The 72,089-nt window shown below is 46.5% G+C and overlaps 2 protein-coding genes across 3 annotated transcripts in view; one reads left to right on the top strand and one right to left on the bottom strand.

The window, feature by feature from the left end:
* KLHL40 (kelch like family member 40) overlaps positions 1–6,488 on the top strand; it is a 19,936-nt gene extending 13,448 nt beyond the window's left edge. Inside the window, exons 4-6 of the mRNA XM_083186193.1 lie at positions 82–267; positions 385–531; positions 6,377–6,488. Coding sequence (XP_083042319.1) covers positions 82–267; positions 385–531; positions 6,377–6,488 — 445 coding nt within the window. The remainder of the gene's footprint in view (positions 1–81; positions 268–384; positions 532–6,376) is intronic.
* A 12,127-nt stretch (positions 6,489–18,615) lies between these two features.
* Positions 18,616–63,556, bottom strand: ZBTB47 (zinc finger and BTB domain containing 47). Of its 2 annotated transcripts, none has more exons than XM_083186839.1 (6): positions 63,342–63,556; positions 43,995–45,419; positions 28,931–29,078; positions 28,067–28,182; positions 25,283–25,436; positions 18,616–19,815 (listed from the first exon to the last, which is right to left on the bottom strand). In XM_083186839.1, exons 1-6 carry the CDS (start codon positions 63,342–63,344, stop codon positions 19,409–19,411), a joined length of 2,253 nt encoding a protein of 750 aa, XP_083042965.1. In that variant the 5' UTR covers positions 63,345–63,556; the 3' UTR covers positions 18,616–19,408. The 2 variants fall into 2 exon arrangements, with proteins under 2 accessions (XP_083042965.1, XP_083042966.1); XM_083186840.1 differs by having other exon boundaries at positions 25,292–25,436; positions 63,342–63,555.
* Between the last annotated feature and the right edge of the window lie 8,533 nt (positions 63,557–72,089).

Here is a 72,089-nt window from a genome sequence, read left to right as displayed (position 1 = left end):
CCCTTAGACACTTCTATGCTTGATATAAAGTATTGTCCCTGTTATCCTTATAACCCCCTCTATCATCTTTGTACATTGCAGAAAATGCCTGAACAGACTATGTGTTTACAACCCTAAGAAGTTTGAATGGAGCGACCTGGCGCCCTTAAAGAACCCCCGGTCACTGTTCGGCGCTACGATCCACAAAGGGAAAATCCTGGTCGCTACCGGGGTTACAGACACCGGTCTGACAAATACGATGGAAGCCTACGACATCAAGACCAATAAGTGAGTAATACGTATTCGCCCGTTGTACAGAGTGACCACACAAGCATATTAATGCCTTATGTCACTGGGACCTCATTTATGAAAATGGCTGCCTACATTTCATTCCTCATTCATCAGGTGGGAAGACTTTACCGAGTTCCCCCAGGAGCGGAGCTCCCTTAGTCTCGTCAGTATGGATGGAATACTCTACGCTGTCGGTGGCTTTGCGACCGTGGAGAATGAAAGCGGAGAACTGGTGCCAACGGAAATGAATGACATCTGGAGGTGAGACAGTGAAAAGAATGGAACAAAAACATGACCGCTGCTGTGCCACCTACATACAGCAGAGCGGCAGCCATTTTGTGTGCTGAACCAATTCTCAGTCAGGGCTATGTCACTGGTCCCTAATGAATTGATGGACTGAAGTCTCATATAACATATTTAAATATATAAAAACCCACTGTTTGTACAGCAACAATATTAACATTGACTCAGGACAAAACCAGCACACTTTATAAAATGGAAACTGTACCATAGCAACCAATCAGATCCGGGGCCAAATGTACTGTTTGAAAAGTGATAAAATGGAGAGTGAAAAACCACCAGCCAATCAGCCCCTAGCTGTAATATGAAGAAGAAAAAAGACTCTCTCTTTGTTGGGGCACTCTTAGATTATTTTAGATTTAAACAGTAATGATGATGTCACATATATAGGTATTGAGTCAACCACAGAGACCACTTGCCCGAGTGATGCCCAAAAAAGGGGGAAGAAGTGCCTGGCTGAAAATGCTAAATAACAGGGTATTTAGCAGGTAATCTATAAAAATATAGCGAAGTCGAGTGGGGGAATACTGGTTGAACACAGTAGTGGAGGAGAAATGTTCCCCTTCCGAATGAGTTGATGGGCGTTTTAAAAATTAGCTTTTATTAGATATACAGTAAAAAGATATCCAGACAGACATTAACAGACATTTAACACAAAACATATAGACATATAGACAGGTTAGGGTAACCTTAAGTATCTGTGCCTAACGAGGCACTGGGTCCTCCTGTTTAACCTCAACAAGTTTACTCTTTATGCAAAAGGTTTTTTGACTATAATGTATGCGGTTTACATAGATGTATACATTTTATACTTGCAACATTCTGAAATATCGGAGACAATCTTTATCTCAACAAGGTTTCAATTTCTTAGGAAAAAGAACTTCAGCACTAACTCATGGGTCAAATCGGTCCTGCGGGAGGACGCAGTATCTGGGCCCTAAGAGGCCTGGTTACCGATAACCCCTTTAGAAGGGTGAATACTCTTTTGATCTACCTATCAAGCAGATAAACGTTCTGTCTTATACAATCTCATGAGAACTGCACAGAGGGTAAATTAATTTATGTGAGACTTCACTGGGTTTATTTGACCAGTGTGACATTTATTTTAACAGACATATTTATAGGGCAGAAAAAGGTAGCAGTATGAATTCACTATTTCTCCCGCAAGGAGATAGGGGTATAGCTGGGAGGGGGGAGGGTTAGAAGAGGATGAGACATAGGTTTGAGTAGGGAGTAGAATAGAGATGGGGATGGGGATCCCGTTTTGCCCAGTAGGTATGGGTAGTCCCACCGACTTTATATACCCATAACAGAAGGGAGAGCCTGGTTCGAGTATGGAAAGTCTCCTATCCCCTCTGGCAGGTTGTCTACTCCAGCTGTCAGCTGCCACTGGGTGAGAGTGGGCTTTTTGGGGTATTGTGGGGGATGTTCCCGACCTTTTGGGGTATAGGGTCAGTGGTGAAAAATGGAAAATGGAAGAGTGCTCTGTGTGAACCTCTACAATAAGCGGCTGCTGCCCTGCTTAATATACCTATGGGCTCGGGGTGGAATACTGTACAGTTTAGAGACAGGTCACCCTTATCTCATAGTACCTTCATACGCCCCGGGCCGGTTACTGCCAGTTAGTCGACAGACCTTAGAGGTATAGCGGGTGAGCGGGCTTATGTGGGCGTGACAAGAGGGCTAAACGACAAGAGCAGTCAAGTGGGGAAACTGAGAAGTAATCCCAGAGCAGGGAGTAGACCCTGATAATATTGGCTGTAGTGCTAGACAAGGTGTGCTGTTATATTCCCCATATATATATATATATATATATACATATGTATGCGTCAATTCAATGGTGGTCGGGGATGAGCAACACCTATTTGGAGACCCACTAGTGGGGTAAGTGGGGGATAAGATTAGGAGGGGGACAGAGAGGAGAGGGAAAACAGGGGGAAACAGGTCAGGAAGGGTAACAAGGGAGTGCGGGAGAGAGTGGTACCTGTTTGTGCACAGCGTACACTTATCTGGTATTAGGATCGTCTACTGCAGATAAATGGAGCTGCCTGGGACAACGTCCTGTGTCTGTGGAAGTGTGAGCGTCACTTGTGCAGGCTGCTGTATATGCGGCAGGAGGGTGCCTGGGGAGTCCCCTTGAGCGCAAACTTTTAGTTCAGTATCTGTCCGGTACTACAGAGCTTTTGGGAGCCGACTGAAGTTGCTGCTGCAGGGGGCATACAGTATTGTGGCTGTCTCCGGGTCACCCGGCGGTGGTTCAGCTGCCGTGGGGAATGCTCAGATCCGAGCTGATCCCCTAAGTCATGAGCGGTAACGTCTCTGCTATGTGGGTGGCTGCTTGTGGGATACGCTAGATAGTAGCGTCTCTCCCACCTCGCGTGGATGCGGCGGCTGCTGCGGGAGGCGCTCGATGGCAGCGTCGCTCCCTGGATCAACTGATTGGTGGGATTCCTCGCCTCGATGCGGCTGCTACGGCTAACCCTCCCGTAGCAGCCGCATCGAGGCGAGGAATCCCACCAAGCAGCCACCCACATAGCAGAGACGTTACCGCTCATGACTTAGGGGATCAGCTCGGATCTGAGCATTCCCCACGGCAGCTGAACCACCGCCGGGTGACCCGGAGACAGCCACAATACTGTATGCCCCCTGCAGCAGCAACTTCAGTCGGCTCCCAAAAGCTCTGTAGTACCGGACAGATACTGAACTAAAAGTTTGCGCTCAAGGGGACTCCCCAGGCACCCTCCTGCCGCATATACAGCAGCCTGCACAAGTGACGCTAATACCTCCACAGACACAGGACGTTGTCCCAGGCAGCTCCATTTATCTGCAGTAGACGATCCTAATACCAGATAAGTGTACGCTGTGCACAAACAGGTACCACTCTCTCCCGCACTCCCTTGTTACCCTTCCTGACCTGTTTCCCCCTGTTTTCCCTCTCCTCTCTGTCCCCCTCCTAATCTTATCCCCCACTTACCCCACTAGTGGGTCTCCAAATAGGTGTTGCTCATCCCCGACCACCATTGAATTGACGCATACATACATACATATGTATATATATATATATATATATATATATGGGGAATATAACAGCACACCTTGTCTAGCACTACAGCCAATATTATCAGGGTCTACTCCCTGCTCTGGGATTACTTCTCAGTTTCCCCACTTGACTGCTCTTGTCGTTTAGCCCTCTTGTCACGCCCACATAAGCCCGCTCACCCGCTATACCTCTAAGGTCTGTCGACTAACTGGCAGTAACCGGCCCGGGGCGTATGAAGGTACTATGAGATAAGGGTGACCTGTCTCTAAACTGTACAGTATTCCACCCCGAGCCCATAGGTATATTAAGCAGGGCAGCAGCCGATTATTGTAGAGGTTCACACAGAGCACTCTTCCATTTTCCATTTTTCACCACTGACCCTATACCCCAAAAGGTCGGGAACATCCCCCACAATACCCCAAAAAGCCCACTCTCACCCAGTGGCAGCTGACAGCTGGAGTAGACAACCTGCCAGAGGGGATAGGAGACTTTCCATACTCGAACCAGGCTCTCCCTTCTGTTATGGGTATATAAAGTCGGTGGGACTACCCATACCTACTGGGCAAAACGGGATCCCCATCCCCATCTCTATTCTACTCCCTACTCAAACCTATGTCTCATCCTCTTCTAACCCTCCCCCCTCCCAGCTATACCCCTATCTCCTTGCGGGAGAAATAGTGAATTCATACTGCTACCTTTTTCTGCCCTATAAATATGTCTGTTAAAATAAATGTCACACTGGTCAAATAAACCCAGTGAAGTCTCACATAAATTAATTTACCCTCTGTGCAGTTCTCATGAGATTGTATAAGACAGAACGTTTATCTGCTTGATAGGTAGATCAAAAGAGTATTCACCCTTCTAAAGGGGTTATCGGTAACCAGGCCTCTTAGGGCCCAGATACTGCGTCCTCCCGCAGGACCGATTTGACCCATGAGTTAGTGCTGAAGTTCTTTTTCCTAAGAAATTGAAACCTTGTTGAGATAAAGATTGTCTCCGATATTTCAGAATGTTGCAAGTATAAAATGTATACATCTATGTAAACCGCATACATTATAGTCAAAAAACCTTTTGCATAAAGAGTAAACTTGTTGAGGTTAAACAGGAGGACCCAGTGCCTCGTTAGGCACAGATACTTAAGGTTACCCTAACCTGTCTATATGTCTATATGTTTTGTGTTAAATGTCTGTTAATGTCTGTCTGGATATCTTTTTACTGTATATCTAATAAAAGCTAATTTTTAAAACGCCCATCAACTCATTCGGAAGGGGAACATTTCTCCTCCACTACTGTGTTCAACCAGTATTCCCCCACTCGACTTCGCTATATTTTTATAGATTACCTGCTAAATACCCTGTTATTTAGCATTTTCAGCCAGGCACTTCTTCCCCCTTTTTTGGGCATCACTCGGGCAAGTGGTCTCTGTGGTTGACTCAATACCTATATATGTGACATCATCATTACTGTTTAAATCTAAAATAATCTAAGAGTGCCCCAACAAAGAGAGAGTCTTTTTTCTTCTTTCTTCAGTAACCTATTTACTCTCCAGGGAGCACCTCCACTCGTAAAATTATGTAAAATAGGGAGACTAACTATCCCCTCTGATTATTCTTGATTGTGGACCTTTCTCATTTCTCTTTTTAAAACATCGAAATATATTGTTACCTCTTGTGCACCGGTCACCATCCCCTTCCCCTTTCCCCTTTAAATATACCTAGCTGTAATATCACAGATTGAAAAATGGCAGGAGCTGATTGGCTGGTTGTTTATCACTCTCTGTTTTATCACTTTTCAAGGCCAAGTATATCTTGTCTCCAGTCTATCATTTCTCTATTGCTTCCTAGAAAATGAAAGACAGAATCTGATTGGTTGCTATGGGCAAAACCACCTTTTATCCTTTTTAGAAGGTTTGATAAATCTCTCCAATAAGCAGTTATAATTGGCATTTGGCATGCTGCAATTAGGGCGGCCAATCCCAGGATTGTCAAGATCACAAGATTAGGGCCCAAAATCGCCAGGATTTGAATCTCAGGATCTTCCAATCCCAGGATTAGTTTGCGCATGCGAAATTCTATTGGTCGGGCAGCGTGGAGCATCAGGGCAAGCAATGGTGTAACAATAGTGCCGCAGACCCCACAGTGGAGGGGTGGAGCCGAGTAAGCGTGGGCGTCGGGAGCTATTGTTATGCTGCCGCCTGCCTGGACCTACCTTACCCCGCCGCTTGCTGCTGCATCTGTGGCTGGTACCCGCAGATCTACTTGTCTTCATCTCAGTGCTCCTTTTGGCTACTTATGAAAAATGTCCCTCACAAAATGGCCACCCGCTTACAGCAGAGTTTTTGAGGATGCTAGAGGAGGCAGCGCCTCCTCTAGCATCCTTAAAAATGGTCTGCTGTTAGGGGCAGCCATTTTGGGAAGGACATTTCTTCATAAGGAGCCAGGCGGAGCGCCAAGACGCTGACAAACAGATCTGCAGGTCCAGGCCACAGATGTGGAGGGGGGCTAAGGCAGGGCTGGGGGGGGGTTCTTAACTTTACTGAGGCGCCAACATTTTCTGGCGGGGGAGCGAGGTACCGGAGGACAAAGCTGCTGTAAATAAAACTGCAGGAAGCCGGTCTGGGGTGGGGGAGAGAGTAAATCCCAGGATTGGCATCCCTAGCTGCAATATCATTATCATGTATTTCTATAACAACACGACTGCAGATTGTATGACCTCCCTCTGCTGCTTTCTCCTCATTGTCCTGTTCTCTCTCACTTGCTCTCTCAGGTATAATGAAGAGGAGAAGACTTGGGAAGGGATCCTCAGGGAGATTCGCTACGCTTCCGGAGCAACGTTTCTGGCCGCCCGTCTCAATGTTCTTCGGCTAACAAAAATGTAATTCCCCGACAGGCCAAAAGCTGGGACACAATGTGTCCTGTGACAGGGAAAGAACAGGGCTAGGGACAAATTGCAAAATAACCTAAGGGTGCAGCAGAAAGGAATGAAGGGCAGAGGAAGTGCACAAGGATTAAGGATTTTATTCAATGTATGGAAGTGTAAACTTATGTCCCGTTATACTGCACCACTCTCATTATAGTGGAGGTCCAACAGAAATACATAAGTAAAGGTTTCCAGACATTGAGGCCAAGATATTGTCACACAGGAGAGGATTTCACTGGTCGAGAGTTTTTCTGTGACGTCCAATCCGAGCATGATATGCAGCAGAGCGGTGCAATGTTTTATTTGATTGAAACATGTTTACTGGTAGTAGAGCCTGTAGGGATCAAGTGTCAAGGATGAGCCCCATTTTATTAAGGACTTTACCCCCATCTCTGTGTGGTCATACAGAGATAATGTTGTATGTGACGTGTTGCATGAAATGCTGCAGGAGTCGACAAAGTTAATTTATCTCCCCAATACTTAAACAACATGTCTGCTTAATGCATTGTGCAGTTTCTTCCATATACAAGTGTTTCAAGATTTTTTTTTTTATATATTTCTTTTTTTTTGGAGGGGCGGGGGGTGTTTGTAGAATTTTGATAGAACTTTTCTGCTAATAAAATTACTTAATTAAAAACTTAATATGCTTACATACTTCATTTTTGTTTGTTTAAGGGCCGTTAAACCATAATATGAACATTTTTAAATCTGAACCACGGAGATGACCAATGTTAATGCCCCCCCCCCCCCTACTCACTGGCGGTATGGGACATGGGGTCAACATACATTAGGTCAATCAATGCAGGTCGACAGGGCTTAGGTTGATTATGAAATGGGTCTACATGGCTAAGGTGGACAGGGCCGGAAAAGTTGACACACGCATTAGGTTGACAATGGGAAGGTCAAGTTTTTCATGTTTTTTTGTCCCGTATTTCAACATAAGCCAACATGGACACCATATCATCGTACCGCTGCTCTCACCATGCTTTGGGCACTATTATATTCTCCCTCCACGGGCTGACCTGTTTTAGGGAGTGGCTAGAGTGATCATGTAATTTTAGCCACGCCCCCACCGTGCAATGCTAGTATTTTAGGCAGGGCTGGGGCTAAAATAACACAATCACGTAATTTTATCCACGGAACACCCCACCCCCCTGACGAGGGGCGGTTCGGAGATGAAGGGCTATGCGGGAGGGTTTCCCCCTTTTGCAGGGGGCCGGACGCGGTATCCGCTTTGGAAAACAGCAACCCTACACTGGAACACAGCTTGCTCTTTCAGTGAACAGCTTGCCTATGGTTATACAAATGGAAATATTTGTTTATAATTGCACAGCAGGGGGCGGGATATGTTTCCATGAGCAACATATCACATGCACACTTCTATCCCCTTACACCGCCCATCCCAAAGGTCAGCAATTGTGGGGGTCATTCAGACCTGAACACACGGCTGCGACTTCACAGGCCGGATGATTATCAATAGACTGCACATGCGTACGGCCCGTAGTACACATGCACAAGGCTGCCTGCGATCAAATTCTCCAACCCGCGGTTTGGATGTAGTAACCAGATGTTTGCTGGGAGCGTCAGGGAAAATGCGGGTGTGTAAAGGGACGACGTGAGACATCAACTCCAGTCCCAATCAGCCTGGATCTATAGCAGAGGCCGAGTAAAGCGCCGTACACACGTTTCGGATATACATGTAAAATCGAATCGAAAGGACATCGAATGGTTTTCAGCCACATTCGATGCAGATTCAATCCTGATGTGCGGCCCTGTGGCATCAAAATCGAATAGACTGTTCAGGCAAGACTACCCTTCGTATCCTTGTACAACATAACGCAATACTAAATATTCAGATTACACTTGTTTTTATAGAATTATACAGTAACTATATAGCTAATAAAGTTACTAGACTTAGTTTTACATAACTCATACAAGGATTTGTTTTTACATTGAACAATTATTTATACTAAAGGAATAATTTCTAGAATGCTCGCAATTGCTATAACATTATTCTGACTATTAACAGTTAATAAATAATAACTCAGATTCCCAACCTTGATCCTCAAGGCGCACTTACTGATAGCCAGGCTTCAGCACAGATGATTAAATCAAACTACTGTTGTACTAAGTAAGTCTCCTATACTCAAGCATTTAACACCGAGTGCCAACATTGCTGTGAGTGATCCTCAAAAGATCAGTTAAAAATGCCAGCGCCGCTCACAGCGAACGTTCATTTTTTGGTGTGCTGTGAACGATGCTGGCATTTTTAGCGGATATTTTGAGGACCCCTCACAGCAACATTGGCACTCAAACGGTTAATATCACCAAAAACTGGAACGTTTGTGTGCCTAGATAACCCAAGTTGGGAATACCGGATATGCGTCATAGGGTCGAAACTATGAAGGTCGATATACATTAGGTGGACACATGACATAGGTCAACATGGCTATGGTTGACACAAGCATTAGGTAGACAAAAAAAAAGGTTGACAATCAATAGATCAACACTTTTTTTTTTGTCCCGAAATTCGAAGTAAGTCGACATGGACACCATACCAGTACACCCCTGCGCTCGCCATTCTATAATCTCTCTCCACACCCTAGTGGCTGGCAAGGTATGAAATACCGCCTGTTGGCACAAGTCGGCTCAACAAACATGAAATAAACATGTTGACCCTTTGACCTTCACATTGTCGACCTAAAGCTTGTGTTGAACTCACGACCATGGTGACATATTTCATTCGTCATCCTTCACAATGTTTACCTAGCAACCGTATCCCAGAATACCTGCTATAACTTGTTCTATAGGATTGGAGACGCAGTCCAATGTATTGAATTCAAGCAAGGTCTACAAACTTTTATGTATTAGGTCCTGTGACAAATAATAACACGGTTACTCCGCTCATTTAAGAAATTGCTAATTCACCCCCGAAGGAAGGAATGGGGTATTATCCTGTGTTGTCTTATCCTACAATAGTATAAGTGGCATAACGTACTGCAAGTGTTCTAACAGTTGCTGCTGACACTCCTATAGCTACTGATCCTGATGGACACTGATTATTCTGAAGAGATCGACATAACTTTATAAATACATTGTTTTGCTTATATGTACAGTAGGGTGGCCATTCCCAGGATCGGCGGGATTCCGGGATTTGGCACCCAAAACGCCAGGATTTCAATCCAGGGATTGGAGTTTCCAATCCCAGGATTTTGGGATTAGACTGCGCAAGTGCAGTCTAATGCCGGGCAGCGTTTGAGCACTCAGAAGCTGCCCGGCTTCTCCCTTACCCAGCAGTGCAGCATTGCGCAGTGTGACGAGGTCACAGCCGCACATCCCGCCTCAGCCATCCGCCTGCCTACCCAGCCTTCCCGGCCACCCCGCCGTAGGAGACGGCCTACCAACCCGGCAAGCCAGCAGCCTTCCCATCCGCTCACTCAGCAACCCGGCTCCCGGCCACCCACTCCACAAATGTAAGTAAATATGCGGACGGCAAAGGTGTTTTTTTATTATTAGGGAAGCCAATCCCGGGATCCAGGTTTTGCCCATTTTTCAAACAAATTTGTACTACGATCAGATGTGAATAAAGGCCATTGTGCAAGTCTTCCGCAGGAACTCACGGGGGGTGCCGGACGGCTCACCGACAGTCATTACTCCGACGTCGGAATCCCGACTGCTCCCTCGTGGGGGTCCATGACCCCCATAGAGGGAGAATAAAATAGGTGGCTGCGTGCCCGCAGCGTGGCGAGCCTGCAAGGTGCTTCATTGCGCTCCCCCCGCTGTGCAGTCGGGATTCCGACGTCGGAGAAATGAGTGTCGGAATCCCGACTGTCGGTGTGTCATACCACACCCCTCACAGGCTAGTTGTATCTGCCCCTATGTTTCCAGAGAAGTGTTCTCATCATAGCAGGTTTAGATGCCCCAATAAAGGACTTATTGTAACCGTAGCCCTTCCCCGACGACCAAGTAACATAACCGTAGTCACAATTCTCGGGCGTGTTGAGCCATGGATATTGGAGCGTAATCAGCGTTATTGGATCTCGTGGCAGGATCCCGAACCTTGGACACACAACAAACCACCATCTGAAGGGACATTTCAGGGCTGGATATTACTGGTTAAAAAAACAAAAAAACAGTTTTTCTTAAAAACTATGCAGTCAGCTAGTCAACATTAAGAATGTCCACTGGGATGTTGGGTCAACATGATTAAAATGGCAATCCTTTCGGAATGTAGACAGTCAACATATGGGTGTCGGCATATCTAAGGTTGACATTCAGAACCAGAGTACAAGTTAAAGATGATGATCTAAGAGTTAATCAACAAACTGGTTGACCTAACAGCTGCTGGGTTGACATGCTGTCAACATTCAGAACTTAACAATCAGGCGTCGGCTCTCTAAATGTCGACAAGTCACACCACCCTCTTCTGTACAAATACCAACAATAATGCATAATAAAAAAAAAATTTGGTACTGGTTTCCTAGCACGGCCACACCGATCAGAATCGCGCTCATCGGGGGTAAAATCGGGGCCATCGCGGCCGCTAAAAAAAAATCGGGTGCGATGGCCAGACGCGATGCCCGCGATTTCCCCATAGAGAACAATGTTAAATGCCTCAATTTACCCGCGATGACCACGATTTCCCATAGGAAACAATGTGAAATGGCTCAATTTAGCCAAATTATCATCTGGGAACAATGGTAAATGGCCCCAAAACACCCCTGAACATTGAAATGTCCCCCCAAAAGTTATTGACGCCACCCCGCCATCAACGTGAACCCGAAGCGTGGCGAGCGCAGCGAGCCCGCGAGGGGCGGCGGTACGCCTCCTCCGACCTTTTCATGCCCTACTATCCACTAGGGCGTGGAGTGAGAATAGAATAGTGTGGCGAGCGCAGCGAGCCCGAAGCATGGCGAGCGCAGCGAGCCCCGCGAGGGGACGCGGATACCTTCACAGTTATACGCGTCCCCTCGCGGGCTTCCCAGGTGTCCATGGCGACGCGGACACCTGGGAAGCCCGCGAAGGGATGCGTTTACCTGTGAAGGTATCCGCGTCCCCTCGCCACACTATTCTATTCTCACTCCACGCCCTAGTGGATAGTAGGGCATGAAAAGGTCGGAGGACGCGTACCGCTGCGCTCGCCACGCTTCGGGTTCACGTTGATGGCGGGGTGGCGTCAACTACTTTTGGGGGGACATTTCAATGTTCAGGGGTCTTTTTGGCCCATTTACTATTGTTCCTATGCTGATTTGGGTAAATTGATCCATTTAACATTGTTTCCTATGGGAAATCGTGGTCATCGCGGGTAAATTGAGGCATTTAACATTGTTCCCTATGGGGAAATCGGGGGCATCGCGTCTGGACCATTTAAGCATTTTTAGCTGCACACAACGCGACCGACCCGATTTTTCACTGTTTTCAATGCATTTCAATGGAAAAATCGGGGGCATCGCGTCGGTCGCGTCGCAGGCCACTCAAATTACCCCCGATGGCCAAGATATGTGGCCGTGCTAGGAAACAAGTACCAATTTTTTTTTTTCAAAAAGGCAAAAAACAAGTCTTTCATTGAGAAATAAATCATACACCACGTGTTCAAATGTAGTTTTTATTTTTGTCAAAGATATTTTATAGCTATTTAAAAAGGAAAGAACATTTTGTTGGTTTTTTTTTTTAGATCGGCAATAGGCGAGTGGTTTAGATTTCATCATCCCCACAAATCGTCTGTCTAAATTGTGCTCTGGACAAATAGCTGCTCACTAACAATTTCTACGACTACACCGCTGATCTCCTACCTCCTCTAATTAACGTCTTTCCACTTGAAAGCACTAAAAGACATGAAAACCGTTAACGTCCAATAATACAGTGAGACAGCGTAAAGCTGTAAATGTAAGCGAACGATATAGTGAAAAAAAAAAACCTTTTCATACATTAGGGAAATATTGACAAAATGTCTCTTTCCAACAATATCTAGTGTTGTTGAGAGTTATCTACAGAGGATATAACATGGCGCACCTTCCAAAACTCCCAGAATGCTTTGCATTCGGTTACGCCAAGTGTCCTGGGACCAGTTTCCAAAAGGTTTGCACGTGGATGGTGATAAAGTTCTGAAGTTACTTCGTACGTCCATGGATGTGAAGAGATAGTTGGGTTCCGGAAAGATTTTGCCCTCCCAAAGTGGCGTGAACTGGGAAAGGCACCGTTAAGCTAAGTAGGGTTTAACCGCCTCAGAAATTGGCCTAGAACACAATCGCTATTGTCTTTTAGTCCTTGAGAACACAAGATGGCAGCCCCCACTTGAACAGTCTTTTGCCAGCTGAAGAACATGTTTTGTCTATTCCTATGGTTTATACTAATGAAGAAAACTCTGTTGATCTTCAGGATTTTAACTCCAGAGACTAGAAGATTGGAGATGTTGCTTGACAGGATAAAGGGAGATAATTGTAGTGCTGGAAGGCTGAGGCACCATCCTGGATACAGGTGAACTGAATACATGATATTTACAAATCGGAAACGCCAGTGTTTCCACTTTCAAAATCCATAATTACAGTTGGAATTAAAAAAAAAAAAAAAATCACACAATTCTGGGTCATCCATATACAATAGTGCAACAGAGATGAGAACTCACAGAGAGAGGGAACGTAACTAAACGCAGAGGGATAAACCATGATCAGAAACACCCCCCCCCCCCCCCCTTCCCTGTTCTCCTCTTTTGTCTGAGTTAAAGGGAAATGATCGTTAGGTGGGGGGGGGGGTTACTCTAAATCTAGATTAGTGTCCTGTGGATGTGTTCAAACAGAAGATTAGAGAACTACACTTTATTTCACATTTTTATTAATTAGTGTCCATTTAAAATGCTGTGGAGGGGAGGCAGAGACTTGGGAAGAAAACTTTAGGATTGCAGGGGGTTAAAAATCTCAAAATAACTGACTACTTTATTTGAAAGAATGGATCATAATTCATTAACCACCAGGTATTAATTATTTGCATGCGATAGGATCCTGTGCTCCCGTTATGCAGAAGGTTATGGTATAGGGGGGCTCGAAAATATCTTGTTCGACGGTCACTAGGTCAACCACTAATGGTCAACAGTAACTCGGTAGATACTTAAAAAACAGTCAACATACCACAGGTCAACACAAGTTTTTTGCGTCTGTCAACATGGATACCATACAAGTGTACCGCTGCACACTATTATATTTTAATTTTATGCCCAATTGGATAGTAAAGTACGAACCGAGTCGGTCAAAAACGAACAAAAAAAATATGAAAAACTTGTGTTGTCCACGTCAACCTTCTGTCATTGTCAACTAAGGTGCGTCAACCAATCTTTTGTGTCAACCTAGACATAGTTGACCCAAGGACCGGATACCCATCCAGAATCCCACAAATTTTGCTGCTGTACAATACCATGTGTTCACCTGTAGATGGAGCCAGAGTTCATAAACTAAACCAACAGTCACAGCGATATTAGCGTGCTCCAGATACAGAGTGAACCCCAAATTCTCAATAAATAAGTTAACGAAGCTTATTAGTTGTATTTCAATGTGCACATAGTGTCACTTATTTGGATGTAGCTACTCTGTTACAGTTCGAAGTGCTCCAGTGACAAATAGCCAGAAACTTTGCACCCTCGGTTTCCTAAAGTGACACGTGACAAATGCACTATGGTGATTCCTGTGGCCTGGTTCCATGGAAAAGATTTAAGCCGATACCTGCACCACCCCCTACGTCATACATGTTGAGTCTCCCATATCTAGAAATGCTTTTGGATTTTTCCGTACTTTAATAGATTTACATACCATAATGATGATAAAGCTTGGGCATGGGCCCCAAGTCTAAACACAGAATGAACTTATGTGGGGCCAGTTAATCAATGAGTGATAAAACTCATTGCATATGATAATTGGTACAGTAGACAGAAGCCGAACACAACACTTGCGAGCTGATTGGCTGGACCAACATTTATCATACACATCAAGTTGTATCCTACACAGTGAGTTTGTCCACACGTTGGGAAATGACCCCATAGTTTGAAGGTCATTTTCCACAAAAAAACAATAAAAACGACTAAAACATATTTTGGATAATGAGCTTTTGAGATTAGGGAGACTATACTTGTACTCGATTACACAGGAGGAACTAAACAAAATTAAACCCAAATAATAAAAATAGTTGCTGAACGTAAAGCAATCACATGGGCCTGGAGTTTTATCACTATATAATATGGAGTGCAAGCAGCCATAAACATCTATTAAAAAGCAACTAGACAACTGAGGGAAAGCCGCTTCGACGACAAGAAACGATGGAAGCTGACATTTATAATGGAAGTAACAAGAGTCCTGTGTTTGATGTATCAATAATATATCAACTTCATTCATCCTTTACCTCGAAAAATGAAATGGCCTCATTATTAATCGGATTGTGGTTTTCCATGAACTGTTCCCTCCAGTTTCTTTACAGCAAATAGGGAGTGGCATTCAGACACACTGGGGGAGATGTATCGAACCAGACAGAGAGAGTGTACCAGCATCTGTCATTTTACAGGCTGCATTTGAATGACAGGAGCGGATTGGTTCGATACATCTCCCCTTTTACATTGTCATACTTTCATCGGGTAAAGGTGCCCACACACGGCCCTTTTATCGGATCCGTTTTGCAAATATGGGGATTATGTAATAGAGTCAGAGTTTGCTGGTAGAACTTGGAGGTTTTTTATTTTTTAAAGTGGCAATCATTCACAAGTCATGATTTTGTCTTGTAAATGATTGCCACTTTAAAATAACTGTTCGTGATTGTCCATCATCTCCAGCAAACTCAAAATCTATTGCATATGATCTATGACGACAAAGGACAAAATGGGACCACTAAGGTAAATTTTGAAGCAGGGGCTATAGTCTCATATAGGGAAAGCATTATGCCAGTGATCTAAATGGTATATTGCAGCTCACAATGCCTCAAATACTCATTAGGATGTCAAGAACTTAAAACTACAGAACCACTTCCAGCAGCCTCCTACTGACGTGCAAACAAACCGATTCAGAGATGTACGTAGAACTGATTGCTTACATACATCTCCGATGTTAGCGGCTCTGTGGACGTGCAGCCCCCTCCTTAGCCCCAACATGATTGACATGCTACAGAATTTGGGGGAGGACGGGAGTGGAGTTGGGGGCTGTTCTATAAAACTGGGGACGTGTTGCTCCGTTCTGTAACTGTGCTGAAGCCAGGCTCTGAGAATTTGGACACAGATTTCCTGGAGGTCTGTATGAGTACGCAGAGGCGTATTCAGATTAGAGGATCACTGCTCAAGGGCTATAATAGTTTTGCATCCACTACCCCCAACTTCCCACATTTTTACTACAGCAGTTCTGTAGCCTGAATCAATGGGTAAAGAAAAGAAAAAACAGTAAATGCATTGAAAAGTGGAAGGAGCCATGCCGGGGGTCAGAGTTTGCGGAATAATGATAAAAGTACTTGCAGTATCCTGAATTTTGACACTTGTTCAAGAGGGGGATGCTTGTAAAGGTGGCAGGACAGTTCGTAAATATGATGCAAATTGCTTCCCCGCCTAACCACTCATTGTTAGCGACATGCGGGAGTGCTTTGAGTGCCTACACTGGGCAGGGTGAGTGCCTGGAGTGTTTGGATGCTCAAATCAGCCCTGCACCTTAGGAAACAGAACCGCTCGCACACCCCTCCCTCCCTATGGCTCTGGGGATTTTGGTCTGCAACAGGTGACGAGGTTGTCTTGGAAACAGATCTATTATCAGAGAAAGGGAAAACAGTAACGCAAAACAAGTTCCAGAACTAAAGCCGCCCACACACAGCAAGATATTTTTAACGTTATGGCCATTTTCGACCAGTGTGGGGATGGTCCCGACGCAATGCACGCACGCGCCATTCGTTCATCCAGCTCGCTGTTCCCTTCTGATTGCAGAAAGATAACCACCTGTCTTGCAGGATTTGGAGCATATTGTTCAGTGTAGGCATGATGAACGATGTGAAAAGGCTTGTAATGATTTGCAGCCGCTAAAAACGACCCATCTAAGTGGGAAGAGAAGCCTTACTGTGGGGCATAATGTGTAGGGGGCATTGCAGTGTGTGACATACTTTGTTGGGGTGCACTGCACTGTGTGGCATATTGTGTTGAGGGGCATTGCAGTGTGCGGCATAATTTGTAAGGGGCATTTTTCAGTTATTGCCCAGATATTTTAGTTTTTTTGTAGCTCTTCAGGAGGTGTAATTGGAGGTGTAATTGGACTCTGGTGACCACTGGACTATGCAGTGTTAGCTGTGGGACACTGATTCGATCCGAATATCAGGGACCTTTCATTAAAGAGCCACTTCAGGTAAAATAAAAGCTTATATAATATGCAAAAAGGCAAATATATGTATAGTTTCCATACAAAATAAAAAATTAAAGTGCACCCATCTCCACAAACCATGGCGGCAGCCATTTTGTGGGGGAACCAATATTTAACCAATCAATGCATTAGCAACAGACACTGAGGCACTAACTAAGGGGCAACAGGAAGTTTCATGTACAGAGCAAAAATGCCTCCCCCATATTCCCAGCACTAATCCGAAGTATTTTTAGTCTGACAAGATCCTACTAAAGATTGAATATATACCTGTAGAGGTCCGTAGTTTTCCCTTAAATTTTAAGTTTGGTACTCTTTACTTAGTGCGGCGCCCGTCGCGGGCATCGCGGGTACATTAATGTATGGCCGCGACGCGACCGACGCGATGCCCGCGATTTGCCATTGAAATCAATGTAAAACATAAAAATCGTGTCGGTCGCGTCGCGGCCGCACATAAACGCACCCGCGATGCCCGCGACGCGATGCTCACGATTTCCCATAGGGAACAATGTTAAAAGTCGCGATGGACCCGATTTTAGTGTTAAATGGCTCAATCAACCCGATTTGGCCATAGGAATCAATGTTAAATGGGCCACAGAGCCCATTAACCCTTAAATGTCCCCCCAAATTTTTAACGCCACCCCACGATCCACGCCAACCCGAAGCGTGGCGAGCGCTGCGAGCCCGCAAGGGGCGGCGGTACGCGTCCTCCGACCTTTTCATGCCCTACTATCCACGTCGGCGTGGTGTGAGAATATAATAGTGTGGCGAGCGCAGCGAGCCACCGAGCCCGAAGCGTGGCGAGCGCAGCGAGCCCCGCGAGGGGACGCGGATACCTTCACAGGTAGACGCGTCCCCTCGCGGGCTTCACAGGTGTCCGTGGCGACCCGGACACCTGTGAAGCCCGCGAGGGGACGCGTCTACCTGTGAAGGTATCCGCGTCCGCTCGCCACGCTTCGGGCTCGGTGGCTCGCTGCGCTCGCCACACTATTATATTCTCACACCACGCCGACGTGGATAGTAGGGCATGAAAAGGTCGGAGGACGCGTACCGCCGCCCCTCGCGGGCTCGCTGCGCTCGCCACGCTTCGGGTTGGCGTGGATCGTGGGGTGGCGTTAAAAATTTGGGGGGACATTTAAGGGTTCATTGGCCCTATTTGGGCTGTGTGGCCCATTTTACATTGATTTATATGCCAAAATCGGGTCCATTGAGGCATTTAAGTGTCAAATCGCGGTCAATCAGGCTTTTTAACATTGTTTCCTATGGGAAAATCGCGGTGATCGCGGTAATCGCGGGCATCGCGACCATCCAATTTTACCCGCGATGCCCGCGATTACCGCGATCACCGCGATTTTTACCCGCGATGACCACGATTTTGATCGGCGGCGCCGTTCTAGGTAAAGAGTACCTTAAGTTTTGTAGAATTTCAGAAGCGTGTTACAGTACACAAATGGGCCAAGTGTTTAGGCCTGCAGGCAGGTGTCTGGTATAGTTTACTCATAAAAAGCTGCAGCCCAGCAGCAACTGCATATATTCAATATATCACCTGTGCCGCCATTTCTCCTGCCTTCATGGAACCATCCCACAATACCTCACAGTTCAGAAAAATATTGGATAAACAAGACCTAAAAGCAGCAAAATGAAATGCATAAGCTAAAAAAAAAAAAAGGACAGAAGAAAATAAAAAACTTAAAAATTCACGTTGATGTAACAGAAAACATCCCATCGCCTTCATAAAATTATATTTGAAATGGTATAAAATTACTTGCAACCAAAGTGAAATGATGCGGACAGGTAGTCAAATATAGAGGGTTTTTTTTTTGGGGGGGGGGGGGGGGGGGGGGGAGGAGTAATGGTGCGTAGGAAGGGCAGGAGGATTTCCGGTCTGTATATCACTCATTCGCTAAAGGGTGATCATGTCATGTAGCGGATATTTTCCATGGTTTAGCAACTGTCCACAAGAGACTCCTATGCCTTTTTCTGCAGTGTGCACATATTATTTGCAAGTATTCCATGAACTGAGCGGTGGAACCACATTTTCTGTGTTATAATTCCAGGAGCCCATGGAGGAGAACTTTTTTTTTTTCCCCATCTAGGTTGGAGTCTTTCATCAGTTTAAAAAAGGCTTAACCAGGGTGCAAAACGCGTCGTTGGTAAGTTTCACATATATAAAGAATAGAGAACAAAAAGTCAGGAAAAACAAATATTGACCATATGACCATATTAAAATGAATAGGTACCAAAAAAAAAAAAAAAAAAAAAGCACTGTACCAAGACGGCTGCTTGCAGCCCGAAGTCCTCACTTTCCCGTTTCGATGCTGCAAGCATGTTATGTGCAAGAGAAGCATAAGTAGGCTAGGAACCGAAGAATAAAACACAAGGTGTTCTATCTGCAATGGAGACTGAGCCACAGATGTAGAGAGCAGAAAGCAAAAACAAAAGCACCAGAATTGCAATGCGTTTCGTTCCTTGTGGGGAGCACTTCAGATAGGTCAGGGCAGGGCAGTCTTAGGAGGGACTAGTTGGTATTTGAGTTTATGCGGCCAGCAGGGAATAGGGGAGGTGGCGGAGGAAGGTGGTGTGAGGGGGGAGGCATGCCGTGTGGGAGCGAGTGGATGAGCGGCAGAGAAAGCGGGTGCTGCGGTAAGGTGGGGGAGAGCCCTGGACTTGATTGACCCGGTGAATTGCCGCTTTGTGAGGAGGCGGAGAGACTCGCTGCTGTTCCGGGACTGCCAGGAGTCGGGGGATTACCCCCCTGGAAGCACTTTTCCCTGTGCGCTTTCAGCATGTTGGAGAAACGGAAGCGTTGGCCGCACACGTTGCAGGGATACGGCTTCTCTCCGGTGTGTGTACGGCGGTGGCGCTTCATGTTCGGCCGACTGGTAAAACTCTTGCCGCAGATCTCGCAGATGAACGGTTTCTCTCCTAAAACAAAAGGGTTAAAATGAACAAAGATGGGGCAGACACTGGTCACTGGAAATACTACACAACATACACATAAACCCAAAAACCCTCAATAAAACAGCCAATTACAGTAAGTACCTCAATTCCTCAAGCAATTCATAGCCCCTGTCGAACCAGAAGAGGAATGATTCAACAAAAACACCAATGTTACTACCAACTGGGCAAAAAGTTGGCTTTCCATAAAGTCAGACCTCTCCTTTCAAAAAGGGTAGACTCATTTTGAATGGTCCCACCTTAAGGTAACTGGTTTCCCAGGACAGTTTACACGGTACAGCAGGGCTGAAGCTACCTATATGTCCCCTGTACAGCTCCAGTGGAACACCTCTGCTAGAATACCCGCTGAGAACTACAGCCAAGCAATTGAGGGCAGAGCTCAAAAATCTTTTTGACCTTGACCAGAACACGAGCACAAGTAGACCTCTATATTTTGTTCCCAGAGTTCTAGAACGTTGTTACATTTCCATAGGCTCATGGTCCTGATTTTGGACAGCAGTAATAGGACTCTTCCACCTACTGGTTGTTTCATTGTATTGCAATCAAGAGAAGACTTGACATGCTGGGACAGAGTTGCTCAACCCTATAGAACCGTGGTTCACAACCATGATCCACAACTTCCACCAACAGTTCACGCTTTGAGGACATGGTTGATCATGCAATGGTGAGTACAGTAACTTTGTAATTTTGCTGGGTCAGTACTTCTCCCATTTAAAACACATGACCGGTTAGTGGTCCGGGAGGATATTGGTTGAGAGCCCCAGCTACAGAGCACTGAAGTCAATGATAAAAAGCAAAATCACATTACATAATTTTTTGTTCCTCCCCTTCACACTCATGAAAAGTTGGAATTTATTTGAAGAGATTATTACACCAGGGGCAGCTCCTAACACACACTCAGGAACAGGCGTAACCTCCCCCTCTTCAGATCTGACCCCGTACAACACTTACTAGAAGCAATGCACACCTATGTGTGTACTTTTTAAAATGTATAATATGTTTGGTACTTATTTCCTAGAACGGCCACCATCGGGGGTAATCGTGTACCTTAACTTAAGGTACACGATTACCCCCGATGGACCTGATTTCCTTTGAAATCAGGTTCATTTTGCCGGCAAAGGAAAAATCAGGTCCATCGCGTCGGTCGGGTGCATTAACATGGCACGCGACGCGACCCGACGCGATGCACCCGATTTTGCCATAGGGTTCAATGTTAAAATATTTTTAACATTGTAATCGGGAAAAAAATGGGAAGTGGGCCAATATGGCCCATTTCTCATTGTATATTCCCCCCCCCCCCCCCCCCCCCATTGTGAACGTCACCCCATGTTTGACGCCAACCCGAAGCGTGGCAAGCCCACGAGGGGCGGCGGTACGCGTCCTCCGACCTTTTCATACACCTACTATCCACGTCGGCGTGGAGTCGAGAATATAAAGTGTGGCGAGCGCAGCGAGCCCGAAGCGTGGCGAGCGCAGCGAGCCCCGCGAGGGGACGCGTATACCTGTGAAGTTATATGCGCTCGCCACACTTTATATTCTCAACTCCATACCGATGTGGATAGTAAGGGTATGAAAAGGTCGGAGGACGCGTACCGCCGCCCCTCGCGGGCTCGCTACGCTTCGGGTTGGCGTCAATCGTGGGGTGCCGTTGAGGGGGTTAAAATTGGGGTCTGGGGAGAATTTTACATTTCAATCAATGTAAAAATCAGGACCATCGCGTCGCATGCGATGCGACCGACCCGATCAACATCGGTGTGGCCGTTCTAGGAAAAAAGTACCATATGTTTATTATGTCTGATGAAAAATTTAAATAAAGACTCAAATTAAAAAAAGAAGCAATGCACACTATCCAAACTAGCCACTGCTCTCTAAACAGGAACACAGCACAGAGCCTCATGCGGGCCTCAATGTAACAGGAATGTGGCTGAATGGAGCTTATTAAAATCATATTTCTATATGGAGGTCACTCTAATCCCACCCTCCGGCAACTCCCTGTCCTCATTAGACAGATGCTCACTACTTAATGAGTCTCCACACAGGGCCGTACCATCCTGCAGTGCTGAGGAGGGGTGCAGCATTGCAGAAAGCCTCTATGTCAGTGAACTCGGTCCTCATTACCCCACTCAGTGCATGTTTTCCAGGTCTCCTCACAGAATCACAAGTGAAGTAATTAACTCCACCTGCGGACCTTATAAAATGTGTCTGAGTAATTAGTACACCTGTGCACCTGCTGGGATACCAGCAAAACATGCACTGTGTGGGGTAATGAGGACCGAGTTCCCTGACCACTGCTCTACGTTCTGTTTGGTGGAAGTCACTCCTCCCCTCCAAACAATGCCGACAGTAAGTGGGACCGCCTTGTGGAGACACAATAGAGTGAGATTTTACAATACTAGAACAGAAATGCACATGGCCAATAAAACCAATATCATTTACATATTAGAATAGATTTTATTAAACAGGTAAAAAATAATGCCCTTTGCAACATACACGTGTGTGTAATGGTGACAGCAGGAATATGTACAATGCAGTTTTAGTTTCTTACACTGCTCATACAGACAGGAATCCTGTATTTTAAACTCTTAGAACAGTCACATGCATACTTGCGAATGCTAATGATGCTCGTAGACAAAACCTGCATGTTATATTTAGTAGTGGCATGGGGGGAGGGGGGGTGGCCACGCCACCCAGCACAAGACACGGACAACAGAACAGAGAATGAGAGCAATATGATCAGATCCCTCTACAGCACCAACATGGAGAGAAGCCTATAGTCTTCTATAGGGTAATGGCAGCTTTCCCTGGCATTACTCTCTGCAATGTAGGACGCGGCGGCCGGATCGCATATGGCAAATTCAGTAAAAATTAGTTTTTACCGCATTTTCCTAATAGTAAATCCAGCACATGAGGTGAACAGTGGAGCAAGACCTGGATGGTTGAAGACAGAGAAGGACAATGGGCAGAGGGGTGGAGTGACACTGAATATGTGGCAAAAGGAGAGATGTGAAAAGCGGACAGACACTGATCCAGACACAGGGAGGGGGCACTAGAAGTAACACCGGGTAATAGGAATGATGAGGACAGGGCATTAGGCGTGAAGGACAACACCGGGCATTAGGAACGATGAGGACAGGGCATAAGGAGTGAAGGACAACACCGAGCATTAGCAACGATGAGGACCGGGCATTAGGAGTGAAGGACAACAACGGGCATTAGGAACGATGAGGACCGGGCATTAGGAGTGAAGGACAACACCGGACATTAGGAATGATGATGACAGGGCATTAGAAGGGAAGGACAACACCAGGCATTAGGAATGATGATGACAGGGCATTAGAAGGGAAGGACAACACCAGCATTAGGAAAGATGAGGACAGGGCATTAGGAGTGAAGGACAACACCGGGCATTAGGAAAGATGAGGACAGGGCATTAGAAGGGAAGGACAACACCGGGCATTAGGAAAGATGAGGACAGGGCATTAGAAGGGAAGGACAACACCGGCAATAGGAAAGATGAGGACAGGGCATTAGAAGGGAAGGACAACACGGGCATTAGGAAAGATGAGGACAGGGCATTAGAAGGGAAGGACAACACGGGCATTAGGAAAGATGAGGACAGGGCATTAGAAGGGAAGGACAACACCGGGCATTAGGAAAGATGAGGACAGGGCATTAGAAGGGAAGGACAACACCGGGCATTAGGAAAGATGAGGACAGGGCATTAAAAGGGAAGGACAACACCGGGCATTAGGAAAGATGAGGACAGGGCATTAGAAGGGAAGGACAACACCGGGCATTAGGAATGATGAGGACTGGGCATTAGAAGTGAAGGACAACACCGGGCATTAGGAAAGATGAGGACAGGGCATTAGAAGGGAAGGACAACACGGGCATTAGGAAAGATGAGGACAGGGCATTAGAAGGGAAGGACAACACCGGGCATTAGGAAAGATGAGGACAGGGCATTAGAAGGGAAGGACAACACCGGGCATTAGGAAAGATGAGGACAGGGCATTAGAAGGGAAGGACAACACCGGGCATTAGGAAAGATGAGGACAGGGCATTAGAAGGGAAGGACAACACCGGGCATTAGGAAAGATGAGGACAGGGCATTAGAAGGGAAGGACAACACCGGGCATTAGGAAAGATGAGGACAGGGCATTAGAAGGGAAGGACAACACCGGGCATTAGGAATTATGGGGACAGGGCATTAGAAGGGAAGGACAACACCGGGCATTAGGAATTATGGGGACAGGGCATTAGAAGGGAAGGACAGCACCGGCGTTAGGAATGATGAGGACTGGGCATTAGAAGTAAAGGACAACACCGGGCATTAGGAAAGATGAGGACCGGGCATTAGAAGGGAAGGACAACACCGGACATTAGGAAAGATGAGGACCGGGCATTAGAAGGGAAGGACAACACCGGGCATTAGGAATTATGGGGACAGGGCATTAGAAGGGAAGGACACCAGACATTACGAATGATAATGACAGGGCATTAGAAGTGAAGGACAACACCGGACATTAGGAGGGAAGGACAACACCGGACATTAGGAAAGATGAGGACCGGGCATTAGAAGGGAAGGACAACACCGGGCATTAGGAATTATGGGGACAGGGCATTAGAAGGGAAGGACACCAGACATTAGGAATGATGATGACAGGGCATTAGAAGGGAAGGACAACACCGGACATTAGGAATGATGATGACAGGGCATTAGAAGGGAAGGACAGCACCGGCGTTAGGAATGATGAGGACTGGGCATTAGAAGTGAAGGACAACACCGGGCATTAGGAAAGATGAGGACTGGGCATTAGAAGTGAAGGACAACACCGGACATTAGGAAAGATGAGGACCGGGCATTAGAAGGGAAGGACAACACTGGACATTAGGAAAGATGAGGACAGGGCATTAGAAGGGAAGGACAACACCGGACATTAGGAAAGATGAGGACAGGGCATTAGAAGGGAAGGACACCAGACATTAGGAATGATGATGACAGGGCATTAGAAGGGAAGGACAACACCGGACATTAGGAATGATGATGACAGGGCATTAGAAGGGAAGGACAGCACCGGCGTTAGGAATGATGAGGACTGGGCATTAGAAGTGAAGGACAACACCGGGCATTAGGAAAGATGAGGACTGGGCATTAGAAGTGAAGGACAACACCGGACATTAGGAAAGATGAGGACCGGGCATTAGAAGGGAAGGACAACACCGGACATTAGGAAAGATGAGGACTGGGCATTAGAAGGGAAGGACAACACCGGGCGTTAGGAAAGCAGGTATAACAGTTAGCTGCAGACCAAGGTCAGGTTTATGTAAGAAAAGTCGGGTAGATAGGCGGGAGGATGCAATGATGGAGGGTGATAGTATTAGAATGTTTTGAATAGGGAGAGAATAAACAATATTAAATGAATGTCCTTACTTTCCTTACCGGTATGGGTCTTCATATGTTCATCAAAATACTGTTTCATATTAAAGTCTTTACCGCACCACTGGCACATAAACTGTTTGTGCCCAATATGGATGCTCATGTGAGATCGCAGCTGGTACTTGTACTGGAAACGCTCGTGGCAGTTCTGCAGAGAGAAAACAACAGCAGCAGCTAGAGAGGTCCAAGCCCACACACCGCTCATATCCTCCATACAGTCATGCTGCAGAACGGGCGGCAGCACCACAACTAATGAGGAAACCGCTCGACAACTCCAATATCACAGCCAGATGGGCTCCAGTCCTCACATTTCAGGAGAAGATAGCAAAGAAAATGTTTAAAGCAGGGACATTAATGTATTGAATTTACAACAGCGATACAGATTCTGCAGAGCTGTATAAACATTGTGATAACCATGTCTGAGGGGCTTCATTTAAAACATGTCAATTAGAAAAGAAAAAAAAAAGTCAGCAATAGAGGACTGTCATGACCAGGGTTGGACTGGCCCAAAGTGGAAACCCAGGTGGGTATCACTGTCTGAGAGCCCTCCTCCTCCAAGGTTCAGGTTCCAGACTCTGCACTTGAATTGTACATATGTTAATTATACTTTAAAAGGACTATGGTGGAGGGGCGTGGCCACTGCAGCCAGGTAGTAGGACGTGCATCTGCTGTGCTCCCCGGCTTCACATCCTTAATGCCCATCCCAACCCTGCAGAGCGACCTGTGACCCAGCTACGCTGTCAGCTTACCGCTCCTGGAGCTTGGCGGTGCGGTCTGCAGCATCGGTTTCAGTGTATTCAGCCTCTTTTTCTAAGCAGCCTGTCCTCCCTGGAGACCTGTGGCCCTGCCCACGTGACCCTGGATCGGCGCAATGCCTGCCAGGCGCAGTGAGCACTCACCTCTCCTGCTACAACGGCGGCATTGGGGGTAAGGGTCTGCACATGCCTCTTTCCCTGCAACTAGATTTATAGATATACCCGCTGGTATACCTACACAGAGGTAGCCCACTTGTTGGAGGCGTGGCTTGGCTGTACAGCAGCCATCTTGGAGGGTCTGTTACACTAGACTGCCCTTCTTTGCCAAAGGAGGGCCATGCTACACTTTTCTTCCAGGCTTCTGTACAGGCGAGGCGTGATGAGCTGTCTATACGTGTCTGTTTGGTTTTGGATCTCCTGAGGTCTCTATTATACTGGTTGCCTGCTCTCCATCTGGACTCCTTCTCTGTAACAGTGCCAAGTCTGGTGGCGCGCTAGCTGCCGCCATTCACTTGCTGATTTAATACTGAGAGTCATTGTAAGGAGACACCCTGAAAACATGGCAAGCTCTACGCAAACAATCCTCTGCAAAATTTCTTGGTCTATTCCATGATGTGCCAAATGCCAATGCCTCTCCTTGTTTGCATGGACAGCATCGCGGCTGTACAAGATCTGTATCCTGAATGTGTAAACCCTACCGCCTATACTGCTGAACAAGAATATACCCTGAACTCTGCATTTTCTATGTCTGGGTTGGAGGCGGAATTCCTTTGGTACAGTACTAGTTCTTCGGATGTCCTCTCAGGGCTGCGCTCAGTCCAAAAACATCCAATATCTCTACAATGGATGTGTCCACTTTACACTACTGGTTCTCTAGGTGTTTCAGACACTTTCCTGTTTCCCCTAGTGCTAACTGGGACGGTACGGTTTCTAAAATCCTTTTTAGTAATGGCAAATTCTGGCCGGACTAGTAGAGGACATGCTCGTCTGCCTGGACAACTTTGCTGCCATTTCTATATTCCCTTTTCATTTTATACTTTTTCTCTCTTTTCTTTCCTATATGGCTGTGTTTCTTTGCACCCTGTATGCTAATTTTTATTTCATTCGTGAAATCTAGGTTATTCATCAGTGTGATGCGTGAGCTTGTAAAACTGCATATTGACTTAGTCTGGCTCTATGGTTACACTCGATACCTTTGGAGCTACATTCTCTTTTGACTTTGAGGGCTGTGGCACCTTATATACTTATGTGTGAGAGCTGATCCTAGCCTTGCTAAGGCCGAATGGTGCCTTTGTGTGTTTGAGCTTGTGTAATTAGATTTATGTTTTTTCTATTATAAGGGGTATTTCAGATCCTTAGATGGTAATAGTTAACGTCTTCACATGTACAGGATTACAAGATTATTACTTCTATGTTGCCTTATACCACCATGTTATAGATATATGTACTAGCTGCTCTTATTTTGTCTTTTTTTGTTTTTTCATGTTATGCAAAAAAAATCAATAAAAAAATAATTGTAAAAAAAAAAAAAGAGGACTATGGTGTATTTTCTACAGTGCTGTTGGGATGGTATCGGGATGCTGGCAGTCAAAAGACCAACAGCTAAATCCTGATTTTCAGAATCTAAACAATGTGGTAAGTATTCTAACCCTACCACCTTAACCCCTCCGTAATAGGTAACATAACCACCCCCCCCCCCCCAATAGCATACTAACCATACCTCCTTAGTGCTGATCCCTAACCTTCCCTCATATACTGCCTAAACCCCTGCCTTTCTGTAGGATCCTTTACAATAGTCGGCCACAACTCTAAACATTGGCACTTACCACTGCAATATCCCAGTGTGCCCGGTCACGATAAACTAGTTACCAATGATATGGAGCTTATTGGGTATGTGGGGGCTCGTCCGGGTTAAGCAAATCGATCATTTTTTAACATTTACCTTTTTTGTAACATACTAAAGATACTAAATTCTATTGCAATGTATTTAGTGGATTAATAAGTTTGTAAACGGGGATCTCACCTCACACTTGAAAGGCTTCTCCCCAGAGTGCTGCAGAGAGTGGACCTTCAAAGACATGCTTCGTTTAAAGGACTTCCCGCAGGTTTCACATGTGAAAGGCATGTCCTTCGTGTGAGCTGTTTCAAACCAAAAATAAAAAAAGAATAAATGAACAGACCATTTGCACAACATTGTTGAGTCATCTCAATGGGACATTGGGAACATGGAAACATCATTTGGGCGTGAAGGAGGTGAGGTGAAGGGTATGTATAGTAATTTGTTATCTTAGAAGGATAATTACCCTAAACATTGCCGTAAAGTATTTAGAGACAGATGTATTAAGCCCAGTGAAGGGATAAATGGCTAGATGCACGAAGCTTTAAAAAGTGATAAAATGGAGTGTATAAACAATCAATCAGCTCCTGCCTGACATTTTTCAAACACAGTCTGTGACAGCTGATTGGCTGTTTATCATTCTCCATTTTATCACTTTATGAAGCTTAGTGCACCTGGCCCACAATGCGTCCGGTGATAATGCTCCAACTAGTCATCCCCCAACTGCTAGGTTGGGTTTGAAAAATGATGGTTAGGAGCAGATTGTCTAGTGCATTATCACTGGCTACTTTATCACTTAACCGGGCTTAATAGAACTGCCCCTTCGTTAGAATGCTTTTGCATTGCCTTCTTGAAAAACTAAAGTGGTCTCTAAGGAATTAAGGACCTACACGCACTACCATTGTGTCCAAGATTGAAGGTTTACTTACAACTTAATATTTTTCAACTTTCTTTTGAGCCTTTTAAAGCTAACCGTTAATGTTGCTCCCCTAGCAGAGCATTTCTCTTATTGCACACTTTGCAGGCCAAACACACACACACACCACTCACCAACCAGGTGCTTTCGGACATGCGCCATAGTGTAGAATTTTTTTTCACAAATGTCACAAGAAAACTTCTTTTCGGCATAACCGTGGACGATCTTATTGTGTTCATGAAGAGACCAGAGCTTCTTAAAGGTTTTCCCGCACGTTAAGCACTGCAAGATAAGCAGCCGCAGAGGTTAAGACTTCTCATGAAAAGGAAGAAAAACTGTAATATAAACTTATAGAACAAACTCCACTAAAACCTGGGCCCAGCATTCACAGAACAACAGTAGGGGAGAAAAAAAAAAAAAAAACATTGTGCAGTAAATACCGACACGCGCGCATATAGTCAAGCAAACATACGTGCGGTACAGAAATGTTATTGGTAGCATAGTTACAGAGGAAAATTTATTTTAACTCTACAAAAAAAGCATGCTGACCGAAACAAAGGGTTAATGAGGAAACCATAACGAGAAACCCCAATGTAAAAGGTGCCCATACACCGAGACCATTTATGCAGATTGCGACAAATCGGCTCGGTTTGATGTCCCCTCAGGTCCGATGCACGGTCCCATGCGCATCAGACCCTAGCAAGGTGGTCGGACCAGCTGGCCGTCCGACCACCCGTCCTGGGAACTCCTGTGCGTGCAGCGGAGGGTCGGCAGCGGGGGGTCCGGCCAGCTGGTCAGTGGATGGGAACTGAGTGAGTACCGCTATTCACCGGGCGGTGGCGCGGGAAGCGCTGCTGGTTTGAAAACACTGGTCAGACGCTGATTATCAGCCAATCAGCGTCCAGCCAGTGTTTTCAAATTCAGCAGAGCTTCCCATGCCGCTGCCCCACGTACCCCCCCCGCCGCCCCACGTACCCCCCCTGCCGCCCCACGTACTCCCCCTGCCGTGAGATTAAAAAACCTAAGGGCAAAATTTAGTAAGATAGGGGGAGTTCTATTGAAGATGGAATGTTGCCCATAGCATCCAGTCTACTTATTTATTTAGCGCCTTCGAGAAGAGATCAGATTGGTTGCTATGGGCAAAATCCCATCTTCAATAGATCTCCTATCTTTGTACATTTACCCCCCTAGTCTTCATTATAGCACCCTGCACCTTTCAAAACCTGTGCAATTATTCTTTCCTGCCTGTCGCTATCAGCGCCGGTGCTTCTAGCAGAGTCTTGTCTGTATATCAGCACAGAGATACAAACAGGCTGTGCTAGAAGCAGAGAACACTAAAATCTGACGGACAGTTCCACTTCCTCATCCAAGTGCACACGGTATCCATACCTATCAGCCACACAGGTGTAAAGTCTGAACGATACGTGTATTTTAAATGTGGGGTCTTAAAAAAATTACTACAATATAAAACAACTTTTCCCCGTGGAGAACGAGTGTCATTCTTTGGAACCCCAACAATAATCATACAAGCATATATTAGTATTCACTCTAGGCAGTACTAGCAGAGAGCCCTGCCTTGTCGTTTTGTAAATGCTTAGATCAGTTTTTCTCAACCTCGGCCCTCAGGACCCCCACACAGTTCATGTTTTCCAAGTCACCTTTGCATTTTTAAAATGTGACAGTTGGCGATACAGAGGGCAGCTGCTGGTGACCTGGAAAACGTGCACTGTGTGGGGGTCCTGAAGACCAAGGTTGGGAACCACTGGCTTAGATGAACCCTGACTATTCCGGAGTTGCCAATTTACTCTCTGTAACCATGAACTGTACACAAGCCAGGAGTCACAGTCTCTGCTCCAGAGTAACCCCCAGAGTAACAGGTGCGGGCGCACATCATAGCCATAATCGTTCCCGAATGTATTCTTCTATAAATTAGGAACCACTATGTGGCATTATGTGAATAGGGATACTACTGTGTAGCATAACATGAATTGTGGGCACTACCATATGGTGTAAAGTGAATAAGGGGCATACTGAGTGAAAACCTGAGAGTTTGCAATATTGTGTATCATCATATAAATTGGGGCACTATTTTGTGGCATGCCATTTTTGGACATTATGGAGAATACACAATGTTACACGATATTCCCGACAGTTGGAAATATCCCACCCCTATGTGGCCAGCTTTCTAAATTGTCCAATTTGTGGCTGTTTTATAACAAAATATATGCGGATCAGCGAGTTTTCCACCGATTCACATGTTTTACGACAGTTGGAGATTGAATTTTGCCCTTGAAAAAGTAAGTGTGCCCTTCCCAGTGGTCAGCATCCTGCACAAAATATCTTAGAATGCACTGTATACATACAATGAGGTTCATATATTTTTGCACACGGACATGATTTTCATAATTTCAACATTATTTGGAATAAAACACTCTTAAACTGGGTTTAAGAAAATGATTTTATGAAACACTTGTTATTTTTTAGTTCCCACCACCTCTCAAGCTTACAAATGCCGCACCAGGAATCAACTCTAGACGTTTTCCCTGCTTAACCAAAGAATAGCCGAGACCGGTTCAGGAAACTGCATGTGAGTGAATTGTTCAATTACCAGAAAACATTCCCGTAACATTCCACAAAAAATAAACAAATTGGGTTCCATTAATAAATTGGTCTCCAAACCACATAAAAAGATTGATGGGTTTCAGGGACTAAAACTCATTTATTAACATTCAATAAAAAATGCAAACAAAATTGTCCGTAATTCATGTGTTTCAGCCCCTGAATGGATGCAGCAAACGTCATAATTTTCTTGCGATGCATTCCGCTGCTCTCCACATGCATTGCACTGACTATTATCGCCATAGAATACTGATGCCGGCATCCGAATAGCGGCCAGGAGACTGATGCCGGGATGCTAACATTGAGAAGGATGCCGATGCTGGAATCCCAACTGATATCATCCCGATCATAAGTATGCAGGACAGGTTACCTCCTTGGGAAAGGAAGGAGGGGTGGTGTTTAGGCAGTAACAAGGAGGTAGGGGGGAATGGAGCACGAGGGAGGTAAGATTAGAGTTGGAATATGTGGGGGGTATCAGAGTTGGGGGGGGGGGGGGGGGGGGGGTAAAAATTACCTGGGCCCAGGTCTGATGTAGGGGAACAGAGGGGCCCCTGTTACCTGGCAGCAGCTCTTCTTAGCCCATCATTTGTTGCTGTGTGCTGAGCTGCAGTATGGCCAGGTTGGAACTTAAAAGTACTATTCTTTTGCTGCATTTTATTTGAAGGGTGCATGGCCATACCTCCCCTGATTAGGCCACACCCCCTGAAAAGTACCTGGGCCCAGCCAGACTCTCTACTGCCCTGCTGGTGGGGAAGGCTAGGCTGCAGGGAAGGGAGGGTTAGAAGGAGGCAGAGGAATGCAAGTATGCTTGTCGGGATCCCGGCATCAGAAGAGACGCCGGCATCCCGTCTGCTGGTCATCGTTAGGTCTTCAGATTTAAAAACAGATACAAAAAAATATTAACTTTTTTTTTTATGGTTATTAAAAAGTAAAGAAAGAATCCGTATTCTCAGTTGCAAGCAAAGGAGAATGATGCAAACGCATCACACACACACACACACAAACACACAATTACTAGGTGGTGTATGATTCGCTACACACTGTATTTCTTACGGCGGCAGGAGAAGGAATAGAATGTAATGCGCGAGGGACCCGGGACGGTTTCAAGTCTCATTTTTTGTTTTGACGTGTAGTACAATAATAGCACCAAACAAGACTGTACTATGGAAAAGCGGCGATAATTATACACCGGGACGCAGATAATTGGTAATTTCATACACAATTCGTCTGTTGTCTATAATTACAGTTACAAAAAAAAAAAAAAAGCTAAATTATTATTCCTTCCACCACTACCCAACAAACCCGACACATCTGGAGGTCTGTGCACGCTGTCACGTTTTATATATATCTTGTGTCTTGTAAAAGCGGCATTAACCCCTCGCACCCCCTTGTGCACAGCACTGGAGCGGCTATTGTACTACAGTTACCCAGTGCACAGCTTAGAACATTCTATTTTTCAGGGAAAGACGCTGCCCTATAAAACAGAACGATCACATTATGACACTGCAATTAAGAGTTCCATCTATTGTTAATATGCTTTAGAAACATTATCATTCCCAACATTGCATTCTTATAGGTCAGCCATGTGTCCTTTAAAATACCACATTCCTTACTTATCGCACAATTATTAGCAACACAATGCACTGAAATGACCGACGCAGACGCCATGTAACAACACTAACCCCTCTGCAAGTATTATATGATAGTGTTCATTGTAGCACTCGCTTTCTTTGAAAACCCATGCAGTTCCTCTTCCCTGCCTGGGGGTGTCGCTGTCTGTTGTAGTGCTTCTAGCACAGTGTGGTCTGTATATCACCACAGCAGACAGCGACACCCCAGGCAGGGAAGAGGGACTGCATGGATTTTCAAAGTTGGTGCGTGCTAGAATGAACAATAATCTATATCTATAGATATAAAAATCGATGTGTGTGTGTTTCCTATGGACTCCAAAACGGTGTATGGGGATTCAACATTGAATCCCCATACACACTAGGGACGATACAGCATTACCTATATAAACAAGAACTATCATTAATGATATATAATTTGTATAACCTAGTGTGTATCGATAATGATGGCGAGCCCGCGGATCATTAACAATGTCCTCTGTCATCTGACCATGCAGCGGGGGACCCAATGATGTCGCTCAACAATATTATTCTTTGGCTATACCAATGGTTCCCAAACTGTGCACCGTGGGGTGCCGCAGGTTGGCGTCCAGAACGAAATCAAATTTATTTATGGTCAAAGTGATAGGCAAAACCAGTGCTAGTGGCTGCCAATCATAAACACATGTGGATAATCAGAAGCACCACTGTCCACCATCACAAAACTGATCCGAAGGGTTACAATTTACTTCATTTTTTTTTTTTTTTTGCTCAATTGTATCAATAAAGAACATTTATCCTAAGGGCTATTTCACACCTTCCGGCTCCTGCCGGGCGGCGAAAACCCGTACGGCCAGGAAGCCGTGCCGCACACAGCAGTTTACAATGGTAGTGATGGCCCCAGCCCAGCAGCTGTACCTTCCAGTGGTGGGATCCGGCTACAACCGTGCAGCAGGGCGTGGCCGTCCCGTGTGAATGGAAACAATAGTGTCCGTTAACAACTACTGTGCACGGGACGGCATTTGGCCGTGCAGGATTTCGCCACCTGTGTGTGTGAAGTAGCCCACAGGGTGCCGTCAAAAAAAAAATTGCTGATGCTTAGAAAGTTTGGGAACCAATTGCCTATTCACTAGGTCTTTGCTCAGAAGCACAGTCAAAAAACGCCTAGTGTATAGGGCAGGCATGTCCAAACTGCGGCACTCCAGCTGTTGTGAAACTACACCTCCCAGCATCCCTTGCCATAGTTTTAGCATTCCCTAATAGCAAAACTGTGGCAACGCATGATGGGAATTGTAGTTTCACAACAGCTGGAGGGCCATCATTTGGACATGCCAGGTATAGGTCTATAGACAGAAGTAATAAACGGTCAAATGGACAATCCAAAAATCTACTCTAAAGAAGGCTTCCAATATCTCAAACAACCTCCGCATACAATCACAGACCTGATTCATATTTGCAAGTGAAGCAAATTACACAGCAACTGTGCAAAACCGTGCAGCACTGCAGGTGGGGCAGAAGCAACACCTGCCGAAAGGATTCGATTTTTTTTTATATATAAACCCATCTAAAATGTGCGTACGCACTAGATCATTGGTCAGGGAGTTTTAAGGAAAAATCATTGACACATTGGATCATTTGCGGTGTCGTCCAATTTATTTATTACCAGTTATTTATATAGCGCACACATATTCTGCAGCGCTGTACAGAGAATACTTGAACATTTACATCGGTCCCTGCCCCAGTGGAGCTTAGACTATGGAGGATATTCTGATGCAGCTCGAAGTTCGTGGCGCTGCGTGTATTTTTTTAAGCCCACCTGCCATTCGTACAGACTCCTGCCCCCCCCCTTCGCATGGCAAATTCGCCCGTACGGCTGCAAATGGATATTTTGCCTAAACATCCATTCGCAACCTATGGGGCAACACCGACATCATTCATTGATTCATTCATTCGCCGGCCGTGGAATGATGTGTTGCGCACACGCAAATCTATGACACTCCCCGTTGTCTTAGGCTTGTCTGTGCCCTCTCCGAGAATAGGGCGGGCAGCTGCCATTGGGTGACCCGCGTCATTAGTATGGGAACGTCCAGCGCTTTCATAGGAACACACATGAAACGCTGGGCGTTCCCATTGGCGCAACCCCCGGCCCGCCTTTTTGCTTGATCATTTGCTTTGCTTACAAACATGAATGAGACCCACAACGCGGAACGCAGGTACAGCCATGGTGTCTCCTAGAGAAAGAGAACGGAGCGTGATCCGGGCATTTCACCACGAGTTACAGAAAACGAGTATAATAATAAATGAAAACTGATGTATACATCTGTTACTGGGCTGCAGCAGGATACGGTCATATTGTCAACCGACTTAGGTTGACAGTTATTAGGTCGACACCGTTGGGTCGACAGGCAACAAGGTCGACGGGGTTCTAGGTCGACACTGATGAAGGTCAATATGGGACAATGTCGACATGGTTTTTTTTACTGTTTGAGCCGACAGCAGGCCACGCTCAGGGAGGTTGAGGGCAGCTCGTGAGTGCTCAGGAACAGGGGGGGGTTTAAAGTATGAAAAAGTTCAAAAAAAATTGACCTTTTAAATGTTTTTGACAAATGACAGGTAGGAGTTGATTGGCTGGTGGGTTGTAACCTTCCACTTTACCAGGCTTCCTACATCTGCTCCAATGTTTGATGCTTAAACATTGTTACTGTACTCCATAAGGGAATGCGGATGATTGTACTGCTTTTTGTTGGCCATTAGTTTGTTTGCGGTGACACAGTTATAGAACGGATGCTGCTGTACTGGAATACACATTTCTTCATTAGACACCACAAACCAGAAGCATGCATAGATTTTTAAATTTTTATTTTTAATTACTAGAACCAGCAGGCTGCCCTTAATTTGCCATGAACTAGAGACATCAGCAATGCCCTAAATTTGTATTGAGGCTCTGCTATTGTTTTAGACCATGAAAACAGCTGCCAAGGTCATCCTGTAGGAATAGGTTCCCTTTAACAACGTGCATTTGTGCACAAGCAAACAGCAAATACTGGTGCCGTTATTGCCTTTGCGGTCACTTTTAGACTTTATATCCGACTACACCCCCAGTGCATTCAGACTGAATCCGAAGGACTCCTACAATGCAGCTCCCAGAAGACAGCATCAGAGGATCGGACCGCACAAATCAGACGGAGGAGAAAGGTCTTCAGAGAGATCAGAGCATTATGGGAGAGATGCAGATAAAAAACAATGGCTCTCGATTAAACACCATCCCGGCAGCCAATTATATCGTTTGTTTCTTCCAGTAATGTAAAGGACAGGTTGTGTGCCTTTCAGATGGGCTTATGACGCTCTGTGAAGGGTACGGGGGGAGGGTCTCTCAAAAACCATTAAACAATTGGTTAATGATACAGATTACACTGAGATCACCAGCATAATGACCGAATCCATACATCAGCAACTTATACAGGACCTTGCAATGGATGCAGCCAGTCAGGAAGACTATACAGCCAGGGCCACAAATTGCAGGAAAGCATAATAACCAAACTTGCATGTCACACATGACATAAGGGCACAGGGTCGAAGGTCAGGCTAATAGGGAGGTGCGTTAACAAAAGGGGTCTTAGTGTTGACTGCATAAAGGTCGACCATTGAAGGAAGACTGTTAAGGTCGACACCTAAAATAAGTTGACATGGCTATGGTTGACAGGGTTGGAAGGTTGACACAAGCATTTGGTTCAAAATGGGAAAGTGGACAGTTGAGGTAGACATGTTTTTCAGCCCGAATGTCGACATGTACCCTCCCTATGCTTCGGGAACACTATTTTATTCCCCCACCACATCGTAGTGGATACAATAAAAGATGCACATATAAATACAGTTGTGCACTGGACTACTCATTATTCCCAGTACCGTCCTTTACAGCGATCAGCCAATACCCAAGTGGCCAAACGCAGGTTGTAATACTTGTTCTAAATAACTGCAACCGCAGCCAACGGGTTAAAATGACAGCGAGACTATACTAACATAACATCCAGCAATGCTGCAGAAAGGGGCCTTGAATTCATAACATTTGATATGGAGCCAGATTACCAGGAGACATATGGAAACAGATGGGGCTAGTAAAACATTTCATGGGACATTAGCGATTCCTCTGCACAAAATGATGCTGCTCAATGAGGCAGCGAACCGGGCGGCAGATTGTGACCCAAAGCAGAATGTCATTCGTACGCAGAGCGGATGTCCTTGAACGAATCACAGACCGGCGCGCAGGACCTGCCGCAATATGCTGTACGCGGCAACGGGGCCCTGCCACTGACATTTCCCTGTATTAGCTTATTGCACATGTTAAAAAGTGTAATGAAGTATTCCCCCTGACCTCCTTTACAGGGGAAAGTAAAAAATAAATAAAAAAAAATACACCCAAATCCCCCGATATTGAACACATTGCTATGGAGACCGTGTATCGAATCTCAACCTGCAATCCATCCATACAAAGTTGCTGTAACATTGGTGTATTAACAATCAGGGACACCACCACTTAAGCTCTACTGAGCATTTCTGTTACCTAGGAGACCGCACGGACAAGCTGTGCTACCACAAACTGCTTTCAAATAGAAAAAGGTCAGTTAAAATGTGAAGCGTGTCGTGTCATATGGCTCACTATTTAACCTTTCAGTTCTGTGGTTAGACCCCACACATGGGAACCAGACTGTACCACCAGCATAGGCTAACAGGGACCAGACATGATCTCTTCCACAAAACCTGCTGCGCCTCTTCCTTCTAACATAGACTCCTAGGGGGGAATTTACTAAGATTGGATTTCTATTTCTGATGGGATGTTGCTATAGGCAACCAATCAGATGCGAAATAAAAAAGTAGAATATGGTTGGTTGCCCATAGCAACATAGAACTCCCATTCACTGAACCCTAAAATGGGCTTTGGAGAGCGATAATGTGAAAAGAATGTGTCAGCCAAAACAGCTCCAGACATATTACAGATGATTGGCTGGTACATAATTCCCATCCACTTTATCTCTCTCCAAGACTTTGGAGAAAATTTGTCCAATAAACGCCTTAAAATGTTTTAATTCTAAGGCAGTTTTTTGTGTTTTTTTGTGGCATAATTAATTTGATCTTTTTATTGTTCAAATATTTTTATTGAAGATGAAACAACATAGCATGTTTATGTACAACGGTCCTAGAGTTAACGAGAAGGCACGTGGTTAGTAGAAGGCTGTACAACAGGGCCGTTGATGGCTACGTTCCTTAAGAAAAGATGTACTTAAATGAACTAGTAGGGGGGGAGGGGATAATGGATAGGGGCGGGGCAGAAGTAGTGGATGTTGAGAAAGGGAGGGGGGAAAGCGGTGGGAAAGTGAAGAGTGTGTAGAGGGGGAGGGGGGAGTCGTTGAGGTTTGTGAGTTTAGGGTGTTTTAAGGGGAAGGAACTGAACAAAATGAGAGTAGAGTCGTGAGATGAGTTTAAGGACCAAGGGGGAGTAGGTCGGACTGATAGGGGCTGATACAGGTGTAGGGGGGATCAAACCAGTCCCAGGAGGGGAAGGTTTCTTGAGGCATACCAGGGTTCCCATACCTTTTGGAACTTCTCCACTGTGTTATTTTGGAGGCTGGTTATGTACTCCATTTTAGAGACAAACCAGATTCGGTTTAGTAGTTCTTGGTGGGAAGGGGGGAGTGGGGTTTTTCCAGGTCTTAGCGATCTGGAGCTTGGCAGCGCAGGTGATGTGGAGGATCAGCTTATTGGAGAAGGAGGTTAACCGGTCAACCGGGGCACACAGAAGCATTGTGGGCGGTGTAAGTGGGGGGGCAGGTTGGGATGGATGAGTTTATAACCGATTGCACCATGTTCCAGAAGGGCCTTATGCGTGGGCAGGTCCACCAAATGTGGAAGAAAGTTCCTTCACATCCGCATTGTCGCCAGCATGAGTTGGGTACAGATGGGTATATGGCATGAAGGCGTGTTGGGACTAGGTACCATAGGGTATAGATTTTGTATGAGGTTTCCTTAATAGCTACACTGATAGAACATTTAGATATAGCAATGTGGATCTCTTTCCAAGAGTCTTCTATTAGGGAAATCTCCAAGTCAATTTCCCAGGCACTTTCATGAGTTTCTAAGGGTGGGCCGTCTGGCGTGAGAACGAAGTGGTACAGGTATGAAATGATGCCTTTATCCATAGGTCTCTGGGAGCAAAGACTTTCTATGGGGGTAGGGTTTCTGAGAGAGCCCGTCCTAGATAGGGAGACATTAATAAAGCTCCGGATTTGGAGGAACTGATAAAAGAGGGAATGTGGGAGGTGGTGTTTTTCCTGGAGATCGGCGAAGGATAGCAGCGTATTCTTGTCGTGGAGGTGTCGCAAGCGTGTGATACCTGTTGAGGACCATGTGGTGGCCATGTGTAAGGATTGACCTGGGGGGGAAGGATGGATTTTGCCAGATAGGAGTCTGGGGGGAGGGGTATGAAGTGAGTGAGAGCTTGGTGGTGAGTGAGTCCCAGACAGAGAGAGTGAGGGAGATTGTGGGTATAGCTAAAGCTGAGGCAGGTCTAAGTTGACGTGGGACCCAAGGTAAATAGGAGACGGAGAGTGTCTTTGACAGGTCAGATTCCATGTCAACCCATCTTTTCACATATCGGGGGGGAGTGCCAGGCGACTAGTTGACTGAGTCTGGATGCGTGATAGTATTTGGAGAGAAGGGGAAGGCCCAAACCGCCTGAGGTTGGATTCTTGGCAAGGATGTCTCGGCGTATGCGGGGTTTTTTGTGGTTCCAAACAAATTTACAGTAAGAGGTTTGTAGGGTGGCAAGCGTTCTTTTGGGGACAGCGATGGGGAGGATCTGAAAGAGACAGAGAAGATTTGGGAGCACAGACATCTTGATAACGTTTATACGTCCTGTCCAGGATATGAAGAGTTTACTCCACCTGTCAAGGTCTTGTGTGATCGTCTGGAGGAGGCGGGGGTAATTGAATTTATAGAGGTTCGCATAAGTTTTTGTCAGGTGTATGCCTAAGTATTTGATGGAGTCTCTGCGCCAGGAAAAGGTGAAATTAGACTGAAGGAGGTCAAGAGAGGGTTTAGGGATGTGAAGGGGAAGCGCTTCAGATTTATCGTGGTTAATTTTATAACCTGAGAAGTGACCGTACAAGGAAAGTTCTTGGAAAAGGTTGGGGAGGGAAATTGAGGGGTTAGTTAAAGTGAGGAGGACGTCGTCTGCGAAGAGGGAGATTTTATAGTCAGAGTCACCGACCGAGATTCCAGAGATATCGGGGTTGGATCTTATTCGGCTGGCCAGGGGTTCTATGATTAATGCAAAGATAAGAGGGGATAATGGGCAGCCCTGTCTGGTCCCATTTGAAATGCTAAATGAGTCAGAGGTTATGCCTCCTGCAGAAATTCTAAGGCAGTTTTAATCAGCACCATCAAACACAAAAGCTATATAAAAACGAGGTAGTATAATACAGATTCGGTACAGTACATAAAAGAAAAATAGCCACAACAGGATCTGCCGTTTAAATAGGTGGTGCGATTTTCCTATGTAATTTATTCACTGCTCTGTTAGCCCCGGGGGATCGCATCGCACCTCCTGCAAAATCGCATGCGATCTCATGCGATTTTATAGGGTGTACAATGCCATTAAATTAGCTACACAATAATATCATTGTATGACATACAATGAGGTTTTAGGCACCCCCCACTCACTATCCACGCCACCCGAAGCGTGGTGAGCAAAGCGAGGCCCGCGAGGGGCGGCGGTACGCGTCCTCTGACCTTTTCATACCCCCACTATCCACGTTGGCATGGAGTTTATTTTATATAGTGTGGCAAGCGCAGCGAGCCACCGAGCCCGAAGCGTGGCGAGCCCCGCGGATTACTTTACATGTAATTTACTGCTCGCCATGCTTCGGGCACTATATAAAATCTATTCCACGCCGACGTGGATAGCGGGGGTATGAAAAATTCGGAGGATGCGTTCCGCCGCCGCTTACCTTCCTTCGGGGTGGCGTGGATAGTGGGGGGGGGTGAAGGTGCCTAAAACCTCATTGTATGTCATACAATGGTATTATTGTATAGCTAATGTAATAGCATCGTACACCCTATAAAATCACATGCTATAGCATGCGATTTTGCGGGAGGTGCGATGCGATCCGATCCCCCGGGGCTAAGATAGTAGTGAATAAATTACATTGGAAAATCGCATTGAATCGCACGGCCATTAAAATGGCCCAATGCGATTTTCCTACGCAGAATAGCAAATTGCTTAGTGGGCTCCCGCCTACTACATAAGTACCAAATAGGTGTATCCAAAGCTAAGGTTATTTTAGAAGACTGCTTCATTAAATATTTTTATATATGTTTAGTGTCCATGTTTATCCGAAACACGGCCATCTTTTGAAGAATTAGCTTAGAGCGGGCTTACTAGTTAATCCATAATCCATTCTTTGTTTACTGTTTCTTTACAATGATTTGTACCATGTACCTCTGTAACCACTGTTTGCAAAGCCTGTATGCTGTACCATCACTAGTTGCACACCCTTTGAACAACAAGCTGGCAGGGTGTGCCAGCTTTGGAAGAAAAGTGCTACATCCGGTCGAACTCATGCTTCAGTTGCCATGAAAATAATATTATTACTGCTGCCTTTGAGCAGCATGATCAAGATAGCGCCGCTGATGGCTGCCTAGGAGCTGTGCAGCTCAGCCAAATATGTTCCATGTGTGATAACTGTACTGTCTCTGCTTGTATTGTTACCTACCTGGCTGTTTCAGCGACCAGTGGCGCCGCTGATGGCTGTCTAGGCATTGTTCAGCTTTTTGGGTAGGTGTTCCCCATGTGATAACTGTACTGTCTCTGCTTAATGTTACCTTCCTGGCTGTTGCATCGACCAGTGGCGCCGCTGATGGCTGCCTAGGCGCTGTGCAGCTCAGCGGGTATGTGTTCCCCACATGTAATGTCTTAATGTAATGCCTTCACCCCCCTTCATCCCTGCTTGATGCTGCACTGTAAATCCACAAAAAATTCCTAGTGTGCGCAAGCATACATGGCCAATAAAGTTCATTCTGATTACTGTACAGACTTCCTCCATAACTGTACCTCCTCGGGATCAATTTAAAAGGGCCGCAGTACCAGCGATTCGCCTGCAGAGGCCACTGTGGAGATTGCAGTCTATGGAAAGCCAGCATCATTATACTGTATACACAGCAGAATAGGACAACATGGATAGCACAGTTCAAAAGGTGACGTAGTTTAAAGCCTTCAATCAGCAATTCGATCTGATCACTTTATTGCAAGTCAGACAATGAAAGCAAACGTCTGCAGTGTGATATGTAGCACTACTGGGAGTGCAACTGAAGGTTGCAAGCCTGTCACTTGGATTACACTACACCGGATACTAAAGGAAATGTTTCCACATACAACAGATCTACACACTTTATCTGGTAGGTCACACACACTCCCAAAAGATTTTACTACCAGTGCAGGTTTGCTCTGCCCCAGGAAAACCCAACACTCAAGCTGCAGCCACTACCTTCTGCAGGTAGTGGCACTGCATCCAGAAGAGGCAGCGTCAGCCCCGAGCATCCACTCTGGAAAGTTGGGGGATGCTTGAGGGAGTGAGGGGAGTCGGGACTTCCTCCGGGGGAGTGGTGTTCGGCAGCAGAGGGCAGTAATGATTAGTGGCGGCGATTCCCGGGGGGTGCACCTACATACTGTATTGTAATATGCCCGTAAATGTACCGGGACAGCCCACTACGGCAGCGCAGCTGAGTCCAGAAAATTTCCAGGCACACCACTGAAGCTGTTAACCACCATATGCCAGGGGTAGGCAACATGTTGAGCTATAGAGCCCAGGTGTATGGGTCAATAGTGAAAAGGTCAAAATGCATTAAGGCGACTCCCCGCCATGCTTTGGGCACAGTTCCTCGCTACACTTATATGATCACACGCTATGCCCACTTGATAATAAAGTATGGAAAAAAACAACCTACTGATGGTCTGCAGCTATTATTATGACCAGTCCCTGCCCCAGTGGAGCTTACAATCTATGTTCCCTACCACATGTACACGCGCACACAGACATTCTAGGGGTAATTTGTTGGCAGGCAAATAACCTACCAGTATATTTTTGGATTGTGGGAGGAAACCGGAGTACCTGGAGTAAACCCACGCAAGCACGGGGAGAATATACAAACTCAACACAGTTAGGACCGTGGTGGGAATCGAACTCATGACTTCAGTGCACTGCAATTTTAATGGGAACACAACCCTCCCAAATCTAAAATCTCTTTGCGCACCAGCCCCATCTACGGTGCAGAAAGGTTTTATCAAAACGGGAAAGTTACTTTGGTCCCAACTCAGAATAACCCCCTTATACCCCTTTCACACTCGCAAAAATATCCCAGGTTTGATGCACATGAACGCGCATCAACCCAGGATTTAGCTAAATGTGAAAGGGTCTAGAAAGAATATCCCGGTATGAGCATTCCGGGATTTCTACCCAGGTCCTGACCTGGGTAGATTCCGGAATCAACACGGGATGCTCAAAAACCCGGGATATTTTTGCGAGTGTGAAAGGGGTACTAGTGACTTTAAGCAGCAATCCAGATCCCTGCATCGTTAAAGGGTTAAAAACTGAGAATGGTAGGTAAAATCATCATTCAGTTACGCCAAAACATGAGAGTAATACAAACCCATTATATTTATCCTACAACCATAAACCAAGGAGACCATGCCATAATTACTTAGTAAGGACCTCTCTCTCCGAGCAGCTGCCACTTAAACGTAAAATCAAGAACTTTTAGATTTAACTTCAGCACAAGACAGAAAGCAACCATACAGTAAGGATACATTAACAAGTCACACACAGCCCACTTACCTCTAATCACAAGACACAAAATAAACACTTTTACTCCTAGTTCTTACATGGAGAACCGCAAGTGCGTCAGGCTGGGAGAAACTTACTTGTATATTCTTTTCACAGTCTGTCTGGTGATGAAGCATCAACTCGCTCTCCAAAAGGAACCTCTTGCCACATTTATCACATATCCTCATGCGGCTGTGGGTGACATTCATGTGCTTTTCCAGGTACCACCTATTATTAAACACTCTAGGACACTTCTTACATGGAAAGTGCTGCTTCTCCTCAAATTTGGCTTTTTGACCCAACCCATCCTGTCCTTTCTTCCGCCTCCTCCCACCGCCTCCTCGGCTGCGTGCTCCTTTCGCACCTTTCCTCAATGTGGTGGAGTCGTTTTCACTTGGCGACTTGCTTCCCTCGCCAGGAGAGTTCTCATCTTTGGCCACCTCCACTGATTCAGCATTGTCCTTTTCTTCTTCCTCCTCCTCTTCTTCTTCCTCCTCCCCCTCCTCTTCCTCTTCTTCCTCCTCCTCCTCCTCCTGTGGTTCTTCAGCTTCTTCCCCTTCACTCGGCAGGACCTCCTCTTCCTCGTCTTCTAACATGTCAAGAAAGTCTTCCTCTTCTTCCATCCCACCTTCTTCTTCATTCTCATCATCTCCATCTTCTTCTGAGCCTCGATCATCCCCATCTGATCGGTCCAAAACTGCCACAGAGTCTGAAGAACCCTTACCCTCTGTCCCTTTGGAGACATTTAATGTCTGGTTGTTTAAGTTGACCTCTACGATTATCTGTTCTCGGTTGTAGGACTCTTGACTTTCCAGGTCCTCCTCCGAATCCCCTCCTTCTATTTTACATATTCTTGCTGTACTCCTGTCCTCATCTTTAAAATACTGTTTCGGTGATGTGGCGTTGGGTATATTATGTACTTTACTTACACTGTCCTCTACTCTAACAGAGTAGGGATCATTTCCCTCCCGAGCATAAATCTTTGTTGGAGGTGCATCGACCTCCTGCTTTATTTCCCTATAAAACTGTGGTTGCATCACAGCGGCAGTGTCCGTTCTACTGTCCTCTGCGTCCAAGATATCGTTCGCCATGGACAGGTTCAAAGACCTGCTGTGGATCAGTTCCTGACATGACGTCACAATTTCGTTCATCTGCAACACGGCAGCGGCATTTAAGACGTCCTGCACGTTGCAGCCATTGACTAATAGCTTGGAGGTGTAGATGAAGTTGAGTATCTGCTGGAAGCCTCGAGACGTCAAGGCTTCCAGGGACAGTTCCACCCTTTGCAGCTGCTTGTTCTGGGTGAAGAGAGAGTGGAAGAACTGGCTGTAGGCAGCGAGCACCCCCTTGTGAGCAGGGAAGGTGCTCTTCTGCTGCACCAGCACAATGTCCACATCGCAGAGGTCTGGTTGGAAGAGGCGCTGCTCATTCAGTCTGTCCATCAAACAGGTGAAGTGAAGGGCGACATCTTCCACTAGAGAGTACTCCGTGGAAGGGTAGTCCGTTGTCTTCTCAACTATCAACTGAAAGAAAAAGGAAAGATGACCATTAGAGTCAAATCAGCTGAAAGCGATAGTCAGACATCTGCGCTAAACAAGTCATACTTTGGGTGCAGAGGACCCGCCAGCTACAAAACCCAAATAATTAACTCCAAGTGTAAAAGGACAACCAAGTTGATAAGGCAACAATCAAAAATGTAAATGATACCTTTATTATCCTTACTTAGATGCTAGCGTTCATTCTAAGCAGCCTGCACCTTTCAAACGCTGAGCAGTTCCACTTTCCTGCCTGGGGTGTCACTCTCTTTGCTGTAGTGCTTCTAGCAGAGCTTGGTCTGTATTTCAGTAGTAATATAGATCAAACTGTGCTAAAAGCACCTATTCAGAAAAGAGTGACGGCACAGGTTTTGATTGGTGCAGAGCGCTAGAATTAACACGGAAATGCAATTCATAAAAAAATAAAAAATAAACCAACCATGTAGCTATATGTAAGAGGTGAACATTAGATAAATGCAGGACCTGCCTAAAATATCTTAAAAGGGTGCGAGTGGACCATTAAGGAACACATAGGACAATAGAAAAGTATAACCAACTCTAGAAATCCTGGGGTATGTAGTAGTACGTTTATTTAGAAGGCGCCGCAAAGTGTCCGCAGCGCCGTACATAGCAAACAAAAAAAAACAAATTACAAGGTAACGTACAGGGTGTGTTGAAAAATACAGTATAAATAGGGGTATAGCTGGAACTAGAACTAAAATCAGCATCAGTTCAGAAGTAGGTGTGGAAATTGTCGAGGAGACTGAAGATGAAGTAGAGGAAGGGAAGAACAGGACAGGAGCACAGGTGAGGTAATGAGGTAGGGTGAGTACGTGAGGAAGGAGGAAATACATATGTATGTATTTATTAACAGTTTCTTATATAGCGCACACATATTCCGCAGCGCTGTACAGAGTATAGTTCAACATTCACATCAGTCCCTGCCCCAGTGGAGCTTACAATCTATATTCCCTACCACATGTACACACACACACACACACACACACACACACACACACACACACACAGACACAGACATTCTAGGGTTAATTTTGTTGGAAGCCAATTGACCTACCAGTATATTTTTGGACTGTGGGAGGAAACTGGAGTACCCAGAGGAAACCAACGCAAGCACGGGGAGAATATACAAACTCCGCACAGTTAGGGCCATGGTGGGTAGCCTGATTCAGACTGATCGGGAAGAGAATTCGGGTGAAATCAGTGACATCCACTCTGATCTGATGTGCGGTCCCGTGCGCGGGTTGGAGGTCAGACGCACTGCATAAATGATAAAACGTACGTGCAGCCATCAGCGGCACATCGGGGAGGCTATTTAGCACTTTCGATGTGTCGGATCCAACTTCTTGAACTCCCCGGCAGTCCTTCACATGTGATAAATCGCATGCGATTATTCCCATGTAAAAAATTGCACCTCAAGTGCCAAGTCAGATGGAAGCCCTCCCAGCGGAGCTCAAGGGAAGGAGTGTCTGACTCTCACGGGTTGGAATCATTTGGTCTACAGCATTATGGTCAACAGTCATTAGGTCGACACGGGAAAAGGTCAACATGGTTCTAGGTCAAAAGGTCATTAGTCCGACATGGGGTTTTCACTGTTTTTTGACCCAACACAGTCGACATGGACACAGTTTAAAGTGCACCGTGATGTGTCGGGCACGGTACACTATTTTATTCTCCCACCACGCAATGGTGGATGGTATGGCATGAAATAACGTCTGTCAGCACATGTTGGCTCAAAAAACAGTGAAAAACTCCATGTCGACTTTTTGACTGTCGACCTAGACAATGTCGAACTAATGACCTTTTGACCTAGAACCATGTCGACCTTTTCCCATGACGACCTAATTACTGTTGACCATAATGCTGTAGACCAAATGACCACACTCACATGTAGCGATTTTGGGCTATTTTCTAAGTGATCTGTCTAGATCACTTAGAAACTAAGCACAGGTCGCTCCTTGTGTACAGGCTATAGCAGCGGCAATGAGCGGTCCCACACGTCGCCATCGTCTGACTTCATTGCAGTCAAAATCCAGTCAAATCACTAATGTTCTCACCAGAGAATACTGGTCCACACAGATCGCCCAGCACACATCGCTGGTGCATGAGCAATAATGCGCAATGCTATATAGCTACTGTAACACTGCAACAGGTATAAAATTGTGCTGTCAAAAAAATATGTCAAATATACCCTCCTCACTGATCAGCACCCTGCACTACACCAGGGCCAGATATTCATGATGGACGTCTGTTTGCGGTTGGCATACAGAATTTTGGAAGATTTAGTCATCACACTGATTTAGTTCTGTAATGAGGAGTCTCTAGACCTGGGTTACAGTTTAATCTCCCTTTCTAGAGCGTCACAGATCTATTTATATTATACCCTTGAAAGTAAACGTATTAGAAGTTGCATTTCTGCAGGAATCCGTTACACAGGCACCTGGGTGCAGCTTGGAGACGGTAGAACACCTTGGCTCATTAACCGTTCTGCTGATCTAAGCAACTGAGACAGACAGCCTACGTCTCACGGATTCCACCCGGATTGCTCTCAGAAGCGTGAGGCGGCCATCTTTAATGGGGTTTCTACAAACGGTCCAGTCAAAGACTCAGCAGGTTTATGTAAAGGTCATAAATCACAGTCATAGCTTTTTCATAAGGTGACAAAACTTTGCAGTGCTGGATCTTTACAAAATATAGTCGCACATGAGAACACGTATGGGTGACCTTCTGAAAGGATGGGCTCGCGCGAAACAGGCTATAAAGGGCACAATTGTCTGGAGAGCTTAGAGACTAGAGCAGTGATGGCTAACCTTGACACTCCAGCTGTTGTGTAACTACAACCCCCAGCATGCCCTGCATCAGTTCTAGCATGGCCAAATATCAAAACTGCAGCAGGTCATGCTGGGATGTGTCGTTCAGCAACAGCTGGAGTGTCAAGGTTAGCCATCAAGTGTCTAGAGCAGTGGTGGCCAACCCGTGGCTCTTGAGCCTCATGCGGCTCTCCCCCCTTGTAAAGTGCGGCTCCTGCTCCCACTGCTGCCCGCCGTCCACCGTCTGTGCCAGTCCCCCCTGCTGCCGGTTCCCTGAATCCCTTCTCTTTCTGAGGGGAGGAGAGCGCACATCGCGCATCTCTCCTACCCCTTACTGTGCATCCTGGTGACTGGGCAGTCTGCCAATCAGAGCTCGTGGGCCAGCAGCCAATCAGGAGCCGTCCAGCGAGCTTAAATTGGTGGGCGGCCCAGTCACAGGGAAGTGAGGGGGGAAGGACTAGGAGTCACGCGGTGTGCTGTGCTCTCCTCCCATCGGTGACATGACAGGAGGACTGCAGGGGGACACCAGACTGTCCTCTCCCCGCCTGGCAGCAGCAGCAACAACGGTGAGTCCTGCTCCTGGGAAATTTGCACTGTGGGGGCATAGCAGTTGGTGGCACTGTGGGGGCATAGCAGTTGGTGGCACTGTGGGGGCATACCCGGCACCGTGGGGTGCATATGTGTATCTGGCACTATTGGGGGCATATGTGTATATGGCACTGCACTATTGGAGGCATATTTGTATCACACCCACCCAAGGGGTCAAAATAGACCACGCCCCTTTTTTGGCGCATGCGCCTTCGGCACGCGCATGATGTCGGCTCTTTAGCTTGACTACCGATATTTTTCGGCTCTTTACCTCTGACCGGTTGGCCACCCCTGGTCTAGAGAATGTGGATAAATGGTAATCCCATTGAATTGTTCATAGGGGAATTCAATGGTTTGCGACTACATGATTTCTGCCGACAGTCTCCTGAGGTAACGAGCAGAAGTCTGGGGTAGATGTATGAAGCAGTGATAAAGGAGGAGAAGTGAGCCAGAGGAGAAGTAGCCCATGGCAACCAATCAGCTGCTCTGTATAATATGCAAATTATAGATGTCACTGCAGTGCTGATTGGTTGCCATGGGCCACCTCCATTATCAGTGCTTCATATATCTACCCCTCTGGGCGGAATGTACTAAGCCTTGGAACGTGCTAAAATGGAGAGTGATAAACCACCAACCAATTAGCTCCTGTCATTTTCAAGCAAAGCCTGCGGCATGGCAGTTAAGTGCTTATTGGATGGTGGTTTATCGCTATCCATTTGATTACTTTTTTCAAGCTTAGTACATCTGGCCCACAGCAAGGTTTTACCCACTTCTAAACCAGCTGCATTTGGGCATGATACATAAGTAATGCAGCTGGGTCCTGTCCGCAAAACAATTGAATAGCTCAAGTTTAAATTTAATTTAAGCTCCTAAATTAGCGCTGCCCAAAAAAAACTATTTAATTCCCCCTTCGATATTCATAGAAAAAAAAAAAAAAGGATTCAAAATAAAATAGGGGGAGCTTTAATTAAGCCCCCAACCCCCATAAATGGCGCTTGATAAAAAAAAAGGGATCTTTAAATAACGAAAAAAGCATATACTGCTAAACAAATGCATTTTCCTCACCGTTTACCCCCAGATGGCATTTATCGAAGAACAAAAACATTTGCTACTGTGCCGGAACGGTGCCCAGACTTCCCTGCATAATTTTGTTGGTTATATTTATACACCATGTCTGTGTGCTCTATCAGCTATTCAGCAGTCTTGTTCTGGGCTTCCGATGTCCTGAAATAGGGTGAAAGCATAATCGCCAGGCATCCCAAATGTTCCAAAATGGAGAGTATCCCTTAATAGTTAAATTGTCCCTTTTCAAAATCTCTCTGTAAGCAACCCATAGGCTTTGCAGGCTTGTGATTATCCACATAATACTTGATGATCTCATTATCTTCTTCTGTGAAAGCTATTGTAACATTACCAGCAAATTTAGGAAAAATGCTCCCCAGCCAGAACAAATTAAGCCACACCCCTTGTAGATCCCAACTTTATAAGATACCGGTTTCTGGCCGGATAATTACCCTCAAATGTACAGTACAGGAGGAGGGGGGGGGGGGGGGGGGGGGGAATCTAACCTTCTAAATAGTAACCAGTCCCTAGCTAACCTTTTATGGAATTCACTTGATGAACTATAGAATCCGATTGGTAGATTTGAATAACTCGTCTACCAATCAGCTCTTAGAGATGTCCAATAAACCGTAAACGCGAACTGTGCAGTGTGTTGGACATCTTAGCGAATGTGTGCGTGCACAGCACATGCAGGTCAGGAATTCAATTCTGATCGTAGAACAAGACTTTTGTTTTTCGATCCAACAAAAGCAGCAAAGCAAATCCCCCCCCCCTCCCCATGAGATACCCCGTCCCCCGACTGCTCTAATTAGATGCTTCTCTGGAGCCTCGGTCAGTAGGTCAGAAGAATAGGATGGGACCATTCATCAAAGAACGAGCGCCTAATGCGGGTCTTGTCTGCAGTCTGTATTAGCGGATCCAGAGACTTCACCAACAGAGACAGCTTTATAATCACAGCGCGGCCAGCCTTAAACAGTTATTAAAAGTAGTGATGTGTATAGACTATAAATGTGTTGTCAAACCGGCCCTCACCCACCAATATTTTGTGATGTAGTAAAGGGGAGGGGGTGCAATGGGCATCAGCAGCAGGCAGACAGAAACAGGTATGCCCACACCCCGTCTAATTAGTGTGTTTAGCTATTACAATCACAGCACTTGCTAACAGGGACATAGAATCCAGCCTACATCTTCACAGTAACAGCGGAATGAGTCAACGTGACACATTGATTAAATGTCTGCCTTAACAGAGGTGCCCTGGTCAGCTGTAAGGGCTGTTTATTTGAAGGTGAAATATCTACGACAGGCCTGGCCAAACCTGTCCTTGAGATCTACCAACGGTCCAAGTTCTCCAGACCACCAAGCTGGTGCACAGGTGGAGTCAGTACTAACATACTTTTCACATCGCGGCAATAAGTTACTGACCATCACAGCAATTCTACCTGGATTTTAGTGTAAAAAGGTTAGACCAGGGTCAGATGCTGCTTTTCAATGGGAAAGCGGTAGAACACACATTTCCAAACCCGTGCTGCATTCAGTCCTAACAGACACATTCTACAGACCACAGGTGGCCTGAAAACCATGAACTGTTGGGATCATTTGGTCTACAGCATGATGGTCGACACGATTAGGTCGACACGGGAAAAGGTAGACATGGGTCTAGGTCGAAAGATCATTAGTTTGACAGGTTGTTAGATTGACAGGTCATTAGTTCGACAATGTCTATGTCGACGGTCAACATGGGTTTTTCACTGTTTTTTTACCTGAATGTCAACACAGTCGACATGGACACAGTTTTCAAGTGCGTCGGGCATGGTGCCTCGCTGCGCTCAGCACACTATTTTATTCTCCCACCACGCCCTAGTGGATGGTAGGGCATAAAATACCGCCTGTCGGCACATGTCGGGTCAAAAAACAGTGAATAACCCCATGTCGATCTTAAGACGTCGACCTAGACATTGTCGAACTAATCACCTTTCGACTTGGAACCATGTCGACCTTTTCCTATGTCAACCTAGACCCATGTCGACCTTTTCCCATGTCTCCCTAATGGTGTCGACCTAATGACTGTCGACCATCATGCTGTAGACCAAATGACCGCATCCCAAAGGGGCCACTTAGTGCTGTAACATGTAGCAGGTCAGGACAGACGTCTTGTGTAACTAAATATCAAGCTCCCAACATCTTCTGAAACCAACATCAACCCAACACCCATAAGCTCTGGGCTTCATGAATGAAGATTTCCACAGCTGAGCAGAAGCCATAGATCACCATGAAGAGGGCGCGAGTGGTCTGGACAGAGAGCTGACTCCCAACCCCATCAACCATCTTTGGGAAGAATTGGAATGCAGACCAGTTTTCTCCAATTCCAAAGCTGATATAAAGCAGCAATTGGAGAGAAAAAAAACGGCCTATTTGGTCCCTTTAACGCTCAACATCAATGTCCGCCCTGACCTATGCTCTTGTGGCTGTATCCCGGTGACTGTAAAGTTAACGTAAGCCTTTCCCAGGGAACTGTACAGCAACAAAGGGGAAACCAACACCTTTCTACTGACATCTGACTCATGACCCAAGTCACGTAGCTACAATGGCCGGGATGCGGTCGACTCTTTTCATAGGTGGACCCTATGACCCATACACCAATGGCCACCACGGCCTTAATTGACTGATGCCTTATGAAGTCTGTAGAATCCACAAGTTCTCCCATCTATCCTCTTTTGGTGCCCATTCCCAACAACCAATGGCTCCTGTAGGAACTACCTTTTACCTTGAAAATAAAAGCTACCTGAACTGGCTGACTTGGGTTTTTCAGGAGCAAAACAAGGCATCAACTATTGGAGGTTACAGAGGAAAGTGTTGCGGTGACGCCATGACCAAGAAGAAATACAATACATCATCAGGGTCAAAATGTCGACACTATTTTCTTCAGATTTTGTTGGTGTCAATGTCAAAAACTGTCAACATGGACCCCCAATTAGTGCAACGCCTGCAAAACACATGTTGACCTTGTCATGTGTCTACCTTTTTCATTTCAACCTTCCGAGCCTGGTGACCCATTTCATATCAACCTATTTTATGTCGATCTTTTGACCTTGTCAACCTATTTCATGTCAACCTTTTGGGGTAGACCTATTGACTGTATCTGGATACTGTAGACCAGGCATGTCCAAACTATGGCCCTCCAGCTGTTGTGAAACTACAAGTCCCATCATGTCTTGCCACAGTTTTGCTATTAGGGAATGCTAAAACTATGGCAAGGCATGCTGGGATGTGTAGTTTCACAACAGCTGGAGGACCACAGTTTGGACATGACTGCTGTAGACTAACCAGAACCAGCCAGACCAGAGTTGGCTGGCATTAGGGACTACATGCTGTACGCACCCGCTACCCAGCCAGTAAAGCCTATTTACTGAGGAGTGAAAATGTGGGACTCTTTGGCCCCTGATAATGAAACTACCAACCCAAGCTCAAAAGGGTGTCAAAAATAAGCATGCATATTCCACACCTGGCCAGTGGGGGCACTCTTTCATTTGAATCTAGGGAATGTATTTCAAAGGATTGGCTACAGACATAAACCCGGCCTTTCCGTAATCTGTCCTAGTATGGATTATTCGATACAGTCAAAAGTCGACCCCAAAAGGTCGACAGGATCAAAATGTCAACATAAGAGATGTCAAGAGGGCCAAAACGTGGAAAAGATACACATGATGGTCGTTATGAGGTTTTGACAATTCCTTAGGGGCGTGTCAATGTTGACAGAGGTCGACATGGACCCCCAATTAATAGAACGTGTACCTTCGCTCGCCATGCTTCTGGCTCGGAACACTATTCTATTCTCCCTCTATGCGGACATGGATGGTAAATCAAGAACAAGCCGGTTGGAAGAAAAAAAGAAATCATGAAAAAAAACATGTTGACCTGGTCATGTATCTACCGTTTTCATGTCGACCTTTTGATGTAGACCCATTGACTGTCCATCTAGACACTGTAGAGCAGACATGTCCAAACTGTGGCCCTACAGCTGTTGTGAAACTACACATCCCAGCATGTCTTGCCATAGTTTTAGCATTCCCTAATAGCAAACATGTGGCAAGGCATGATGGGACTTGTAGTTTCACAACAGCGGAAGGCCATAGTTTAGCCGTGCCTGCTTAGAGCTATCAAGCGGAACCAAATATGGCCATGGAAAAAAAAGACTCCCTCTGTTTCCGGAGCCTGGCTTGTGCAAAGCTTGCTCCTATCCTCTGTATGGGGCCCAACTCATACACACACACACACACACAGAGACCCCCGGAATAGGTGCTGTGTGTGACAGGGTGAGGTCAGGTCACACACAGAGCATTATGGAACAATACACTTGTATACAAGGACATAAACATGTGATATAATGTTATACCTATATGCACATACAAATATATAGAATATAATTTCCTTTTAACACCGCGGGCCCCCTGAGCTAGGGGTTGGCAGTAGAGAGACTTTAATCATAGTGGGTCCTACATTTCTTTCCGGTGACTGTTTTCTCTTCACCGCATCCAGGAATGCACCAGTGTTATACGCAGCCCCGAAAATCTTTAACCTTGGCTCAAGCTGATCAGACAGCCCAGGCCCTCCAGCCACAGGGCAGCACATCGATGGTGAACAGCTGAGGTGTACAGTGAGTTAATCCTTCCGTGCCTGCCATTCATCCAACGCGTGAATGGACCGGTGTGACAAGGGTGGGAGACTCGCAGACGATTGGGTTAAAAAAAAAAAAAAAAAAACGGGGAAAGAGGTCTAAGCAATGACAGCTATGTGCTTTTATAAGACACTAGCAGAATCTGGTTATATATACACTGTACAGTATTTTGCTGAACACTGTAAATACCATGGAGAGGACTAATGTGACACCCTACTAACTTATACGTTTGCAGACCACTTGCCCCTTTAACGGTTTCTGTGTATCGGGGGATCTTGGACATTAGATACTTCAGAGGGTAATTGTGGATAGACATTCCAGCAACATCCATCACCTATAGGAAGGGTAGCCCCTATTTCCAGTACAACCAGAAATATTCTCTCCAGTGCCCCTAGTGTTAGGGCAAGTTGTATCACACTAATGAATGACCCTTATACCAAGTGTAAAACAGTTACTGAGCCTCTACACAGCTCACACAAAACTTACATGTGTTCTCTTCTTATACTCAAACTGAATGAACCATTATGTAGTGTTCATTCTAGCACCCTCCACCTTTCGAAACCTGTGCAGTTCTTCTTTACTTTCGCTCTCTGCTGTGGTGCTTCTAGCACAGTATGGTCTGTAATTCAGCGCTGATTTGCAGACCAGCCTTGTTCTAGAACCACCATAGCAGAGAACGACACCCCAGACAGGAAAGAGGAACTGCACAGGTTTTGATAGATGCTGGAATGGACAGTAATTCACCTATCCTCGTGTATTAAACTACCATTATCCTATATACAGGTCACAAATGCGGTCTTGTTTTATTACGAACAATTCCCAACTGTTACAGCCCAACAGAATATTCTGGCGCTATGTAAATGAATGTATAAATGGTTAATATAATAATAGGGATGTAGCTATTGAGAACAACACAGAAGAATGGGATTGAAGTGAAGAATAATCCTTGACCAGGGGCAAAGAGAGGAGAGGGGTACGAGTTACCTGGGCCCGGTCCTCTTGGAGGGGACTGAGGCAGCTGATGAGGGGGGCCAATTTACCACTTTGTATTCCACAGATTTTGAAGGTAGGAATTGTGGCCGAGCCCACTAAGTACACTGGCCAGATGGATGTCTCAGCTGCCCAGTCCGTCCCTGATGAATGATGCAAGTGTGGAAGTTGGTTTGGGGCAAAAACGGTCAAACGCGGCTAGGCGAGGAAGGGATGCACGGATATTACACAGACCACTCATTTTATTCTCATCCAACAACAAAATGATTTCATACAGCCATTCGTGCTGCATAGGACAAGAACACCCACACATCTGGCGCATAAATTTCGCAAAAGTTATTGGATTTAAAAAACAATTTTTTTTTACAATGTGCTGTATAAATCTGCTCATCCCTTCTAATGGCCGTCTATAGGGAGAACCACCCTTCAGCAGCGCCATGGAAGTGGGATCCCGAAACAAAGGAGAGATTAAATTAGCATTACATCCAGCAAGGTGCTCGGCGGTGTTTAATCAGTCAGAAACATTCCTCTCCGGAGTCCTCGACCAAAGGGTCATTCCGCATTGATGATCCCCTTTTATATAACGATGCATGACCATAAACGGAACGCATTTCCCAAAAGACCGGGGGGACAGGAATAAAGTCAAGACTAGAAACTTTGCAGAGCAGCAAAAAATAATACTACAAATAAAGTAGAAGTTTCAGCCTAGAAATTTATTGGAAACTGGTGACATCCCTTTGGCGTGACGAGTGCTGCAAATATTATTCCCGCCACAACATGGCCGCCCGTCCTCATTACGGATGTGCATTAGATAGTCAAAAGGTCGACAGGGTCAAAAGGTGAACATGAAAGAGGTCGGCATGAAAGGTTGACACAAGTTTTTTGTCATTTTTTGTCTACCTTTTTCATGTCGACTTTTGACCCTGTCGATCTTATAACTATCTAGACCAGTGATGGCTAACCTCGACGCTCCAGCTGTTGTTGAACTACACATCCCAGCATGCCCTGCTACAGTATTACCATTTGGCCATGCTAGAACTGATGCAGGGCATGCTGGGATGTATAGTTCAACAACAGCTGGAGTGTCCATGACTGCTCTAGACACTGTAGATGTGTGAACTGAACCGGAACCACCACATTACAATGGCACCTTTCCCGTAGTGGTTTCCAACCCACACTCCTAACACTCGTGATCTTACAGGTTCCCTGCAGAAATGCATCCAGGGGTCTAATATCAGAACTGTACAACCTCCCAGTCAGGACCTTAGTAACCATACAGCAGGGGTGTCCAAACTTTTTGCGGCGAGGGCCAGTTTTGAAGAGTTGAAAATGTGGGGGGCCGACCATTCAGCCTGACATTCTTTGAATCATTAATCGCATCAGAATGGTCCCCCACTCACTTTATGTCCCCCAGCCTGTCCCTTCACTGTATATTCCCTAGACTGCCCCCCCCCTTCTCTATAATTCTTCCAGCCTGCCCCCATTCACTGTATGTGCCCCCTTCACTGTATATTCCCCTGCCTGACCATCCTTCTCTGTATGTCCACCATTCACTGTATGTTCCCCACTCTGCACCCATTCACTCTGTCCCCCAGCCTGTCCCCCTTCTCTGAATGTCCATCACTGCCCCCATTCAATGTATGTCCCAAAGCCTGACCCTCCTTCACTGTATGTCCCCCAATCTGCCCCCATTCACTGTATGACACCCATTCACTGTGTCCCACAGCCTGCCCCCCCCCCCCCTTCTCTGAATGTCCATCACTGCCTCCATAAACTGTATGTCCCCCAGCCTGACCCTCCTTCACTGTATGTTTCCCAGCCCCTTGTGTGAGCCAGAGGACGGAGAGGCAAAGCACGAACTGCAAGGACAGGAGATGCTTGGGCTCCCGCTGATGCCCTCCTTCACTCTGCATGTTACGGGAGCAAGTTTCCCCCATGCTGCACCCCCTCCCCCCACACTCTTGTCACTGTGATTGCGGAGGAGGGTGATATACAGTTGCAGCTGCAGGGGTTTGATGCATACTCACCCGAAATACGCCAAACACATCTCACTGTGGCGGCCGCACCTCCTCACTGCTGCAGACAGCAAGGTAAAGGCACGCTCGCCAGGGCCCCACCTTTAGTGCTGTGTGTCCCGCATCTAATGCTCCACCCGCTTCTGGCTGGAGGCCGTTTGAAATTACAGCACGGGCCGCAATTGGCCCCTGGGCCTGACTTTGGACATGCCTGCCATACAGGATAACCCCCTCCCAAACACAAGGGAAAGATCTGCAATATTCACCTCATTAATGACCAAATAGATCAAGCATCAAAAAGTGATCAAATGATGGACGGTAATAAACAGCCAGCCAATCAGCTCCTCCCTGTCATGTTACAGGCTGGGTTTGAAAAATGACAGGTAGGAGATGATTGGCTGGTTGTTTATTACTCTCCATTTGATCGCTTTTTTGAAGCTTGATATATTTGGCTCCAATACTTAACACTACAGGATACTCTGGGTTAGCAGTTCACAACAGAGGAGGCACTGAATAGACAAATTCAGGGAATGTGACCACTTAGTACAGGGGTCCATGGATGTCTTCTTTGGTGCCAATAAGGTAACACACAGCTAGGAAAGGATGCAGGAATATATAGATATTTCTCAAATCAACACCAAAATTATTTCACACATTTCCAGGATCCTGGGCTAGGACTTTCTATTTAGTGTTTGCGCACGAAATAGATGTGCACAGCGGGCAGCCTCATCAGCAAGGATTTTAGGCACTTTAAAAAAACGAAATGCCTCCCATGGTGCCGTTTTGTCACCTTTTACTACACTTCAAGAGCGCATTTCCCGCTGTTTAAAACCCAGGAGGACCTTAATGACACAAACACATCATCAGAGCTGGGTATATGCAGCAAAGTCAGGAGGTGGCAATTCTGCAATCGTGCATTGGTAGCACAATCAGGGGCAGAGTTACCCAAACTCAGCAGGTCTCTGCCCCACAGAGGACCACAGTCACCCCGTTACCATCATATAATGACTACACCCAGCTAGATGATTACTATGGAAATGCACCCGAAGACTATGGGAGAAATTAATACCCCTTTCACACCAGCCTAAATTCCCGGGTTGAGTCCGGGAACAACCCGGTACTACCGCTGGTGTGAAAGGTACCTGGGACAAGTTACCGGGCTAATTTGCCGGCAATCCAACCCTGCTAGGTAGCAGGGTTGTTCCCGGGTTCAACCCGGGGACCTGGCTGGTGTGAACGGGGTAGGGTATACTTACCCGGGTTGCCGGTCCTCGGTGTGCTGTCCGGCCGGGAATCCACGCAGGTGGCGGGCGCAAATGACGGGACAGGCGGTGGATGATGATGACGCAGCTCTCCGGCGGCAGTGAGGGTGCCGGAGAGCTGCGTCATCTTCATCCGCCGCCTGTCCCATCATTTGCGCCACCGCCTGTGTGGAACCCTGGCCTGGGCGGTGGACCAGCAACCGGGGTGAGTATTCTTACCACCTCCGCCGCCATCCCGCCGACTGCCCGCCTCCTCCCCACCTCCTGAAGGCCTCCTTCCCGCCCCCTAGACACACCAGAAAATGCAGGGACATTTCTGGTGTGAAAGGGTCCCAACCCGGGAATGTCCCTGCTTGTCCGAGGAATGTAATTCCCGGGTTTGTCCCTGCATTTCTGGTGTGAAAGGGGTATAACTAAGCTAGGAGTTCCGTTTCACATGGGATGTTGCTATGGGCAACCAATCAGAATCTACTTCATATATATTTAGCACCTTTTAGAAGATAATAGATAGTATCTGATTGGTTGCCCAGAGCAACCAATCCCATCTGATCTAGAACTCCTGTCTTAGTAAATTTCCCCCAATAACGGAGCAGTACTTTGGGGTCATGTCACTTTCACAACAAAGCCGTTATAGTGGTTCATGTACTGAGCCTTGGACAGAGAGGAAACGTGGACCAGTCAGCTCCCAACTGACATTTTTGAACAGCCTGTAACATGGCAGTTAGGGACCGATTGGCTAATGCGTAGAGTTTTTGACCTGTCGACAATTTCAATAGCAGCATTTTGGTCGTGTTGGAATACTGAATGTCGGTATTTTGACTGTCTGCCAATACAGTCGGTATTTTGAATGTTGGGAAATCACGCTGAACCCTAATTCAGACCTGATAACGCAATGGCTGAGTTCCCACCCTGAGCAAGCCTCGGAATAGCTGCAAATCCATTCACTAGCCACCCACCATCTAATGATTTCTCCAGTGTGTGCAGTCTGTGTGTAGCCCAGGACTAGGGAGGCCAATCCCGGGCCATTTTTTTAATCCCGGGATTCGGGATTGAAAAACTGCCAATGCCGGGATTCTGAGATGAATATATATTACCTCCAACGGAGGAGGAGGAGCTGTGCGGCGGCGTGTGGCGGAGGAGCTGTGCGGCGGAGGAGGCGAGGTGACTTGGCCAGCCAGGGAGGTGGTGGGTATCTTGATGTCCGGGCAGATACGGCAGCGTGGGAGGCAGTGTGTGGCTGCGTAGCCACACGACCTTGTTGCCAGGCAGCGCAGCGTGATGTTAGAGGTCATGCTGCGCAACCACATAGTGTTCCCAGTACTCAGAGTTACCCACCTCCTCCCCGGCGCGTTCAGTGCTACACTGGAGAAAGGGATTAAATGCGCATGCGCATTTTGATCCCATAATCCCAGGATTGGAGCCTCCAATCCCGGCATTCAAATCCCGGTCAAAAATGTCCTAAATCCTGGGATCCCGCCGATCCCGGGATTGGCATCCCTACCCAGGACATACTGGACAGCTGGGATAGAAGCAGGCTGATCGGGGTCGGTGCTGACCGTACACCTACGCCTGAGTTTTCCCTGACAATCCCAGAAAGCGGCCAATTACCCCCTACAAACACAGGCGTCATGTCAATCACTTTGCAAACAGCAGTATGTCATTACCAGCCGACCTCACACATGCGTACTAAGGGGCACGCATGTGCAGTCTATTGATTATCGACTTTCCTGCTGATTCACAGCCACGCCATCCGGTCTGAGTTAGGCCACTTGTCTGACCAACGGTTTCCAGATTTTGGGAGAAAATTACTGAATTACAAATTAGTTGGAGGAAAGTTGGCCTGATGTACGGCCTGGAATACAGCAGCAACCGAATGCTGCAATGTGAAAGCGGTATTACAGTAGCACAAGCATATGCCAGGGCAACTCAAGTCTGAATAACACTGGGTAGCATTTTATTAGGCTTGTCATACTTATCCCTATGAATTACACAGGTTCTGTGGCTAACTGAATGCAAGCCTGCATTCCCCCAGAACCTGTATAGTGTCCCCGCTAGAATGCAGAGCACGAAAGCGCTGCATTTTTGCAGAAGAGGGCGTGGCCTGTCATGGAGTGGGCTCCGCCCCACCAGCAGACATATGGGTGGTGGTCTGGTTCCCCTATACATCACTACTGGGACATGCCGCAGGAGTCGGCATCACTGATGGGGAGAGGCTATGCTTCCCCCAAACTCTCCGTTTAACGTGAATAGATGCCAAGCGACTAAAAGTCCCATCATGCCTTGACACAGTTTCACTATTAGGGAATGCTAAAACTGTGGCAAGGCATGCTGGGACGTGTAGTTTCACAACAGCTGAAGGGCCACAGTTTGGACATGCCTGGTTTAAACAATATCGCTTCGTGTGTACACTCAATATTAATGATGCGTGCTCCCTTGATTAATTAACAATCTGTACATGCAAATCAATTGTACTATAGTCAATGACTGCGCGTACGGTGCGGGGACCCAATGACATCACTGTATCGTTAACGATATAGTTCAGTGTGTTTGTACTGTATCATTAGCCGGGAGTTCTAGGGAAATAGTTGTCAATATCGTTCATGGGTCGAAACGCTTAGTGGGGACCCCGGCTATATAATTTATGCAGCACTGCCCACATCGCTCAGTGGGTAAGATCACAACAGTAATGATAAGAGGATGCACAGCTTATACTGGGGAGGGCAGCTGTGTCCCAATGCTGAGTAAGGACAAAGGCTTGCAGTACTCTTTATATTTACATATGTTTCAACTGAATTGTTTGCTTATCGTGGGGGTGACCAAACGCCAACTGTGCATTGGTTTAAACACTGATGGGCAGGTGATATGACATGGAAAGAAGGAATGCCACAAAGTTGAGATGCTTTTGGTACCTCTCAGAGTGCATTTCTACAACAGAGCTTCACCGGCAAAGTGAAACCAATGCTGGGTACACACTGAGCGATATATCGTTAACGATATGCACAATGCTGATAACGTTAAAGATATATCATCAACATCGACCAGTGTGTAAGCTCAATAGATCTGATAAAAATACAAATATAGACGTTACACAATACATGGACAGAAAGCTTCAGGGAGCAGGGACTGAAATATTGTAAAACGCTACAAAATATGTGTCACACTTTAGATGAGCAGCCAAACAGATCTTTGTTAAGAAAAACATAGATCAGAGAGGTCACGTGTTCATTCCCTGAGAAGACAATGTGCGTGGAGTTTGTATGTTCTTTCCTCCAGAACCCCTTGTTTAATCTTACGCACCAAAACCTAAATACAGGTAGGCTAATTGGCTTCTAACACAACAAAATAACCCTAGTCTGCATGCGTGTCCGCGCACTACAGATTGTATTCTCCACTGGTGCAGGGACTATAAAGGTGCCCATAAACGGTGCATTTTGCGGGTGCGATGCGCTCTCCCACGCACAGTTCAAAAAGTATATACGTTTTGACCTAGGTCCTGATCGCATGCGATTTGTGTGCGATGCGATCTAGACCAAAACGCATACAATGATCGCACCATGTATGGGCACTTTTATATGCATGACTGAACGATGTAAACAGGTCCTTCTATATTGTAGCCTGTACTGTACGCAGCGCACCCATCACTCTCTGGCCTCATTAATTATGCACATGCGAATTCTCCAGCACAACTTTCAGAAGCTACAAAGTTGCAGAGAAAAGTCTGATTGCGGAACAAGGTGCCGAATAGAGGACACTGTATACAGAGTGGATCCAGGATTCGGTGCCAAGGTGCCCACATATCAGGCAGAGCAGCATCCCTGTAGGCACGTATGTATGTATGTATGTATGTATGTATGTATGTATGTATGAGGCCAGCACTCTTACAATAAACACATACAATGAAGCGATATCATGCATCCACTCATGAGGTCTTAGGAAACATTGAAGCAGCAATGAATATGGTGTATAGTCAGCCATAGGCTAGTGGTCAGTCAGCAGTGGGGAGATCTGCAAATGATGGGACACCATTTCATTAGATGTGACATATTCTCAGCTTATACATATATTGCTCAGCAAATGATGGCACCGACTAAAGCCTGCAGGAGACCATGCACCCACAGATGCTGGGGACACAGGAATATTAGCACTTACAATGTATAGAGGTCCTGCATTGGGCAGAATATAAGGGACTTCCAAAGACTAGAAATGCAGCACGGGTAATTAATAATTACAATAATAATAGCAATTGCAATGCATGCTGCTCCAGCACACTGGGAGCACTGGGAGCAGAATGTGCATAGAGAAAACTTGGGTCTGGATGTGAAGGAATAGGAACACTGCAGCCCCCAAAGGCAGAGACCCCCCAGACTAATCCCAGGTGACCCCCCAGATGTGTGCAGTGTTATGTGCATGCATCACTGCTGCATGCACCACCCCCCAGTGCAGGCCGCAGCCAGCAGACAAATAGTCCCAGCTGCTGGGGACACACTCACCATTGTGCTGCCGTGCTGCAGCGGAGGCAGGGCAGGAATGACGCTCGGGGGGCTGTGAGGACGTGTAGGGCCGGTGCATGCCCCCCTGCTCTGCGGCCTCTTATTGTCCTACATGCTCCGCTCCTGGGCATCTCTCCGCCATGTTACATTCCCGGCTCTGCCCGGCCTTCTCCGGCGCTAGGGGGGTGCTGTCCGGGGATAGCATGCGATTGGACGGGAGGGGTCACGTGTGGCTTGTGCTGGCCCCACCTCCCCTGCTCCCTCTGCTTAAAGAGACAAAGTAATAAGGGGGAGGGGGCGGTGTACTGGAGAGATCCGGGGACCTGCTGCGGGCACAGCCTCACAACGAGGGGCATTTACACTGACAGGGGCGTAGGGGGTGAGAGAAAGGGGGCAGAAGAAGCTACAGATGAGGTGGGAGAGAGAGGGGGGTAGCAGCATTGACACGGGGTGTGAGAGAGGGGTAGGAACAGTGACATAGATGGGTATGGGTGAGAGAGGGCTAGGAGCAGTGACAGAGGAGTGAGAGAGGCAGAGGAGTGTGACGTGGTGCCCAGAACAAGGGTGTAGGTAGTTTTTCTTCTTATAGAAATGGGTACTTGTGAGTTATCCGGGCTGCCGATTTTTTCATCGCGCCCGAAATCGTGGGCATCGCGTCGGTCGTGGCCATTATAAGGAGCCGCGACGCGATGCCCACGATTTCCCATAGACAGTAATGTTAAAAGACACGATGGACCCGATTTCCGACACGATTTCCCATAGACAGTAATGTTAAAAGACGCGATGGACCCGATTTCCCATAGACAGCAATGTTAAAATAAAATGACAATGTGAAATTGGCCAATATGGCCATTTCACATTGGATATGTTTTTAAAAAAAATGTTTCATGGCCCCCCACCACCGTTAACGCCACCCCGCTATTGACGCCAACCCGAAGCGTGGCGAGCGCAGCAAGCCCGCGAGGGGCGGCGGTACGCGTCCTCCGACCTTTTCATGCCCTACTATCCACTAGGGCGTGGAGTGAGAATAGAATAGTGTGGCGAGCGCAGCGAGCCCCGCGAGGGGACGCGGACACCTTCACAGGTATCCGCGTGCCCTTGCGGGCTTCACAGGTGTCTTCGGGCTCGGTGGCTCGCTGCGCTCGCCACACTATTCTATTCTCACTCCACGCCCTAGTGGATAGTAGGGCATGAAAAGGTCGGAGGACACGTACCGCCGCCCCTCGCGGGCTCGCTGCGCTCGCCACGCTTCGGGTTGGCGTCAATAGTGGAGTGGCGTTAACGGTGGTGGGGGGCCATGAAACATTTTTTTTAAAAACATATTGGCCAATTTCACATTGTCATTTTATTTTAACATTGCTGTCTATGGGAAATCGGGTCCATCGCGTCTTTTAACATTACTGTCTATGGGAAATCGGGTCCATCGTGTCTTTTAACATTACTGTCTAAGGGAAATCGTGGGCATCGCGTCGCGGCCCCTTATAACGGCCACGACCGACGCGATGCCCCCGATTTGGGGCTAAATCGCGGGCATTGCGTCGGTCGGGTGTCCTTAAGTTAACCAAACTTAAGGACAAAATCGGCAGCCCGGATAACTCACAAGTACCTAGAAATGTCCCTTACACATTATGCCAAACAAACCATAATGCCCATTACACATTATGCCACAGCCACACAAACCTTAATCCCCATTACACATTATGCCACACACCGTAATGCCCATTACACATTATGCCAGCACACTGTAATGCCCATTACACATTATGCAACACAAACTGTAGTGCCCATTACATATTATGCCACACAAAGCTTATGCTTATTACACATGCCACACCATAATGCCCATTACACATTATTCAGCTCACCATAATGCTTGTTACATATTATATCAGACATACACCATAGTGCCCGTTACACATTATGTCACACCGTAATGCCCATTACAGATTATGTCACACTCCATAATGCTTATTTCACTTTATGCCACACACTGTAATGCCTATTTTACTTTATGCCACACACCCTTATGGCATTATGCATTATGCCAGAGACCGTAAGGCTTATTTCACTTTATGCCACATACCGTAATGCCTATTACATATTATGCCTCACACAGTAATGCTGCTGACACCATTTTATGTCCTACACACAAAAATGCCTCCTGCAAATGATGACCCACAGTTAGGCTTATAATTACTAGTTGTCAGGGGTTTCATGGCATCTTCTCTTAGGGGCACCAGCGTTCCAAGCACTTATGGTTAACGCTTTACATGCAATAGCGTTATCAGTTTTGGAATCCCCCCTCCCCTGGCATTTTAGTGCCCATGGGGTGGGGGTATGTGTGTAAGCGCCACTTACAGACATGGGTCGCCGATTCTGGATCACTCCGATGTTTGGGGTTTGCGAATGTGCATTTCTGCGCATGTGCAAACCCCAACTGCGAACAGCCACGGCAAGTTATTCATTTGCCAGGCCGTTCGCAGTGGGGAGGGTGGGGCGGGGCAGATGAGGGCAGAGGCGGCACTGGGCCATGGGAACGCCCAGCATTCTATGGGGGTCATCATGAAAACACTGGGCATTCCCATGGGTATGTGGGCGGGTCAATGCCTGCCGGGGGCCGGCGGCTGATGTCACACAACATCAGCCACCTGCCCTGCCTTCGTCCTGGCATTCGCAAATAAAAGTCATTTGAGACTTTTATTTGCGAAGGCAGAAGAATTAAATTGATGGTTGACGACCATCAAATTCCTTCTTCTGCAGCGGCTGCAGCATGCAAGGGTGTGAGTCTTCGTAACACATCCCCTCGCATTGGTTGCGAGAGGAAACGGCAGTGGGGGGGTTGGGAATCCGGCAGGGCGGCCTCTCTGGTGCTTTGCAGCTTACCGAGCCAGGCCCAAAATCCCCCCACTAGTGCTGCTTACACACATAATGCCCCCTGTAGTGCTGCTTACACATATAATGCCCCTCTGTAGTGCCACTTACACACATAATGACCCCTGTAGTGCTGCTTACACACATAATGCACAAAAATGCCCCTTGCAAATGATGCCCCAGAGTAAGGCTTCTAACTACTTGTTGGCAAGGGTTTCATGGCAACAGATGCAGCTTTCTGCATCTTCTCTTGGTGGCGCCAGTGTTCCCAGCACTTATGGGTAACGCAATACACGCAATGGCATTATAAATTTTGTACCCCCCAATTGAATTTTAGTGCCACTTACACATAAAGCCCCCTGTACTTCTGCTTACACACATAATGCCCCCACTAGTGCTGCTTACACATATAATGCCCCATGAAGTGCCATTTACACACATAATGCCAGCAGTAGTGCCACTTACACACAATGCCCCCAGTTTTGCCACGTACACACATAATGCCCCCACTAGTGCCGCTTACACATATAATGTCACCCTGTAGCTCATTGCCAGTGGTTACATGCTCATTGCTGGGGGAAGGTTTACATTAGGGAGGCCAATCCCGGGGCATTTTTTCAATCCCGGGATTCGGGATTGAAAAATGCTCAATCCCGGGAATCCCGGGATTGGCCTCCCTAATAAAAAAAAAACAAAAAATGACCCGCCCCCCAAATATCAATATTAATGCCCTCTTACTTCGCCCCGCCTGCCCGCCCGCCACTCTTCCCCATCCCCCTGCCCTGCGCTGTCACTTACAGAGGTAGTGGTGACAGGCAGCAGCAGGAACGATGTTCCTCCATCCATCCAGCGGCGGGGCGGGCGGGCGGCTGAGCGATTGTGTGCTTGTGCTGAATTTAGTGCACTGACAGACATGGTGGCGGACGGGCTGCGCAGCGTGGCATGATGTCAGGGGTCACGCTGCGCAGCCTGGGCGCCGTCATGCCTGTCATCACAGAGCACCTGCACACAGCGGAGTGCGGACCAATCGGCCACCGGGGGGTACGGAGCAGACAGCCGGGCAGCATCTGAGCCATTCTAAAGTGCTCAGCGCTGCCCGGCTTTGAAAAAAAAGTACATTTAGCACTGGGATACTAATCCCGAAATCCCGGGATTGAAACCTTCAATCCCGGGATTCAAATTCTGACGATTTTAGGCCTAAATCCCGGGATCCCGCCGATCCCGATCCCGGGATTAGCCTCCCTAGTTTACATGCTCATTGCTGAGGTGGTGGTCGGGGGATACGTGTTTGTTGCAAGGGGGAATACATGCTTGTTGCCAAAGGGGGTTACATGCTCCTTGCCAGGGAGGTTACATGCTCATTGCCAGGGGGGGGGGGTAAATGCTCCTTGCCAGGGAGGGGTACATGCTCATTGTCTGGGATATTTACATGCTCATTGCTAAGGGGGAAAACATACTTTCTGCTAGGGGGTTACATGATCATTGCCAGTGAGGGTTACATGTTCATTGCTGGGGGGTTTCATGCTCATTGCCAGGGGTTTCTCGCTCATTACCAGGGGTTACATGCTCACTTCCATAAATGACATGCTCATTGCTAGGGAGGGTTTACATGCTTATTGTCAGGGCGTTACATGCTCCTTACCAGTGGGGTTATATGCTCATTGCCAGGGGGGTTACATGCCCATTGTCGGGTGGGTTACATCCTCGTTGCTAGAGAGTGTTAAATCCACGTTGCCAGGGGGCTGCAGGTGCACAGCGTGTCCCGCACTAGGCACTCTGCGCAGGGGCACCGAGAGGTATGGCGAGCCCGGTAAAATTTTGGGGACATGGCCTAATCACAGAGGGCGTGGCTATGTCCCCTTAGCAGAAAAATATTGGAATAGCCCCCCCCCCCTCCATCTGTAACCTATTAACACACTGACAGCATGAGAGCTGCTGCTGCCCGGGAGGATGAAGGGGGGCAGACCAAGGGCACCACCGGGCATAGGTAATTAGTATCCACCCCTCCAGCACTCGCAGATCTGAGTCACCTCTATTGATTTACATGGAACGCCCATGAAATGCTGGGCATTCCCATGGGCAAACTGATAGGTGCGAGCAGGAAGACGAACATGTAGTTCGCCATGCCAGCTCACACCCTGCGTCTGCATATGGGCAGAAAAGCGCATGCGCAGACACAAATCATTGATCCACTGTGCGAATGCGTCAGGGACTGAACCGATTACAATAACCCCCAGCGTGTATGCACCTTTAGAAGGAAATGTTCAGATTTCCAGTCCTTTAGATCACAAGGGAAATTAATGAAGGGATCCTTATTATTTAGTCAACAAAGTATTTAAAGAAGTTGAGTAGAAAAAATCTCCTAATACAAGATAACAAAAACTATACATAAAAAATGATGATGTCTTAACTAGACAAGATAATCTATTGAAAGATTTCCTTCCAGACAAACCACCTTTTATTTTCCCGCACAAATGTTCCAAGCTATTACCAGCTCCAAGCCATTACAATGTACTGAGAAAGACAATAGCAAAACCAGGAATGCGTGGTCAGAAAATAAAAGCCAAATACGGCTCAAATAATCGTATTCATATTTGTAAATATGTTTATTTTAGCCATATTCATATTTTTGCCATTTACTATGCCAAAAATACGTCCATTCGTATTCGTATTGATGGCACATTCATATTCATATTTATCTATACGAATGCATACGCCAGGGCCGAAACTAGGTGTTTCGGCGCCCGGGTCGGCAGTCATTTGGTCACCCCCCCCCCCCTCAAAAAAAACAAATCACTGCCTTGGGGACAGGCAGCGGGGGTGCGGGGACTGGAGAAGGTTAACTCCGGCTCCTAGCGCTGCCGGGCGGTGGGCGGGAGGCAGATTTTGAAAAGACTTGCCGGACGCTGATTGGCTGAATTCAGCCAATCGACATCCGGCAAGTCTTTTCAAAATCATCAGCGCTTCCCGCCGCCAGACAAATAGCGAGCGGCTGTGTATGTGAAAGCTGCCGCTACACCAGTCCCTGGACCCCCACTGCCAACATACCTGTGTGCAGCGTCCAGGGGTCCAGGGACTGGTGTAGCGGCAGCCTTCACTCACTCCGTCTCCTAGCGCTATCTGCTGGTGGCGGGAAGCGCTGATGACTTTGAAAAGACTTGCCGGACGCTGATTGGCTGAATTCAGCCAAACAGCGTCCGGCAAGTCTTTTTTCAAAACCTGCTTCCCGCCCACCGTCCGGCAGCGCTAGGAGCCGGAGTTAACCCACCAGTCCCCGGGACCCCGCGAGGACCTGGCGTTAACCCACCAGTCCCCGGACCCCCGCTGCTCATCCCAGGGACCACGCTGCCGGGACACCACACTAGCGCCCCCACCCTCCAGCACCCGGTGCGCGTGACCCCCTAGCCCCCCCCCTAGTTACGGCGCTGCATACGCCATCGACAGAATAGAAATCACCATTCATAAGAATGGTGATTCCTAATTTTCTAAGCGGCCGCATGTAATACATGGCCGCTAATAACCGGCAATTAGCGGGATACGCCCGGTAATTGCCCGTAAAATACGCCTGGAAAATGAAGTGTATTTGGCTAGAAGTAAGTGTAAGATGAGGGAAGGGGAATTGGGAGAGGGACCTGTGCACAAGTTACACCTGAAAGAATATAGTTATTTGTGTATTAAATTGTAATTCGTAAAGAATATGCGAAAAATCAAGGGTAGGGTTGCGATATTGTTTGATACAATTCAGTATGGAAAACTATCACAAATGTGGAGGTGCACCCCTGAGAGTAAACAACAAGGGTTAACTAGAGAAAAGAGACAAAGTACTCTCCTTTGTTTGGGTGCACGCTTTTAAGAAAAAAGATTGTTAGTATATATAATGATTATTTTTACTAAAACATAACTTTTATTGGTAATTTTATTTAAAAAAAAACTATTTTCACAAACTGACAAACGACACAAAACATATAAATGCTAGGTGCATCGAGAGTTAAGGTGGCCATACACACGCAGATTTATCTGCAGATCTGTCTGGTTGGAAAAAAAAACCTGGTTATGGAGGAGAGAAAATGACAGTTGACCATTTGCTTGGAAATGCTGGAAAACTGACAAACCATGTTTTTGTTCCAACCAGCCAGATCTGAAGATAAATCTTACTAGTGTATGGGCATCTTTAGAACTCAAATGAGTCTCTCCAGCCTTAATTGGCTAGTCAATGGGGATGCACCTCACAGTCACCAATATTGGAGGAAAACTTTTTGGATAATTGAGCCCGTAAATAGGGTCCTCTATAGGAAAATCTATAATATGGTGATCGTGTATAGAACACTGTGAAGTCTTTTAGCTTTAAGCAAAATATTTGCAATGTTAGGTGGTCACATCAATATTTGGTGCTGCTTAGACCTCAATACTAATTGTGTGGGTCTTGCTCTTTTCAGTGCCAGCAAGTTTTTAGCAGCGGCAGCGTGTAATAGGGAATTACTGCTGGTGAGTTTTAAGCAGACAAATTGCTCAATTATAGATTGTGGTAGATCTGCTATTACTATAAATACTTAAGATTTGTAGGTATAGAGGGAGTGTAGTTCCCAATTTTTTTTTCTAGAAAATTGTATTTGGCTAGAAGCCTGCACAGGCCAGTCCTGGTTCCTAAAATACAGGGGACAAAACGAGTACGGGGTCCCCCGTATTTTAAGAACCAGCACCAGGCCCAACCTGGCAGGGTAATGCCACAGCTGGGGGACACTTATTATATAAGGTCCCGCGGCCAAAGCATTACCTCCGGACCGGTCAGCCTGGGCAGGGGTCCTGGAGAAATGGGGACCCCCCTCCAGAACTTACCCACCCAGGCTGAAGCCTGGGGCTGTCCCCGGTACCCCTGGGCTGTTGGTACCGGGCTGATAAATGTGTAAAGAATAGAATAAACTATTGAATATTGCTGTGGAACTATGAGTCCCATCAAGCTTGGTCCACATATTGGAACTTGGAGAACCACAAGTCCCAGCATGTGGCCCATTAATGGGCTTGCTGGGACTCTTAGTTCCACAGCAGAACCAATAGTTAAATAAAAACACAAACACACCAGAAAAATAAAACTTTATTACATACACAGCCCACTCATACAGATACTTAGGTAGGTAGGTCTCTGTCCATCTGTCCATCCGTCCATCAGCTGGTCCTGAAGAAATCGAATATGAGGTACTGTTCAAGTAGGCATCCAGGGGACTTGGCATAATAAAAAAACGAAAACCAGACACAAAACCAGACTGACCGGAGGAGACGCTAGATGTTTGTTTACATCCGGCGGCTCCTCCTCTCGAATACCGCTATTGGCCCCCTATCGGCCTAGCGACTCCTGATTGGCCGCTAGTCGGTGCTAGACGGACAATAGCTCCAATGCGGGAACCCATACCTCCCAAGCGAAGCATCCTGCGGTCACTCCTGAGGCTGTGCAGGGGGTGCGTACAGCCTCCATTGCTGTCTGCTGTACTATGCAGACAGCAGCGGAGTCGGAGAGGAGGTGAATGGATGTGGGCATGGCAATACACAATAACATACAAAAATCATACATAACGCAAATACATTGAACTGCTATTGATACACTAAAATTAATTCAAGGATCCTTATTTTCACTTTACATATGAGATGGCCTCTGTATACATGGCAAAGTTCCCTTACTTACCGAGTGGTGGCCAGTCACAAAGCCAAGCTGATGTCCTGTAAGAATTTCTCCTGCTATACACTGAACCCTATTTGCTATACTTTTTGCCATTACTTTACAGTTGGTATTAAGGAGTGTAATTGGGCGCTAGGAGGGTGACTATCATCTTTCAAAATTAGAATAGTAAGGGCTGAATTAAATTGGGGATATAGCGGATTCTT

The sequence above is a fragment of the Crinia signifera genome, chromosome 5 (assembly GCF_055691185.1).
Source record: "Crinia signifera chromosome 5, ASM5569118v1, whole genome shotgun sequence".
NCBI lineage: Eukaryota > Metazoa > Chordata > Amphibia > Anura > Myobatrachidae > Crinia > Crinia signifera.
Note: the sequence above shows the minus strand (reverse complement) of the source record. Positions and strands in the feature narration are given on the sequence as shown.

Bases quoted from the DNA above. Each gene is read 5' to 3' on its own strand.
- ZBTB47 (XM_083186839.1), bottom strand. The intron at 29,079-43,994 runs GTAAGTTTCTCC...CTTATCTTGCAG, and splicing joins ACTGTGAAAAGAATATACAA to TGCTTAACGTGCGGGAAAAC. The intron at 28,183-28,930 runs GTGAGTGGTGTG...GGTTTGAAACAG, and splicing joins TGTCCGAAAGCACCTGGTTG to CTCACACGAAGGACATGCCT.